Source organism: Aulonocara sp. 'chitande type north' Nkhata Bay, linkage group LG9 (genome assembly GCF_057382095.1).
Source record: "Aulonocara sp. 'chitande type north' Nkhata Bay isolate Kocher_YH1m ecotype deep benthic linkage group LG9, A_spYH_male_GT1.1, whole genome shotgun sequence".
Classification (NCBI taxonomy): domain Eukaryota; kingdom Metazoa; phylum Chordata; class Actinopteri; order Cichliformes; family Cichlidae; genus Aulonocara; species Aulonocara sp. 'chitande type north' Nkhata Bay.
In genome coordinates this window covers 7,062,089-7,128,855 of record NC_141352.1, presented here as the reverse complement: position 1 = coordinate 7,128,855, position 66,767 = coordinate 7,062,089, and the positions used below count along the sequence as shown (strand labels likewise).

At 43.4% G+C, this 66,767-nt stretch overlaps 1 protein-coding gene across 1 annotated transcript; it reads left to right on the top strand.

Annotated features, from left to right (window-relative positions):
* Nucleotides 1-25,058: 25,058 nt before the first annotated feature.
* LOC147321510 (NACHT, LRR and PYD domains-containing protein 3-like) lies at nt 25,059-64,468 on the top strand. Its single transcript, XM_086305481.1, has 11 exons — nt 25,059-25,098; nt 28,781-29,091; nt 34,800-36,600; nt 36,700-36,873; nt 37,218-37,391; nt 40,247-40,420; nt 48,736-48,903; nt 53,249-53,416; nt 60,677-60,853; nt 62,106-62,279; nt 62,781-64,468. Exons 2-11 carry the CDS (start codon nt 28,815-28,817, stop codon nt 62,791-62,793), a joined length of 3,300 nt encoding a protein of 1,099 aa, XP_086161607.1. The 5' UTR covers nt 25,059-25,098; nt 28,781-28,814; the 3' UTR covers nt 62,794-64,468.
* Nucleotides 64,469-66,767: the final 2,299 nt, after the last annotated feature.

Here is a 66,767-nt window from a genome sequence, read left to right as displayed (position 1 = left end):
CAGGAAGAAACCTCCAACAGAACCAGGCTCAGGGAGGGGCGGGGCCATCTGCTGTGATTGGTTGAGGAGGAGAACAGGATAAAGACAAGCTGTGTAAGAGAGACAGAGATTAATAACAAGTATGGTTCAGTGCAGAGAGATCTATTAACACATAGTGAGTGAAGAAGAAACACCCAGTGCACCATGGGAATCCCCCAGCAGTCTACAACCAACACTGAATCCTCCCTTAGCTGTAATAGGTGTAGTTGTGGCTGTCCTCTTTAGCATCTACATGGATGTTAAAATCACCCACAATAATGATTTTGTCTGAGCTCAGAACTAAATCAGATATAAAGTCTGAGAAATCAGACAGAAACTCTGTGTAAGGCCCAGGTGGACGATAGATGATAACAAGTAAGACTGGTTTCTGAGTTTCACAGCTGGGGTCGACAAGGCTATGTATCAGGCTTACAAAGAATTAAAAGTCTGTCTGGGTCTTTGGTTGATTGATAACCAAAGACCACTGAGTCCACAGATGTCAAGCTCAGAAGGAGAGAGTTCCAGAGTCTGGGGGCAACTGTGGCAAAAACTCTGGGTCCCAATACAGGATCTTGTGGTACACCATAGCTCTCACGTCTGTGTAAACAAAGTCTTGTAAAAAGGTGAGTGAACTGAGTTTTCTTTTGGATCCTTACCTAGCATGTGTAATGTTCAAACTCTTATTTTGAAATTACCTGAAGTACACAGGTACGCCGGCTGTATGTGCGTGTGCTAGCTTAGCAGTTGACAGTTACGTGGATGCGCTGATCCTTATGTACTGAATAAAGTAATCTGTATGACAACTCCGAGGCGATTTCTCCATAAGTATTGAAGCCAAAACAGCATGAACCTCGGGACTCGGGACCTTCACAGAAGGTCCTGAGTCTCTATTTCTGATCGTAGATCATTTTTAAGCAATGAGATGAAGTAATGCTGGGAATTTGTTTGCCTGAAGCTCATCTAATCAGTGTGTCATGAATCTGTCCTCTCACAAACTAACTGCAGATTGTTAAAGTTAACCTAACTTGTGAGTTAAAAGTGTCGCCAATAAACTGCCTTCTTGTGAGTAAATGCTTCGAGCGGCTGGTCTTGAAGAACATCACGAACAGTCTCCCAACAGACCCTTCAGTTCACATACAGAACCAACCGATCTACAGAGGATGCTATCTCCACCATAGTCCACGTTATGCTGCCACACCTGGAGAGGAAAAACACCTATGTCAGAAGTCTTTTCATCAACTTTAGCTCAGCTTTTAACACGATCATTGGTTGAAAAGCTGATGCTATTAGGTGTGGAACCGGCAACCTGCAACTGGGTTTTCAGCTTCTTGACAAAGCGGCAACAGACAGTCAAGGTGGGCAGCCAAACATTAAAGACCGTCTTAGAGAGCACAGGCTCTCCTCAGGGGTGTGTCCTGAGCCCGCTGCTGTTCAGCCTGCTTACACATGACTGTACGGCCACATTCAACACTAACCACATTGTGAAGTTTGCCAACGACACAACTGTGATTGGTCTCATCACTGACAACGACGAGTCTGCCTATAGAATGGACGTGGAGCAGCTTGGAGTGTGGTGCAGATCCCACAATCTCATCATCAACGTGGACAAAATAAAAGAGATGGTGATCGATTTCAGGAAGGCTGGCAGAGATCACCACCAAGACCTCACCATAGATGATGCTGCTGTGAAGAGGGTCAGCAGTGTTACGTTCCTGGGTGTACACCTTGCTGATGACCTGTCCTTCTCCATTAACACCACAGCAGTTATCAAAAAAGCACAAAAGCGTCTCCACTCCCTCAGGAGACTCAGAAAAACAGGACTCTCCACACTTCACCTCACAAATTTCTACAGAGGCACCATTGAAAACATCCCGACACAAAGTTTTACAGCATGGTTTGGCAGCTGCAAGTCCTACAAGAAGTGTCAACTTAATAGGATTGTTAAGACTGCCAGGAGGATTGCTGGTGCCCCTCTCTCATCACTGGAGGAGATCTACAAACAGCACTGCATACGCAGAGCTATCTCCATCATCAGAGACCCCCACCACCCCTCTCATGACCTGTTCTCACTCCTGCCGTCTTACAGGTGGTACAGGAGCATCAGCTGCAGAACCTCCAGGATGCTGGTTCTTTGTGAGACTGATAAATGGACTGTGCCCCCTCTCCACCTACACAGCCATTCACACAGCTACACTGTATAATCAACAAGCGGACTTTGTTGCCCCTATCTAGACACACACACACACACACACACACACACACACACACACACACATACAATACACTCCACACTACCTAATTTAACCATCCCCTTCCGTGACAGGACTGCTGCTATCTACCCGAATGAATGTGACATGAGTTCGTTTTAGAACTTAAATTTTATGCTATTTATTTATCCATAACTATTGTTGCAATTCATTACTGCCTCTTTTACTGCTCTTTTTAAACCTTTTCTGTTTAAACTTATTCTTTTTAAACTGTATTGCTTTTTGCACTGTAGAGGCTGGTGAGAAACAGTATTTTGTTTCAGGTGGGGTAACACTATACAAAAGCCAAAGACTTCTTGAGTCTAAAGTGTGAGAGTAAAAGCACTGTGTCGCTGTGGTGGCAGCTGTAGCAACCTGTTTAAAATAGAAACTGCTGCACGCACAACGTCTGAACACAAACTGATAAGATGCTATGCTTCTTAGAATTCGAGCATCAGGGCTGTCAGAGATGCAGATGCTGATTATGGAAACCGCATAATAACCAACACATGCGAACATGTTTCCGCTTCACTGGCTCTGCAGCCTCAGCTCTGCTCCTCAGGCCTAAAACTTTCTGTATTTATTTGCTCCTATTAGCTCTCCACAGTCTGGACTCTCTGCTCAGTTCAGCTTTTCTTTTTTTTTTTTAGATTAGATGATGTAGGTTTAATTTAACAGTTACATGTAGTAACTGTTAGTAACACATATGTGAGAATGCTGTTTGTGGACTTCAGCCCTGCCTTCAATACAGTCCAACCCCACAAAATGATTACAAAACTAAGCAGTATAGGACTCAGCAGCTCACTGTGCACCTGGATACCGGACTTCCTGAGAGACAAAACCTCAGGATGGGAGAGCACACCTCCTCCACCCTCTTTCTGAACATAGGCGTCCCACAGGGAACAAGGCGATCTGAGCGCTCCACCCTCTGCATTGATGGAGAGGAGGTAGAAAGCTTTAAGTTTCTCAGAGTCGCAACCTCGGCCGACCTTACCTGGTCCACAAACATTTCCCACCAGGTAGGAAAAGCATAAGAGAGGATGTACTTCCTCAGGAAGCTGCTTCAATTACTCCCAGAGACTGCTAATGAACTTCTACCGCTCCACCATCGAGAGCCTTCTGACCTACTGCTGCTACTCTGGTTCAACTGCTGCACTGTGGAGGAGAAGAGGAAACTGCAGCAGGTGGTGAGGGCAGCAGAGCGGTTATTGGCACCTCACTAGCCCCCCTCAGAGACATTTATACTGGCAGACTTCTGCAGAAAGCCAGCATCATCATCAAGGACCCCTCCAACCTGGACACTCACTTTCCCCCTCCCCTCTGGTAAACACTACAGGTCCATCAGGTCAAAGACAAACAGACTTAACAGAAGCTTCTACCTACAGGCTGTCAAACACGCCCCACCTCCACCCTGACTAAAGGTTAACTGTGCTGCTAACACTCATGGGCACTATACTTATCTACAAACAGTTTTCATTACAGTATTTATTTATAAACAGTACTCATTACAATATAATACAAGTAGCGTTCCTGCCTGTTACTCAGTGTGCAATACCACCAATCACACCTTATACTGCACTGATCCTACTCCTTACACTGTTCCTGTGGATATATTTATATATTTTCTTTCTGTATATAACGTGTGCATTACCTCTTAAACTTCTTTTTATCTTTATTGATCTCATTCTCCTTTCCGAAGAATGTTGAATGTAAAAATCTACAGCTACTAACAGAGACATACCAAACTGTGTTTCATTGTTCTGGTAACAGTGACAATAAAGATCTATCTTATCTTATTTGATATGATTTTTAAGTGTTTTCTAGTGTTAAGGAGTGTGTCAGGGTGCTGGGTCTGAGTTTATAGTCTTTTTGCGATTTCTTTGTGTTTGGAATGTTTTAGTTTTCTGTTAGTTTTAAGTTATTCTTTGCTTTGGCTGTACGTTTAGTTATATTTGCTCCCATGTTGTCTGATCCAGGTGTCTCGTGTCCCCTTCCTGTTTACATGTCTCCCCTGTCTGTCACATGTGTCCATGTATGTTTCTTCAGTCCGTCACGTCTCATTCCCTCTCTTTCGTGACCCCTGTGATTAAGTTTCCCTCTCTCTCACCCCCTCTCTCTGTCTCTTGTGTCAAACTCGCACATCCCAGTTTACGTTGCTCCATGTTTCCTGTTTTATGTTGAAGGTCTTGTGTTCCATGTTCAGTGTGTTTAGTTTTGCTTCCCCTGTGGCGTCATGTTCATCTGCATCAGCCCATGTGTTTCCACTTCCCCTGATCAGCTCCTGTCTGTCTGTGAGTTTTCATTCATTCTTTGTCAGGTCATCCGTCATGTTCACGCCATGTTTCAAGGGTGTCACGCTTCCAGGTATTGTGTTGTTGCCAGGTTTCCATGTTTGGGATTTTCATGCTTACTTTCCAGTTTCCCCATTTTAGGTTTATGTTTGGTGTCATTTACCTAGGGCACATTTCCGTTTTTCATGGTTTGTCTGCCAGCGCAGGCCGTGACAAAGGGAACAGAAGGTCCAACAGAAACAGCAAGCATCCTTTAATTACAGATTAAATCAGATGGAGCGAGGGAAAATGAGTAATGGATGCTGGGGATCCAGAACAGGAAATATACACACCAGCAATAACAAGTAACAATGAAAATCAACCAAACTGGTATAAAAACAGAAAAAAGTGGTTAACTTTCCTTTCTTATTTCAACAAGGCAGCTGGATGGCTGGTCAGAACAAATTATAGCATTTATAATAAATGCTATAAATGAATGAATTCATGTTATATGGCACTTTCACATTTTAGATAGCCAGGCTCATCTTGTAACAGTAATTCTGTATCAAAAACATTTTCAACTCTTGAAGTTAAACCCTGTCACAGACTGAGCAAAGACTCATTCTGATTCTCCTAGTTGGTGTCTGACCTTCTTTCCTGTTCATCTTTGCTGATTTGGTGAAGGCTTATTAGGATAACCTCATGTTTAAAGAGCTTTCTGAATGTGTGTGTGTTCCTTTTCTTTCCCTTCTGGCTTAGAGGGAACGTTTTCTGCCCAGTGTTGTAGGGTCCTGATTACTCCACGTCTGTGTGGTGGTGGGAGTCACAGAGGTACTGGTCTGTGTGTGTGAGCTTCCTGTCACAAGGCTGGCATGAGAGATGGTCCCAAATGCAGATACCACATAGAGACAATGATCAGATTCACAGGTTTTATTTAGTCACAGGCTGAGTACTGTGATCTTAACAAGAATAATGTGGGAAGCACAGGGATTAGGGAAACGCTGGAGGCAGGTTACTGGTGAGGGGAAAAAACTACACTGGGCTCAGAACATAGATTCACTGGGGCAACTGCTCTGCAGAGAGATTAGTGGACAGGAAAGGGAACTGAACCTAGGATGGTGGAATATGGGCTGAGTTACAGTTACAGGTTCGAGGTGGGTGAGAGCTGGAAGAATAAGCAGCCGACTGGTGAGCAATGGTCAGTGTTTTTTCAACCTGAGGTGGTGGGACTCCTGAACAGGCGGCGGGCAGGGGGGACAGGCCGGTGGGACAATGGATATTCAGATTCCTTTGGTGAGATGGCGAGGCGAGGACACAGTGGTGAAGAACCCAGCACGAGACTGTAAACTGCTGGTGAGTTGAACGATGAGAAAAAGCATAGGTAGCTGACGACCTGGTGAAAGAGAGATGGCCAAACCGGGCATAAATGTAGCCTTGTTGATTACTGCCAATGACAGACAGGGGAGTGGAAGTGGCCAGGGCTCTGTCATGTTGTGCTGCATGGCAGGAGATTGGAACCAAATACAGGACACAGAGGGATGAACGTAAAACGTCATCAGAAGGAAACTTGGCCAAAACAAAACCTCGAACATGGAACAAGAAAACCCAACTGGACTCAAGAAACTAAAAACTGAGAAACACGAACCAGGAAAACACACCAGGAACTATGAACTAGAATTTTGCCAGGAACACGAAGGGAGAAAACGCAGCACGGAGAGGGTACAACACGACATAAAGCAAGGAAAACACAGGGCTTAAATACACACTGGAGTAATCAGGGAATGGGAGACAGGAGGGAAACAAAGCTGGGAATAATTAGGCATAACAAGACAAGGGGACGCAAAACTAGACACACTGACATAACACATGAGACTATCAAAGTAAAACAGGAAATACGACACACACACACATACTTCACACAGGCTAAACACTACGACATAACAGACTCAGTAAAAGAGGCAACACAGAGACAAGGGTCACTAGGCATGAGACATGGGATCAGGACAGGAACAGAGACTGAACACAGGCTAAGAAAAATACAAAGGGAGGAAAAATGAAGATCACTAGGCAACAACAAAACCAGGAATAGCACTTCCTTCCACTTCCTGCATGTAAAGGTTGGCTACAATAGGTAAAATGCAAACTACACAATGGAAGGCCCCAACCAGGTGATGGAGTCAAAGTGAGGACCTGTAAGGCAACCGTCCGAATCACTGCACCGCCATCCTGCATCTTGACAAAACAATGAAACGAGGGGGGGACCCTTCAGGGCGACAATGATCCCCAACACACAGCCAAGGAAACTCGTAGTTCGTTTCCAAGAAAGAAAATAAAGCTGCTAGAGTCAGCCAGTCACCTGAATCCTTATGAAACCCTAAAGGTCAGAGGTCATAGATGGGGTCCACAGAACCTTCAGGGTTTGAAGAAGGGACCAAAATCCCACCAGAGCACTGCATGAGACTCATTTCTCCATACAGGAGGCGTCTTGAAGCTGTCATCACCAACACAGGTTTTTTTACGAAGTATTAAAAACATTAGTAAGTAAGTAAGTAAAGTTTATTTATTAAGCGCTTTTCATAGACAGGTAGTCACAAAGCGCTGCACACAGAGATTAAAATAAACAGTACGATAAATAGCAAAATGCACAATATACACAATATAGAAGTTAAATGTAAATTAAAAATGTAAAAAGCGTTGGTCAACCGAAGGCTTGTTTAAACAGTAAAGTTTTTAACTGCTTTTTAGAGGATTCAACAGAGTCAACCAAACGTAGTTGTAGAGGTAGACTGGTCCACAGCCTTGGTGCCACAGACTGAAAGGCTCCGCCCCCTTTCATCTTCAGTCGCGTTCGGGGAAAAACCAACAAACTCTGAGTCTGTGAGCGGAGACAACGAGCAGCAGAGTATTTTGTGAGAAGCTTGGATAAATAATCTGGGGCCATTTAGTGCTCTATATGTTAAAACAATAATTTTAAAATGAATTCTAAACTCTATTGGGAGCCAATGTAAAGAACATAAAATAGGAGTGATGTGAGCTCGCTTGCTAGAGCGAGTTAGTCTGGCTGCTGCGTTTTGTATAGCTTGGAGGTGAGAGAGAGATGATTTATCCAAGCTGGTAAACAGGGAATTACAATAATCTAAACGTGATGACACAAATGCATGGACAATTTTTTCCAGTTCAGCTGAGGAGACCATATGTCGCAGTTTAGATATTTTCCTTAAATGATAGAAACATGAACGAGACAGAGATTTTACGTGTGAGTCAAGGCCCAAAGATGAGTCAAATATATATAAAAAAAAAACACCCAGCACGCCCCTGCGGGCGGTTTATCCTTCAAGCTCGGGTCCTCTACCAGAGGCCTGGGAGCTTGAGGGTCCTGCGCAGTATCTTAGCTGTTCCCAGGACTGCGCTCTTCTGGACAGAGATCTCCGATGTTATTCCCGGGATCTGCTGGAGCCACTCGCCTAGCTTGGGAGTCACCGCACCTAGTGCTCCGATTACCACGGGGACCACCGTTACCTTCACCTTCCACATCCTCTCGAGCTCTTCTCTGAGCCCTTGGTATTTCTCCAGCTTCTCGTGTTCCTTCTTCCTGATATTGCTGTCATTCGGAACCGCTACATCGATCACTACGGCCGTCTTCTTCTGTTTGTCTACCACCACTATGTCCGGTTGGTTAGCCACCACCATTTTGTCCGTCTGTATCTGGAAGTCCCACAGGATCTTAGCTCGGTCATTCTCCACCACCCTTGGGGGCATCTCCCATTTTGACCTCGGGACTTCCAGGTTATACTCGGCACAGATGTTCCTGTACATCTTTACACAGCATATATATATATATATATATATATCAACAAGGTCCGCGTCAGGTGTTGAGGAACCAGGGCACCCTGACGAAAAGTGGGCTACTGGAACAAGAAGGCATCGGTGGGCAAGGGACGAAAACAGGGCGTTGTTGGAATGCTACTACGCAAGTAACCCCGGCGGAAGGGGCTACATGAAAAGGATGAGGGACCTATGGATTCTTCGATACCCAACATCCACAATGACGGCGACAACTAGTAGCTCAGTGTTCCAACATTCGAAAGAAGGGACTGCTCTCACAGCTAGAGATTGACGAGGTACAACACAAATGTAGCTCAGTGTTCCAACATTCGAAAGAAGGGACTGCTCTCACAGCTAGAGATTGACGAGGTACAACACAAATGCTACGGCAAGGAGGAGTCAGGGGGGAGATATCATCACCCCCACCCGAGATTGGGTACATAGCCCCAAGTGCGATAGGAGAAGGATCGTTGAGTGCGAGAGGAACTGACCTGAAAAATAGGATCATGGCCAAGCTTGAAACCTGGATCCCCCGTAGCCGGTTACCAAGATTACGTGAAGTACCCTCAGAAGGTCTGCTAGATGATGTTAATGCGGCAATACCTACAACCACAATTACCGACACTAACAAGCTGATCTACAATACGGCAGCAGTGATCAGTGAGATGCTTGGTTACAAGTTGAACAGCCACAAGGGGCAGTACCCTCCATGGAGAAGGAGGCTAGAGGGCAAGATCAAAGTAGCACGGAGGGAGGTTAGCCAACTAACGGAGTTGCAGAAAGGTGCGACAAATAAGGTGCCTAAGAAATACAGCAAGCTGTCCATACCTGAGGCCTTGGAAACTGCCAAGCAAAGACTCACAGCCTTGGCCAGCCGCTTGAGGAGGTACACCAGAGAGATAGAAGGCAGGAGAATAAACCAGCTGTTCTCCACAGAACCAGCAAAGGTGTACTCTCAGTGGCAAGGGAACAATAAGAGAACAGCACCACCAAGGCTGGAGACGGAGCAATACTGGAAGAGCATATGGGAGAAGGATGCAACCCATAACGGCAATGCTCAGTGGCTAGTGGATCTGAGGGCAGACCACAGCGACCTCCCTGAACAGGGTCCAGTAACCATCACAGTGGCAGATATCCAAGAAAGGGTCTCCAGTATGAAGAGTTGGACAGCACCAGGGCCCGACATGGTTCACGCCTACTGGCTGAAGAAGCTGACTGCACTCCACGAGCGTCTGGCAGCACAAATGAACCAGCTGCTAGTTAACGAGAGACACCCGGAATGGCTAACTGAAGGCCGGACGGTCCTGATCCCCAAGGACCCCAAGAAGGGACCGGTCCCCTCCAACTACCGACCAATAACCTGCCTCAGTACTACATGGAAGCTCCTGTCAGGCATCATATCGGCTAAGATGAACAGGCACATGGGTCAATACATGAGCGGGACACAGAAAGGAATTGGCAAGAATACCAGAGGTGCAAAACACCAGCTACTGGTAGACAGAACAATCAGCCGAGACTGCAAGACCAGACTGACCAACCTGTGCACTGCCTGGATTGATTACAAGAAGGCCTATGACTCAATGCCCCACAGCTGGATACTGGAATGCCTAGAATTGTACAAGATCAATGGGACCCTAAGAGCCTTCATCAGGAACTCAATGGGGATGTGGCGTACAACACTAGAGGCCAACTCCAAGCCCATAGCACAAGTTACCATCAAGTGCGGGATCTACCAAGGAGATGCTCTGTCCCCACTGCTGTTCTGCATAGGCCTGAACCCCCTCAGTGAGATCATTAACAAGACTGGCTACGGATACCGACTACGGAACGGAGCAGTTGTCAGCCACCTCCTGTACATGGATGACATCAAGCTGTATGCCAAGAGTGAACGAGACATCGATTCACTGATCCACACTACCAGGCTATACAGCAATGACATTGGAATGTCGTTCGGACTGGAGAAGTGTAGTCGGATGGTAACAAAGAGAGGGAAGGTAGTCAGAACTGAGGGGATTGAACTACCAGAAGGCAACATTGCAGACATAGAGGACAGTTACAAGTACCTGGGGATCCCGCAGGCAAATGGGAACCATGAAGAGGCCGCTAGAAAGGCTGCAACCACCAAGTACCTGCAGAGGGTCAGGCAAGTCCTGAGGAGTCAGCTGAATGGTAAGAACAAGATCCGGGCCATCAACACATACGCCCTGCCCGTGATCAGGTACCCTGCTGGGGTAATAGGCTGGCCAAAGGAGGAGATAGAAGCCACTGACATAAAGACAAGAAAGCTCCTGACCATGCATGGAGGGTTTCACCCCAAGTCCAGCACCCTGAGGCTGTACGCTAAGCGGAAGGAAGGGGGCCGGGGACTGGTGAGTGTCAGCACCACAGTCCAGGATGAGACAAGGAACATCCAAGAATACATTGGGAAGATGGCCCCAACTGACCGAGTGCTCAGTGAATACCTCAGGCAGCAGAAACCCAAGAAAGAGGAGGGAGACGAGGAACCATCATGGAAGGACAGGCCCCTGCACGGTATGTACCACCGGCAGATAGAGGAGGTGGCTGATATCCAGAAATCCTACCAGTGGCTGGACAAAGCTGGACTGAAAGACAGCACAGAGGCACTAATCATGGCAGCACAAGAACAAGCTCTGAGTACAAGATCCATAGAGGCTGGGGTCTATCACACCAGGCAAGACCCCAGGTGCAGGCTGTGTAAAGATGCCCCAGAGACAATCCAGCACATAACAGCAGGGTGCAAGATGCTAGCAGGCAAGGCATACATGGAACGCCATAACCAAGTGGCCGGCATAGTGTACAGGAACATCTGTGCCGAGTATAACCTAGAAGTCCCGAGGTCAAAATGGGAGATGCCCCCAAGGGTGGTGGAGAATGACCGAGCTAAGATCCTGTGGGACTTCCAGATACAGACGGACAAAATGGTGGTGGCTAACCAACCGGACATAGTGGTGGTAGACAAACAGAAGAAGACGGCCGTAGTGATCGATGTAGCGGTTCCGAATGACAGCAATATCAGGAAGAAGGAACACGAGAAGCTGGAGAAATACCAAGGGCTCAGAGAAGAGCTCGAGAGGATGTGGAGGGTGAAGGTAACGGTGGTCCCCGTGGTAATCGGAGCACTAGGTGCGGTGACTCCCAAGCTAGGCGAGTGGCTCCAGCAGATCCCGGGAATAACATCGGAGATCTCTGTCCAGAAGAGCGCAGTCCTGGGAACAGCTAAGATACTGCGCAGGACCCTCAAGCTCCCAGGCCTCTGGTAGAGGACCCGAGCTTGAAGGATAAACCGCCCGCAGGGGCGTGCTGGGTGTTTTATATATATATATATATATATATATATATATAGAGAGAGAGAGAGAGAGAGAGAGATCAGGAGGAGCTATGATCATGGTCTCTGTCTTGTTCATGTTTAAAACAAGGTAATTGCTAGAAAGCCAATCAGAAACCTGGGTTAAGAACTGGTCTAGGGTGGACAGCCTATCCAGCTGATGAGGAGAAAAATAAGTAAATGACCCGGGACAACAAGGGGCATCTTCATAAGGGGAGATCTTCTCGAGAGCAGTGATGTTTTGGGGCTGTCGCCGAGCAACACGGACTTTCAACTCCCGCCACAGATTTTCTATGGGGTTGAGGTCTGGAGACTGGCTAGGCCACTCCAGGGCTTTCAAATGCTTCTTACGGAGCCACTCCTTTGTTGCCCGGGCAATGTGTTTTGGATCATTGTCATGTTGGAAGACCCAGCCTCGTTTCATCTTCAAAGTTCTCACTGATGGAAGGAGGTTTTGGCTCAAAATCTCACGATACATGGCCCCACGGGGCGATCATGGCTCAAGAGTTGGGAGTTCGCCTTGTAATCGGAAGGTTGCCGGTTCGAGCCCCGGCTCGGACAGTCTCGGTCGTTGTGTCCTTGGGCAAGACACTTCACCCGTTGCCTACTGGTGGTGGTCAGAGGGCCTGGTGGCGCCAGTGTCTGGCAGCCTCACCTCTGTCAGTGCGCCCCAGGGTGGCTGTGGCTACAATGTAGCTTGCCATCACCAGTGTGTGAATGTGTGTGTGACTGGGTGGATGACTGGATATGTAAAGCGCTTTGGGGTCCTTAGGGACTAGTAAAAGCGCTATATAAATACAGGCCATTTACAGGCCATTACCATTCATTCTGTCCTTAACACGGATCAGTCGTCCTGTCCCCTTGGCAGAAAAACAGCCCCATAGCATGATGTTTCCACCCCCATGCTTCACAGTAGGTATGGTGTTCTTGGGATGCAACTCAGTATTCTTCTTCCTCCAAACACGACGAGTTGAGTTTATACCAAAAAGTTCTACTTTGGTTTCATCTGACCACATGACATTCTCCCAATCCTCTGCTGTATCATCCATGTGCTCTCTGGCAAACTTCAGACGGGCCTGGACATGCACTGGCTTCAGCAGCGGAACACGTCTGGCACTGCGGGATTTAATTCCCTGCCATTGTAGTGTGTTACTGATGGTGACCTTTGTTACTTTGGTCCCAGCTCTCTGCAGGTCATTCACCAGGTCCCCCCGTGTGGTTCTGGGATCTTTGCTCACCGTTCTCATGATCATTTTGACCCCACGGGATGAGATCTTGCGTGGAGCCCCAGATCGAGGGAGATTATCAGTGGGTCTTGTATGTCTTCCATTTTCTGATGATTGCTCCCACAGTTGATTTGTTCACACCAAGCTGCTTGCCTATTGTAGATTCACTCTTCCCAGTCTGGTGCAGGTCTACAATACTTTTCCTGGTGTCCTTCGAAAGCTCTTTGGTCTTGGCCATGGCGGAGTTTGGAGTCTGACTGTTTGAGGCTGTGGACAGGTGTCTTTTATACAGATGATGAGTTCAAACAGGTGCCATTCATACAGGTAACGAGTGGGGGACAGAAAAGCTTCTTACAGAAGACGTTACAGGTCTGTGAGAGCCAGAGATTTTCCTTGTTTGAGGTGACCAAATACTTATTTTCCACCCTAATTTACGAATAAATTCTTTACAAATCCTACCATGTGAATTCATGGATTTATTTTTCACATTCTGTCTCTCACAGTTGAAGTGTACCTCTGGTGCAAATTACTGACCTCTGTCATCATTTTAAGTGGGGGAACTTGCACAATCGGTGGCTGACTAAATACTTTTTTGCCCCACTGTATACCCAGACGATTTGACGTTCTTTTTGCAATCTTGATATTTAACTCTGGAATCACCACTGCTACACTAGTTGCTTCAGTCTTAGGATATTTTGACCCACCTGTATACAACCGTAAAAAGTCACTGTATTTGCTCTCCAATCTGTTATAAATTTTTTGACAAGTATCTGTGGTCAATTTCCTCTCCTTAGTATATGTTAATGATCTGTCTACTTTAATGCATTTCAATGTCCATATGGGTCGTAAAGGCCACAACACTGTCTGACTGAAGTCTTTGTCATACACTTTAAAAGCTCTCGCTCTATCATCCCCAATCCTTTTTTTTTTTTTTTTGCCTGTCCCATTTCGTTCTTTAGCCATCAGAATTGTTGTCTGAAGACCAACAACGATACCCAATGGATTTATTTTGCCAAATGGATCATCGTGGCATTGCCGTATTGGTCTATTTGATCGACCTTTGTTTTTATTTTTTATTTTATTTTATTTTCAGTTGTTACAGACGGGACAGACATGAGTGAGGGATATGAAAGGGAGAAAGAAAGAGGAAGGAAAAGAAAAACAGAAGGGGAGAGGGACAGTGAGAAAGGGGGAAAAAAATAAAATAAAATAAAATAAATCTTCTCGATCACCTGTTTAGCGCGAAAGAATAGAAAACAAGCAAAAAAAACAACAAAGTAACATACTAAACAACACCATCGCATTAATCTAGCTAAGTGTAAACAGCAGTAAATACTAAATATTCAATGTTGTTGTGCAGCACGCAGGACAGACATCGCACAATGTGCTTTGAAGTAGCAGCCAAGAAAGGTGTAATTTAAGTCTACGAGCAGTGAATACGCGTGTGCACACCTGTGTGGATCAGCGCGCTTGTATTCAAATGGTTTCCACATGTAATGGTCTGCAAGAGGATGTAGAGAGCCATAGCCCCGTCCCCCAGGACATGAAGCAGGCATGGAGGAGATCCAGGCCCCAGACATCCAGAGGCCCCAGAGTGCGAGAGCCCAAGGAGGACCACCGGAGGGGCATCCGTGCCACCTTCATGGGAAGGGCTGAGGATCCCCAGACGAGGCGTCACCCAGTAGACACCGAGCAGAAGCTAGAGGGGGCTGCACTGGCGTGCCCGCCGGCCCTGCCGGCAGCCAGCTGTGCCAGAGTGAACCAAGCCGCAGGCCCAGAGGCCGGAGGCCTGAGGGCCCCCCACACCCCAGAGGAGGCCTGACCGAGCAACAGGCGCCAGGCCCCGCCAAGTAGCCACCGGGAGTGAGCTGGTACATACCTGAGCACCCAGCCCCGGACACCAAGAACCACCAATGCACCGACCCCTGAGGGCATCAGTCACCGGCAGGGAGTGTGGTGAGGGGAGATAGGCCTCCACACTTTGGAGGGCCTGGGAGTTCCCAGAGAGGTGGAGTCTAAGACCCGACCTGACATATAGACGCAGACAAACAGGCACACACAGACACAAATATGCATTCCCACCCTCATGCACACATATACAAACACTCAGCACTCACCCAACGTAAGGATTGACATAAATGGACATGTACACACAATCACACTCCCCAAACATACTCTATACCCCGGGTCCAGGTACCCTCGCCCCCAGAGGGGGAAACAGCACCCAGACCCAAGAGATGTTACCCTTCCCCCCGGGGTGGAGGCAAGCAGACCGTCCCAGGCTACGCAGCAGCAGGGAGGCCAATCGGACAGCCAACATCTCCTCCCAGCCCCCCCGCCCCGATGGCTAGCAGAGAATGGGGGTGTGTGAAGACCCCATACCTCCCTCCTCCCGCTCATGTGTAGTGTTGCTGCGTGTTGTTCTAAAGTGCATTTAAAACAAGGGAGAGCATGGTGCTGCTGCCAGAGAGCATCAGGTGTTAGCACGGCCCCTCCCGAGAACCTTCAATGTCTACATGTATTTAAAATTGAGAGGTGGGCACCGGCGCCAGAGGTAGGTTTACACAGACCGTCCACTGGACGCCGTTAACGTGCCCACCCTCAAGGCCCTATATATATGTGTGTGTTATGAGAGTGTAAGTAATGTGGATGTCTAAGTTGTGAGATAAAATTGAAGCACAGGTGGCCAGAAGGGGACAGAAGGGGGGAATGTCTCCCCTGCACCCTGGTGACACACCCGCACCCCAAGGCCCTACCAGTGTGGGTGAGTGTGGTGGAGCGGGAAGAGGGAGGTAGCCGGGGATGGGGAGGAAAAGGAGGGAGGGGAAGATGCCCCTCCCTAGGGCCAGCTCCCCCGCTGACCCCAGTAGGCACCCCCGTCCTCTGGTACCTACCAAGGCAAGGGAGCTCAGGTCCATCCAGACCGGGGCCTACGGCAGCAGCACTACCAAGCCCCACAGGACCCAGGGCAGCCCACCCTACCCCACCGCAGAGGAAACTGTACCCACCCACTGTATCATCCCCAATCCACCCAAAACTATTTTTTAAAACTTTTCCTCTTTCCCAACAATTCCCTAACACTTTTGATGGATGGTTTTCGTCATGAGCTTTCAAATTTATCCAATAATTAACCATCAGCTGTTGCCTTCTAATATACAGTGGCATTTCTCCTGATTCCACTTGTAGAGCACATATTGGTGTTGTTTTAACTGCCCCTAGGCAAAGTCTCAGTGCTCGAGCTTGGAATACGTCCAGCTTCTTTAAGGAAGTTTTAGCCGCTGATCCATATACCACACACCCATAATCTAATCGTGATTGAATTAACGTGAGATAAATACTTTTAAGTGCATCAAAATTAGCACCCCATGCCAGTCCTGCTAAACACCTCAACACATTAAGAACCTTTTTACTTTTCCCCACAACATGCTCTATGTGATTTTTCCAAGTTAATCTCTTGTCAAAAACCACACCCAAAAAACGAAAACAATCCACCCTGTCTAACTCTTTCCCATACAAGTATAACCATTTATTTCCCCCAATTTTCTTATTTGTGAAAAACATTACTTTAGTTTTCTCAACAGAAAATTTAAAACCCCATTCTCCACCCCACTTTTCTACTTTACCTACAGTGGGGCAAAACAGTATTTAGTCAGCCACCGATTGTGCAAGTTCCCCCACTTAAAATGATGACAGAGGTCAGTAATTTGCACCAGAGGTACACTTCAACTGTGAGAGACAGAATGTGAAAAAAAAATCCATGAATCCACATGGTAGGATTTGTAAAGAATTTATTCGTAAATCAGGGTGGAAAATAAGTATTTGGTCAATAACAAAAATACAACTCAATACTTTGTAACATAACCTTTGTTGGCAATAACAGAGGTCCAACGTTTACTATAGGTCTTTACCAGGTTTGCACACACAGTAGCTGGTATTTTGGCCCATTCCTCCATGCAGATCTTCTCGAGAGCAGTGATGTTTTGGGGCTGTCGCCGAGCAACACGGACTTTCAACTCCCGCCACAGATTTTCTATGGGGTTGAGGTCTGGAGACTGGCTAGGCCACTCCAGGACTTTCAAATGCTTCTTACGGAGCCACTCCTTTGTTGCCCGGGCGGTGTGTTTTGGATCATTGTCATGTTGGAAGACCCAGCCTCGTTTCATCTTCAAAGTTCTCACTGATGGAAGGAGGTTTTGGCTCAAAATCTCACGATACATGGCCCCATTCATTCTGTCCTTAACACGGATCAGTCGTCCTGTCCCCTTGGCAGAAAAACAGCCCCATAGCATGATGTTTCCACCCCCATGCTTCACAGTAGGTATGGTGTTCTTGGGATGCAACTCAGTATTCTTCTTCCTCCAAACACGACGAGTTGAGTTTATACCAAAAAGTTCTACTTTGGTTTCATCTGACCACATGACATTCTCCCAATCCTCTGCTGTATCATCCATGTGCTCTCTGGCAAACTTCAGACGGGCCTGGACATGCACTGGCTTCAGCAGCGGAACACGTCTGACAGTGCGGGATTTGATTCCCTGCCGTTGTAGTGTGTTACTGATGGTGACCTTTGTTACTTTGGTCCCAGCTCTCTGCAGGTCATTCACCAGGTCCCCCCGTGTGGTTCTGGGATCTTTGCTCACCGTTCTCATGATCATTTTGACCCCACGGGATGAGATCTTGCGTGGAGCCCCAGATCGAGGGAGATTATCAGTGGTCTTGTATGTCTTCCATTTTCTGATGATTGCTCCCACAGTTGATTTTTTCACACCAAGCTGCTTGCCTATTGTAGATTCACTCTTCCCAGTCTGGTGCAGGTCTACAATACTTTTCCTGGTGTCCTTCGAAAGCTCTTTGGTCTTGGCCATGGCGGAGTTTGGAGTCTGACTGTTTGAGGCTGTGGACAGGTGTCTTTTATACAGATGAGTTCAAACAGGTGCCATTCATACAGGTAACGAGTGGGGGACAGAAAAGCTTCTTACAGAAGACGTTACAGGTCTGTGAGAGCCAAAGATTTTCCTTGTTTGAGGTGACCAAATACTTATTTTCCACCCTAATTTACGAATAAATTCTTTACAAATCCTACCATGTGAATTCATGGATTTTTTTTTCACATTCTGTCTCTCACAGTTGAAGTGTACCTCTGGTGCAAATTACTGACCTCTGTCATCATTTTAGGTGGGGGAACTTGCACAATCGGTGGCTGACTAAATACTTTTTTGCCCCACTGTATCCCCTCTTGAAGATTCTTGACAAGATGGTCAACATTCATCTCCCTCACCCATAATGCTCCATCGTCAGCAAAAAGTGATTTACCACAACTATCAGACACACCTTTAAAAATGTCATTGATCATAAGTGAGAAAACCGTTGGGCTAACCACACTTCCCTGAGGAGTTCCATTTTCATTTTCCATTTTCTGTTCCACACGGCTCAGAAACATGTGACCCTATTTTAACTTGAATTGTTCTGTCACATAAAAAGTCCAATACCCAATTAAACATACTTCCTCCTATCCCCGCTTCATGTAACTTAATCAGTAGACCCTCTCTCCAAAGCATATCATATGCCTTTTTTAGATCAAAGAAGACAGCAACTACCACCTCTTTATTAACTTGCGCTTTCCTGATATCATCTTCCAAACATAAGACAGGATCCATCATCCCTCTTCCTCTATGAAAACCACTCTGATAGAGTGCTAATATATTTCTTGACTCTAAAAATTGTACCAATCTCTCATTCACTATCCTTTCCATTGGTTTACACATATTGGAAGTCAGAGCAATGGGCCTATAATTTCCAGGATCACTGTGGTCTTTCCCTGGTTTCTTTATTGGTATAATTAGCGCTTCTTTCTATCGATGTGGGAGATGCCCTACTTTCCAGACCTTATTAAACAACATTAGCAATTTAGTCAACGCTTCATCACTTATATGTTTCAACATAACATAACATAGTCAAAGGAGCTTGTAAAGAAAAGCGTCTGGACTTCTTTAAGTTGCTTGAAGACGTTTCACCTCTCATCCGAGAAGCTTCTTCAGTTCTAAGGTCAAATGGTGGAGAGTCCCAGATATAAACCTAGTGGGAGTAACCCCCCACAGAGGGACAAAAGGACCCCCTGATGATCCTCTAATCGCCTGAGCCAAGGCGTGAAACTGGGTGTGGGTCCCAATCAGCCAGAGTTTCGGGTGAGTTCATTGTGAAACCTGGCCCCACCTTATCATGCGAATTCCTGAGATCAGATGGCCCAGGATCTGAGTGGGCGCTAAAGCGTCTGGGAAGGGATCTCAAAACTGTATTATAGATGGCAGAGAGTTGGTGTCGTAAACCCCCGCCTCAGTTCAAAGATGGTCGCTCACAGTGGACATAGATGCTTCTTTCACTCCTCTTTCAAACCATCTGTCCTCTCTGTCCAAAATGTGAACATTGGCATCCTCGAAAGAGTGTCCTTTATCCTTAAGATGCAGATGGACAGCTGAGTCTTGTCCTGTGGAGGTGGTTCTTCTTCACTCACTATGTATTAACAGACCTCTCTGCATTGAATCATATCTGTTATTAATCTCTGTCTCTCTTTCACAGCATGTCTTTTATCCTGTCTTCCTTCTCTCACCCCAACCGGTCGCAGCAGATGGCCGCCCCTCCCTGAGCCTGGTTCTGCCGGAGGTTTCTTCCTGTTAAAAAGGAGTTTTTCCTTCCCACTGTTGCCAAAGTGCTTGCTCATAAGGGGTCATATGATTGTTGGGTTTTTCTCTGTATCTATGAAGCGCCTTGAGGCGACTTATGTTGTGATTTGGCGCTATATAAATAAAATTGAATTGAATTATGTTGTGCCATGCACTTGTGAAGTGGCTGTTTGGTCTCCAATGTAGAGGTCTGGGCATTCCTCGCTGCACTGTACAGCATACACCACATTGTTAAGTCTGTGTTTTGGCGTTTTGTCTTTCGGGTGAACCAGTTTTGTGTCTGAGCGTGTTGCTGGGTCTGAAATGCACCGGGATGTCATGCTTGGAGAAAACTCTCCTGAGTTTTTCTGATACACCGGCTACATAGGGGATGACAATGTTGTTGCGTCTGTCTTTCTTATCCTCCCTCGCTGGTGTCTGATCTTCTTTTCTGTGCCTCTTTGCTGACTTTAAGAACGCCCATTTAGGATAGCTGCACGTTTTGAGTGCTTCCTTTACACACCCGATCAGATTTGCACACTGTTAGACCTCTGCCTCACCACTACATATTTCAAATACAACAAAGACTTTTACAGACAAAAACATGGCTGTGCCATGGGCTCCCCCGTGTCACCTATTGTAGCAACCTTTACATGGAGGAAGTGGAAAGGAAGGCTCTTGGCTCTCAACATCGAGAATGGCAACCTCAACATCGAAGTTTACTGGAAGCCCACACACACGGACCAGTACCTCCTCTTTGACTCCCATCACCCTCTGGAACACAAACTTGGAGTAATCAGGACCCTACACCACCGAGCAGAACATGTTCCCTCTAAGCCTGAAGGAAAAAAGAAGGAACACACACATGTAAAGGAAGCACTCAAAACGTGCGGCTATCCTAAATGGGCGTTCTGAAAGTCAGCAAAGAGGCACAGAAAAGAAGACCAGACACCAGCGAGGGAGGATAAGAAAGACAGACGCAACAACATTGTCATCCCCTATGTAGCCGGTGTATCAGAAAAACTAAGGAGAGTTTTCTCCAAGCATGACATCCCGGTACATTTCAGACCCAGCAACATGCTCAGACACAAACTGGTTCACCTGAAAGACAAAACGCCAAAACACAGACTTAACAATGTGGTGTATGCTGTACAGTGCAGCGAGGAATGCTCAGACCTCTACATTGGAGAGACCAAACAACCACTTCACAAGCGCATGGCACAACACAGAAGAGCCACCTCCACAGGACAAGACTCAGCAGTCCATCTGCATCTTAAGGATAAAGGTCACTCTTTCGAGGATGCCAATGTTCACATTTTGGACAGAGAGGACAGATGGTTTGAAAGAGGAGTGAAAGAAGCCATCTATGTCCACTGTGAGCGACCATCTTTGAACAGAGGCGGGGGTTTACGACACCAACTCTCTGCCATCTATAATCCAGTTTTGAGATCCCTTCCCAGACGCCTTAATCCCCACTCACATCCTGGGCCATCTGACCTCAGGAATTCGCATGATAAGGTGGGGCCAGCTTTCACAATGAACTCACCCGAAACTCTGGCTGATTGGGACCCACACCCAGTTTCACACCTTGGCTCAGGCGATTAGAGGATCATCAGGGGGTCCTTTTGTCCCTCTGTGGGGGTTTACTCCCACTAGGTTTATATCTGAGACTCTCCACCATTTGACCTTAGAACTGAAGAAGCTTCTCGGATGAGAGGTGAAACGTCTTCAAGCAACTTAAAGAAGTCCAGACGCTTTTCTTTACAAGCTCGTTTGACTACGATGACCTGGATGACTGAGAACCTTCACAGACATATAAATGGTAAATGGTAAATGGCCTGTATTTATATAGCGCTTTACTAGTCCCTAAGAACCCCAAAGCGCTTTACATATCCAGTCATCCACCCATTCACACACACATTCACACACTGGTGATGGCAAGCTACATTGTAGCCACAGCCACCCTGGGGCGCACTGACAGAGGCGAGGCTGCTGGACACTGGCGCCACCGGGCCCTCTGACCACCACCAGTAGGCAACGGGTGAAGTGTCTTGCCCATAGACACAACGACCGAGACTGTTCAAGCCGGGGCTCGAACCGGCAACCTTCCGATTACAAGGCGAACGTACAACATAACATATCTCATCCTTCCCTGGAGCACTATTACTGGTCCTGCCCAGAGCTCTTTTCAGTTCTCCAATAGATAAGGGACAACTCATTACATCTGCAGTACTGTCCTTCCTCCCTAAAGCTTCAAGATTTCTTTCTTTAGTCCTCTCTCTTCCTCGTTTACTTTCATCTGACAAATTTCTCCCACTATTTATATCCACAAAAGTACTTGCCAATAAATCTGCTTTTTCCCCATCAGTTACAGCTGCTCGATTATTCTTATCAAGAACTGGATAACTCTCCAAGTCTCTTCTTTCTCCCTGATCATCCCCCACACTTCCCCTTTTTGAGTATTACTACCAATTGTATTACATAAATCTCTCCAGTATGTTCTCTTTGTTCTTCTGATTGTACTCCTGACTTTTGCCTGCGCTTTTTTGTAGTCAATTAAGTGTTGAAAATTATGAGACCATTTAACCAACTTAAATGCTCTAATTTTTTTCTCTAACTACTAACTGACATTCGTCATTCCACCATGGGACTGCTCTCCTCATACCTTTCCCTGTTGTCTTTGGAATAGCCTCATCAGCAGAGCTTAGAATACTTTGACTGATTTCTTGAGTCATACTTTCAACACTCACATTATCTTGAACTTGTAAAAACTTCCCCTCACAAACCCTACTAAGCTTCCCCCATTCCGCCTTCCCAAACACCCACTTCCCTCCTAATGTTTCAGGTACCTGTATTTGACCAACCATTATTTCACTCACAACCAGATAATGATCACTACCAAATGACTTACCAGAGCTAATATCAAACCGTGTCGTCTTCCCAGTATTCAAACATACCAGATTTTCATTGTCAAGAAATTCCTCTAACACTTCCCCATTGTAGTCTGTTTTCTCACTCCCCCATAACAAATGGTGTGCATTAAAATCCCCACACCAGATAATATTTCCTTTCATGTCCATTTCCCCCAGTTTATTCAACTCTAACTTTTTTACAAGGATTATAAAAATTAACAACCATGATCACCTTCCCTCCTATCCAAACCTTAATCACTACATACTCCAAATCCCCTTCCCTCTCACCTATCTTCAATGGAATACCTTCCTTAATCAACGCAAGGCACCCACCACCATTTCCTTCTTCCCTATCATATCTAACAGCAACATATCCATACACTCTAAAATCCAAAAAAGCTTCAACCATGTTTCCTGAATACAAATTATGTCAGGTTTTTCTGTCTGCTCGTATAGAAACTGTTTAAAATCTTGACCATTTGACAAGAGACTCCTGGCATTCCACTGTAAGATTAATATGGTTATAAGAACTAACCACCACATTATCCCTCTTGACTCGCCTGACTGCTTGTTCCACCTCTTATGTCCTCCCACCTGATATTCTTCATGTCTAAACTATGACATGCTGCCTTCACAATAATCTGGATTCTCTCCGTCTTGGACTTCACATCTGAGGTTGCATTTATTACTCCCGCAATGAATGTCACCATCTTCTTCTTCTCTTCTTCTATTTTCCTTTCAACTATTTCCATAACCTTCACCATTACTTTTTTCTCCTCTACCCGGTGTTTCCCAATCTGTCTGTCTTGCTCCACCATTTTACACGCCTCTGCATATGTCACTCTCTGCAGTACTCTTGTTTTTTGAATAACTGTCTGCTGCCTCAACACTTCACATCCCCAAAAAACAACACTGTGCTCTCCTCCACAATTACAGCACTTAGGTTTTACTCCCACACCACACTTCCCATACTCATGATCCTCAGAACATTGAACATCTTCTCTTCCCTTTACACACTTTGGCAATATGTCCAAATTCTTGGCACCTGAAACACCTCATTGGTTTAGGCACAAACTCCCTCACACTGAATCTTATTAATCCAAAGAAGATCTCTTGTGGTACCTCTTTTGTGTCAAATTCCACCACCACAGTTTCTGTTTCTACTCTCTCTGGACCTCTTGTCATTCTCCTTGCTCCTTTAACTTCTCCAGTTCTTAGTTTTAAATTCTCCACCAGTTCTTTCATATTTACATTTAACGGCAGCCCACAATAACTCCTTTAGTTCCACTAGTGCTCCTTTCCCCTACTCTTGCAGTATTCGTCACTTTGACTTTGCACACCTCCACAAGTTTCCTTGCTTTTTCCACCTGTACCTCTGTGTTACAACCCACCAGTAAATTTCCATCTCTGAGTATCTTAGCATACTTGATTTCCCCAACTTGTGCCTTAAGTGCTCTTGTTAGCTCAAGTGGATCTAGTTTCTTTACACCCTCTTCCTCACACCTGACAATTACATTCATACTCGAACTCGTTCCCTCTTCATTACCTCCCCTTCAGTCCCTCCCGTTCCGTCCCCTTTCCAACCTTTTCCCACTCATTCTCTTCACCCTGACCGCCAATCTCTTCATCTTCACTACCATCCATACTATTCCACTCACTCCTTCTGCCCTCCATCAGTGCCAACCCTGGTCTATGAGAAGAAGTCTGCAGGAGACCGTTACCGGACCTGTACAGGCCTTCGGCCGACTCGCCTACTTACCTCACTCACACACCAAACCACCAACCAAACACACCTTATACAAAAATCCACACTAACTATAACAGCAACGCTGCACAATTCCACTCTCACAAACCGGAGCCTGACTCTAGCTCGTAACCCGTTGCCCTCCAAACTTGTCACTTTTCATTGTTACACATCATTTAATTTATAGACATGGTTTGATGTCTTTGCACGCATGCTTGGATGGGTTGTTACCAACGTCTGGTGAGCATTTCACATCAGTAGCACCTTATACTTTTACCTCATCAGTGGTCTTTTCCCCTAAACCTGTGGAGCCCAAACAGAACGAGACTGTACCTTTGTACCAGCAGAACAGTCATATGCAGTACCAAATGCTGCAGTCTTTCCTCGGGAAACTGAAATATATTTACTTTAAAAATTGGTGACGTATTAAAGATTTATTTTACACACTGTGTTTATTTTAATGAATTCTATTCTATTTGTTATTTTCATGGAAAAGGTGGACCTCTTCTGGCTCCCTCCCTGAGCTTTTCCTGGTTTCTGTGTTGTAGGCTCCTCTAAGCATCATCGCTGTTTCAAGCCTGCAGTTTCAGATGATTCGGATTCATTAACCTACACACAGCGCTAAGAACAAAACTGATTATGTGTATAATTCTGTGTGCACTTTAGTTTGCACAGTCTGAGAGCGTTTGGTGTTGGTGAATAAAGGCCTCTGAAAGTGTCAGGAAATATGTGCCTTCCTGTGACTGCAGAGAGGAGGGGCTACACTGCACATAAGAGGTAGCTTTGAAAAGCTTTAGGACTTCCAGATCAGACTCCACTTCACAGCTGACAGAGCAGGAACAGAAAAACAAGGTGAGTGTTGGTCCACATTCTTCGACCTGGTGATATACTTCATGTTCTAACAGTATTTGTATTGAATAGACCTGTTTGTTCAGACTGATAGTAGAGTAAAATATTCAGATAGAACAAATGCCTGACAGATATGTATGGGAGCAGTGGTGACACAGGGGTGAAAGAGTCCTGTGACCACCCACTGTGGCAGCACACGTAACACTTACTGCTGGTCTTTATGCCACAGCTCACGGTGTAAGGCACATATATGCTTGCAAACTTCCATATTTTAAAGCTTGGTGCAAGGGGAAAAAAATCATGAATATAGAAAATTAATTGACAGTAAATTAGTAATATTACTGAAGAAAAGCACCACAATAAGTCTGCAGCTCCTGCAGGACGCCCAGGGAGCCTCCTCTTCCCTTTATTTTGTTCCTTTTTGTGTGGAATGTGATTATATCCTCTTAAAGTGCATAAGTTCAGGGCAGAAGTTTAAAAGGCAATTCCTACAATTGTTGAAGTGCCACAATAGTCCAATCAGTTACTGCCAGCATTCCTCCAACGTAAATGTGATAAGAATAAAGGAGGAAATAAAAGGCATTAAAGAAGGACACATGCAGATCTAAGACAGCACAGCTTCTGTCGTGAATGACAGTAACGATGGGGAGAAAGAGACTGACACTTTTAAATGTGATCAATTAGAACAACCAAAACACGTTTTATGTGGTAACATATATTTGAAGTCTTTGCTTCCATTTCTCATCAATTTAACCTCTTTGGAAACCCAAACATGTACAGTGAGGGAGTTTCAGACCCAGGTTTTAGTCAGGGGTGGGACTGAACTCACATGTACGCCTCAATCATTCACTTTACTGCAGTCTCACATTCACTAGCTGGGACCACATCCTCTGTAACGATGGGTGATGAGGGATGAGGAAGTGTGAACTGGTGCTCCGGTTTGGGGAAGGCAAAAATGACCTCATATTGAACACCTGTAAGTTAAAGGAAATGAGATTTCCAAAGTTTCTGGCCTCCCCTCCAGCCTGTGAACGCTTGTGGGGTGGACATAGGGTTGATATCAAAATCTAAATATCTAGGTTTATAACCAGATAACAAACTAGACTGCCAAATCACCTTTTCTTTTTTGTTAAGGGAACTAAGATCCATTGATATCTGCAGTAAAATGCTGCAGATGTTCTATAAGTCTGTGGCAGCAGGTGTGCTGTTCTGTGCTGCAGTCTGCTGGCAAGGAATCATCAGAAACAAGGATGAAAGGAGACAAACTAGTGAGGAAAGTGTTGGGATTCAGAGATTCTTTTATTGCTACCATATAATCTGCCTTATGAAGAATGTATTAATAACATGTTTTACAGTATCATTTATCAGTAATATTTCCTGCAGGGTTTATATTGCATTGAATATGTCTGTCATCACATTGACCTTTCTATTTTTATAGGTTGAGTTCATTTTATACACAATGCATGAATGTGCTTGGTTAGAGTTGATGTTCCATTCTAGAAGGTTTTAAGCTTCACTGGTGAGAGTGTCCAGATGATACATGCTGAGGGGAGATGAGAACATAGCAGGTTAATTGCATGCACGCTTACGATACACATATTAATCTAGTAGCAGGTCTGAGCAAAGGCCTAAGCATCTTCTGCTTCAGTTTGAGACTGGCTGCAAAGTACTCTACTTAGTGATTAATGACGAGGGTCCATTATTAGCTCTTAGAGATGCTGAGACCTGAAGTTATTACCATAAAAGGCAAGTAATGTAGAAAGGAGAAGTTATATGTCAGTGTAAGGTTATATGTACGTGATGTACCCTTGTCTGCACGGGTTGAACTTTTGTCCGTCTGTCACCATGTATTTTTGAACTGTATTCAATTCAATTCAATTCAATTCAATTTTATTTATATAGCGCCAAATCACAACAAAAGTCGCCTCAAGGCTGTATTGACGTAGGTGTGATATTTTATCCTATAAAACCAGAACCCAATGTATTCTTGTCAGAGCAAAACAATCCGTATGCTGACGGTTGGTTGTTCTCCTGTGATAATAAAACTCATCGTTTGATTGCACTTTTCCGGAGCCTCCGTAGTTTGTTGTCTGGTCTAAAGTTGATCGATCTCGCAGCAAAAGCTGGCTCTGTAATTAAAGCCAGACTGGACAAGCTGGGAGATGTGATGGAAAGATGCAAACTAAAGATGTTAGAAGCTTGAACAACTTTGATCACCCACTTTATAACATCTTTATGGAACAACATTAGTATTGGTAGACTCCTCTCTCTGTTTTAACGTGTGTGGGGGTTACTTTATGAGATTAAAATAAGGCATATTTGTTTCTTCCAGTCTGCTCTGTGATGTAATTTTCTAATGTGGAGTATGTGATTTTTGCTTTTTTTGTTCCTCCAGTACAAATGTCAGATTAAAGAGTTCTGTGATTTAAATCATTTTTCTGTGGCCATGATTGGAGGACTGAGAAGGAACTGTTACACTGAGGGAGGGGTTTCACTTTGATGGCTGCTATGTGATTCATCCAGCATTTGTGGTCATCTCCTTCTGTCTTAGGCAGCGCTGCGCGCTGAGGGTGAATGACCCTGAGGGCCTAGAAGTAAGAAGTTCACTCTGACCTGCAGAACCATTAGCTTTTTCAAAGAATGAAAGCATTAGAGATGGGTTTAATCCAGCCTTGTTTGTGCTCTGATGTCTTAGAGAAGGCACGGATAACTTTGAAGTTTTAGGGTTCTGTTAATACATAAAAACTAAACTGATGCTAATGGTGTGAATCCTGTAGATATTCTTCTTCTGCTTCACACTCAGTGCTTCTAGTTTCTCAAACGGAGCAAGAAAAGTGCAGAGTAACCCATGTACAGGCTAAAGAGCCTGACACATTTCTGCACTTTTATTAGTGTGTATGTCGAGCAGCCAACATGCTTCTAAGGAACCTTATCAGTTGGTGGTTAGGCCAACTCTGTATAACATCCTGTATTTAAACATCCTGTTGTAACCCTTCATTTCACACTTTTCACTGAAGCATTTTTAAGTGCTTGTTGGCTTAATTTTTCTTTTACAAAAGTATATAATTACAAACATAGTCAATTTAAACAATCTTGAATTAGTTTAGGGGTTAGTCATGGCATTACACTAAATTATCCAGGTATCTGGATTTTTTTCTTTGCATGGAGTTTCTTTCCTTCTGTGCCTTGTAGTTAGTCGTTTTTTAACCGCAAACCTTTTTTTTTCTTTTTTTGCAAGACAGCAAGGCAATGATCCAACACACACCGGCAAGTCCACTTATAAATGGCTCCAAAAACAAAAAGAGAAACAAGTGCTGCATTTGCTATATAAGTCATTTATATTTAGCAATTTCTATCATTTTTAAGGATAAAAAAAAAATGTCACGCTGTTGACGTAGAAGTCCCAAAAACACAAAAACACGTATCAAATACGACACGCTTTTCTTTAAAGGGTTAATCACAGCTGGAATTAACTGATAAGACCCCGAAATTCTCACACCCACACAGGTTTCGCCTTTAAATCAGCAAAATCAGCTTTCTTAACTCATGATATCAGCGATACCTAGGAACAGCCCTGGTGTGTTTCTGTGTTTTGTTTCTTTTCAAATTGAGTTGTCTATGAATGAATTAAAACACTTGTAATTACCGTGAGCATTGATAAACCAGAAAATTGTTGTTTTTACAGTTCTGACACCTGTTGAATCTTCATATGATAAAAGATGGCGACACATAAAGAAGTCCTTCTGCAGACCTTGGAGGACTTGGGAGGTGATGACTTCAAAAAATTCAAGTGGATACTGTGTCAGAAGGGGGCCATGGAAGGTTTCCCATCAATCCCAACAAGTCGGCTGGAGAACGCAGACAGGCTGGACACAGTCGATCAAATGTTCCAGACCTACTCAACCAATACCGTTAAAGTTACTAAAATGGCTTTGGTGAAGATTGACAAAAATGATCTGCTGAAAAATTTGAAAGACATAACCTCAGAACCCACAGGTAAATCAGGGAAGGATTAATAAGTGGGATATTACAAAGTTATTAAGAAAGAAAGCAATAAAAACATTGATTAGGTCACGTGATTCATATGTCATAACCATCCATAGCATTGATAGACACGCTGGTCCAGCCAAACACCAGAAATGAAATTACTGTCATGTTTATTGATGAGTTAGTCATGACCTTGAATCTATTTGTTCTTGTTTTCTATATGAGTTAATGCACAAGTGCAAGTTTGCAAGTTTGAATCACTGCCTTTTTAAACATGATTGTATTCTTTTTAAATATATTAATTAAATATATATTGCTTGATTAGGTTAAACTAATTGGGAGGGTGGTTTAGATGTCATTTAAAACTGTATAAAACCTACTAACAACATATGATTTTAAAATAGAGGATTTCCTAGTCAACAATACCCAGACCTCCCTCTCCCCAGCCATCACCTCCAGCTTAGTGAAGAGATGAAATCTCCACAGCATGTCCTGGGTCTGCTCCAGGCCTCATTCCTGTGGAACATGCCTGAGAGGCAGAGGCCAGTTGTCATGAACCGAAGTTCCATGCGCAAGCTGGACCCAGAAGCAGAACACACACACCAGGGTAGGAGGGAATAAAGAAAGCAAATTCAGATAAAACTGAGGTTATTGTACTCGGCCCTGAAAATCTTAGAAATATGGTATCTAATCAGATTCTTACTCTGGATGGCATTACCTTGGCCTCCAGTAACGCGGTGAGGAACCTTGGAGTCATTTTTGACCAGGACATGTCCTTCAACGCACATATTAAACAAATATGTAAGACTGCTTTCTTCCATTTGCGCAACATCTCTAAAATTAGAAATATCCTGTCTCAGAGTGACGCTGAAAAACTAGTTCATGCATTTATTACTTCCAGGCTGGACTACTGTAATTCATTATTATCAGGATGTCCAAAAAACTCACTGAAAAGCCTTCAGCTAATCCAAAATGCTGCAGCAAGAGTCCTGACAGGGACTAGAAAGAGAGAGCATATTTCTCCTGTTTTGGCTTCCCTTCATTGGCTTCCTGTTAAATCCAGAATTGAATTCAAAATCCTGCTCCTCACATACAAGGTCTTAAATAATCAGGCCCCATCTTATCTTAATGACCTTGTAGTACCATATCACCCTATTAGAGCGCTCCGCTCTCGCTCTGCAGGCCTACTTGTTGTTCCTAGAGTATTTAAAAGTAGAATGGGAGGGAGAGCCTTCAGTTTTCAGGCCCCTCTTCTGTGGAACCAGCTTCCAGTTTGGATTCGGGAGACAGACACTATCTCTACTTTTAAGATTAGGCTTAAAACTTTCCTTTTTTCTAAAGCATATAGTTAGGGCTGGACCAGGTGACCCTGAATCCTCCCTTTGTTATGCTGCAATAGATGTAGGCTGCCGGGGGATTCCCATGATGCATTGAGTTTTTCCTTTCCAGTCACCTTTCTCACTCACTATGTATTAATAGACCTCTCTGCATTGAATCATATCTGTTATTAACCTCTGTCTCTCTTCCACAGCATGTCTTTATCCTGTCTTCCTTCTCTCACCCCAACCGGTCGCAGCAGATGGCCGCCCCTCCCTGAGCCTGGTTCTGCCGGAGGTTTCTTCCTGTTAAAAGGGAGTTTTTCCTTCCCACTGTCGCCAAAGTGCTTGCTCATAGGGGGTCATATGATTGTTGGGTTTTTCTCTGTATCTATGAAGCGCCTTGAGGCGACTTTTGTTGTGATTTGGCGCTATATAAATAAAATTGAATTGAATTGAATTGAAATTTATTATAACTAAAGGTGTCCCGTGAGGGTAGCCGAAAAAACAACGTATGGAACCAGAAGAAACCGAGGGACTGGGGAGGTGAACTGCGCAGGGAATGCCGAGAGCGGGGCTGTGAGAAGCTGCAAAACAAAAGAGAAACAGATTACTGGGGTGCGGAAAAAAGGCAGCATACGAGGGAAGGTGGAGTATGCGTCTTATGGAGGTAGCCGGGCTGAGTGAACCAGAGGGGGGGGGGGGGGGAGGGGGGGGGGGGCTCCAAAAGGGTCGAGACGGCGAGGCTGATAGTGCTTCCGAATCTCAGGCGGACAGGTGGACAGGCAGGAAGCTCGCAAAAACGCCAAGTTGTGATCTGAGTACACAGGGTAAAACAGAGTCAGTTCCAATGGACAATTTGTCATAAGGGTTTTTCCCGCAGGTGTACGTTACCGCTGAGAGGCGACTACGGACTGGCGTGGAGCAGCAGGTAGGGCAGGATTAAATAGTCCACCTGGTGATCGCCTGGGATGGGATGCAGGTGTGGGGTTAGCAGCCACGCCCGTGGGCATCCCAACAGCACCCCGGACGCCGGGCCGCGGCCCATGACACCAGTCACCTTTCTGAGAAAGCTTATTTCTCTCTGATGGACTGGTACAATGTCCGCATCAATCACTACTTGTTATTAATCTCTTCAATCTGTCATTGAAGAGAATGGCAACCTCAACATCGAAGTTTACCGGAAGCCCACACACATGAGCCAAATGTACCTTTAAACGTGCACCAACACTGGAATTACTGGATTCGACAGAGAAGGGCTCAAACCGTGGAAGAGAGGCTGGGGGTTTTCCCCCACCTGGTTTGACCACAATAGGTGTCACTGTCCCCTCCTCAGCACAATCCTCAGGCTGATCAGAGGTTTCAAAGACCGACGCTGCATCCCTAGTGTCCGCGTCCAAAGGGAACACACCTTTCCCAACCAACCCACTGACCACAAGAGACTTTAACTCGCTCTTCTTCATGGTCTTAGCCACAGGGATTTCATAATGCGCGGCAACAGCACATAAATCCTCCTTCCTACATGCATCAAGCTGGTCTAATGAAGGCTTAGCTATAAAATCACCCAGGCTAAACTGTGCCATATTCAAAATTTATCCCGGACGAGCCCCCACTTACTTCAAATACAACGAAGGCTTCTACAGACAAAAACATGGCTGTGCCATGGGCTCCCCTGTGTCACCTATTGTAGCCAACCTTTACATGGAGGAAGTGGAAAGGAAGGCTCTTGGCTCTTTCAAAGGAAGAGTACCCAGCCACTGGTACAGATATGTGGACGACACCTGGGTCAAAATCAAGACACAAGAAGTGGAATCCTTCACTGCGCACATTAACGCTGTGGATAAAAACATCAAGTTCACCAGGGAAGACACAAAGGATAACTGTTTGCCTTTCCTGGACTGTGCTGTGGACATTGAAGAGAATGGCAACCTCAACATCAAAGTTTACCGGAAGCCCACACACACGGACCAGTACCTCCTCTGTGGTCATGAAGTCATTTGAGCGCCTGGTTCTCTCCTACCTCAAGACCCTCATGGCCCCCCTCCTGGACCCCCTGCAGTTTGCATACAGAGCCAACAGGTCTGTAGATGACGCCATCAACATGGCCCTACACTTCATCCTGCAGCATCTGGACTCCCCAGGAACCTACGCCAGGATCCTGTTTGTGGACTTCAGCTCTGCCTTCAACACCATCCTTCCAGACCATCTCCAAGGCAAGCTTTCCCAGATGAATGTGCCCGATCCAATCTGCCGGTGGATCACTGACTTCCTGACGGACAGGAAGCAGCATGTGAGGCTGGGAAAGAATGTCTCGGACTCTCGGACCATCAGCACCGGCTCCCCTCAGGGCTGTGTTCTTTCTCCTCTGCTCTTCTCCCTGTACACCAACTGCTGCACCTCCACCCACCAGTCTGTCAAGCTAATCAAGTTTGCAGATGACACCACCCTTATTGGGCTCATCTCGGACGGGGATGAGTCTGCCTACAGGATGGAGGTTGAACGTCTGGTGTCTTGGTGCAGCCACAACAACCTGGTGCTGAATGCCCAGAAGACAGTGGAGATTATTGTGGACTTCAGGAAGCACACAGCCCCACTCCCCCCCATCATCCTGACTGACACCCCCATCACCTCTGTGGACTCATTCCGCTTCCTGGGTACCACGATCACTCAGGACCTGAAGTGGGAGCCCACCATCATCTCCGTCATCAAGAAAGCCCAGCAGAGGATGTACTTCCTGAGGCAGCTGAAGAAATTCAACCTGCCAACACGGACGATGATGCAATTCTACACCGCAATCATCGAGTCCATCCTCACCTCCTCCATCACCGTGTGGTACGCTGGAGCCACTATCAGGGACAAACAGAGACTGCAGCGTGTTGTGCGCTCTGCTGAGAAGGTGATTGGCTGTAGACTCCCATCTCTGCAGGACCTGTACACCTCCAGGACACTGCGGCGTGCAGCTTGGATCTCAGCTGACCCTTCTCACCCTGGATACAGTCTGTTTGACCTGCTCCCCTCAGGCAGGAGGCTCCGGTCCATTCGCACCAGAACCTCTCGCCATAAGAACAGTTTCTTCCCCTCTGCTGTTGGACACATGAACAATAAACGTACGACTGTTCCCACCACTAACACATGACCCTACGCTGTGTTCACTGCATCATTCCATGTTTTGGCACTGATCACCACCTGCACTCATGTATATATCTTTCTACGTAGCACTTTTAATTCTTATTCTCATGTATATATCTCATGTATATCTCATGCATATATCTTTCTACGTAGCACTTTTAATTCTTATTCTTACTTTTATTTTTTCATGTCTATTTAAGCGCAATTTATGACAGTATGTTTGCACTGAAGCACCGCAGCAATTTCCTAATGTTGTAAACCTGCTCAACATTTGGCAATAAAACCCATTCTGATTCTGATTCTGATTCTGATTGACGCCCATCACCCTCTGGAACACAAACTTGAAGTAATTAGGACCCTACACCACCGGGCAGAACATGTTTCCTCTAAGCCTGAAGGAAAAAAGAAGGAACACACGCATGTAAAGGAAGCACTCAAAACGTGCGGCTATCCTAAATGGGCGTTTATAAAGTCAGCAAAGAGGCACAGAAAAGAAGATCAGACACCAGCGAGGGAGGATAAGAAAGACAGACGCAACAACATTGTCATCCCCTATGTAGCCGGTGTATCAGAAAAACTCAGGAGAGTTTTCTCCAAGCATGCCATCCCGGTGCATTTCAGACCCAGCAACACGCTCAGACAAAAACTGGTTCACCCGAAAGACAAAACTCCAAAACACAGACTTAACAATGTGGTGTATGCTGTACAGTGCAGCGAGGAATGCCCAGACCTCTACATTGGAGAGACCAAACAGCCACTTCACAAGCGTATGGCACAACATGGAAGAGCCACCTCCACAGGACAAGACTCAGCAGTCCATCTGCATCTTAAGGATAAAGGACACTCTTTCGAGGATGCCAATGTTCACATTTTGGACAGAGAGGACAGATGGTTTGAAAGAGGAGTGAAAGAAGCCATCTATGTCCACTGTGAGCAACCATCTTTGAAGAGAGGCGGTGGTTTACGACACCAACTCTGTACAGTATCTACTCATTTGATTTGAGATATTAGGTAGACAGGCATGCTCTTTAGAGGTTTTTAAAACTAAGCTGAAGACATATTTGTTCACCCTATCTTACATGTCTTGATTCTATGCCTTCTAGTTTTTAAATTCTTACTGTTTTTAACTTGTATTGTGTTTTTTACTTGTATTGATATGTATCGCTTTTATTTATTTATCTTTTTAGTTTCAAATAGCTGTACAGCACTTTGTTTGAAAGCGCTGTATAAATAAAGTTAGTATTATTATTTAATATTTTTTTCTTCTTTCAGAGATTCAGAGATTATGTCAGCACAAGTTCAAGTCAAATCTGAAGAAGAGGTTACAGTGTGTGTTTGAGGGGATTGCTAAAGCAGGAAACAAAACAATTCTGAATCAGATCTACACAGAGCTCTACATCATAGAGGGAGGGACTGCAGAGGTCAGTAATAAACATGAAGTCACTCAGATTGAAACAGCATCCAGGAAACTAGACAGACCAGAAGCAACAATTAGACAGGAAGCCATCTTTAGAGCCTCACCTGGAAGAGATGAACCAATCAGAACAGTGCTGACAATGGGAGTGGCTGGCATTGGGAAAACAGTCTTAGCACACAAGTTCACTCTGGACTGGGCTGAAGGAAAAACAAACCAGGACATCCAGTTCATGTTTCCATTCACTTTCAGAGAGTTGAATGTGCTGAAAGAGGAAAAGTTCAGCTTGGTGGAACTTGTTCATCACTTCTTTACTGAAACCAAAGAAGCAGGAATCTGCAGCTTTGAAGACTTCAAGGTTGTGTTCATCTTTGATGGTCTGGATGAGTGTCGACTTCCTCTGGACTTCAACAAAACTAAAATCCTGACTGATGTTACTGAGTCCACCTCAGTGAATGTGCTACTGACCAACCTCATCAGGGGGAAATTGCTTCCCTCTGCTCACCTATGGATAACCACAAGACCTGCAGCAGCCAATCAGATCCCTTCTGACTGTGTTTGTATGGTGACAGAGATCAGAGGGTTTACTGACCCACAAAAGGAGGAGTACTTCAGGAAGAGATTCAGAGATAGGGAGCAGGCTGGCAGGATCATCTCCCACATTGAGACAACACAAAGCCTCCACACAATGTGCCACATCCCAGTCTTCTGCTGGATCACTGCTGCAGTTCTGGAGAATTTCCTGAAAACCAGTGAGGGTAGAGATTTACCCAAGACTTTAACTGATATGTACAGCCACTTCCTGGTGCTACAAGCCAAAGGGAAGAAGGGCAAGTCTAATGGCGGAGCTGACAGAGATTCATGGTGGAGTCCCGAAATCAAGAAGATGATTGAGTATCTGGGAAAACTTGCCTTTGATCAGCTTCAGAAAGGAAACCTGATCTTCTATGAATCAGACCTGACAGAGTGTGGCATCGATATCAGTGATGCTTCAGTGTACTCAGGAATGTTCTCACACATATTTAAAGAGGAGAGAGGACTGTACCAGGACAAGGTGTTCTTCTTCACCCATCTGAGTGTTCAGGAGTTTCTGGCTGCTCTTTATGTCCATCTGACCTTCATCAACTCTGGAGTCAACCTGCTTAAAGAAAAAACATATCAGTTGTCTAAAGTTTTCAGAAACAAACATACAGTTAAACAGTTTTACAAGAGTGCTGTGAAGAAGGCCTTACAGAGTCCAAATGGACACCTGGACTTGTTCCTCCGTTTCCTCCTGGGTCTTTCAATGCTGAACAATGAGAGTCCCTCACAAGGCCTGCTGACACAGATAGGAAGTATCTCACAGAATAATCAGGAAATAGTCCAGTACATCAAGAAGAAGATCAATGAGAACCTGTCTGCAGAGAAATGCATCAATCTGTTCCACTGTCTGAACGAACTCAGTGATTGTTCTCTAGTGGAGGAGATCCAACAGTCCCTGAGATCAGGAAGTCTCTCCACAAATAAACTGTCTCCTGCTCAGTGGTCAGCTCTGGTCTTCATCTTACTGTCATCAGAAAAAGATCTGAATGAGTTTGACCTGAAAAAATACTCTGACTCAAATTCAGAGGAGGCTCTTCTGAGGCTGCTTCCAGTTGCCAAAGCCTCCAAGAAAGTGCTGTAGGTGGAGTTATTAATAATTTATTTAAGTTTAAGTTAAGTTCCTAAAAAGTAAGAATTATTTCTAAGTCTGTGTATATTATTGCTTTTCTTTCTTAGGCTGAGGGGTTGTAACCTCTCAGAGAGAAGCTGTGAAGCTCTAGCCACAATCCTCAGCTCCCCATCCAGTAATGTAAAAGAGCTTGACCTGAGTGAAACCAGTTTGCCAGATTCAGGGATGAAGCTACTTTCCTCTGGACTGATGAGTACACACTGTACTTTAGGCAGTCTCAGGTAAGATCTTAAACACTGCAGATTTGTGTAATTTCTTTCATGTCATCTTTCTTGCTCAATGTCAAGGACACCATCATGACATCATAAATTTTAGTGTATAGTCCATATATATGTGTCCATACATGGATGTATCATGACAAACATTTGCAACAGATATTTTTTTTACTGCTCATCAGATGAATTTTTAAAATGAATAATTTATATCTAACAAATCATGTAATATTAAGCACACTCACAAAATGTGCACACAATTTAGACATCAGAAATCAGTACTTTTGATTTACCCAACACAGGGAGGGTTCATGTTAATGTCAGTGGAACTAAGTGTACTATTTTTCATTCAGTTTAAGGAGTTGCAATTTGTCAGAAATCAGCTGTAATTCTCTGGGCTCAGCTCTGAAGTCCAACTCCTCATATCTGAAAGAGCTGGAGCTGAGTTCCAATGACCTACGGGATTCAAGAGTGGAGAAACTCTGTGGTTTTCTGGAGAGTCAGAAATGCAGACTGGAGACTCTGAGGTCAGACACCTTGTTTTAGCTGAGCACTGAGATGAATATAATGTAACAATGCTTTACCTGATAGATGTCATCAGCAGTGTTGGTCAAGTTACTTGAAAAAAGTAATCAGTAACTAATTACTGATTACTTCCCCAAAAAAGTAATCCCATTACTTTACTGATTACTTATTTTCAAAAATAATTAATTACTTAGTTACTTAGAATTGGGCTGAAAGATCTATCGCTTTATCACCTCTTCAGGTTGTAAATCGTGTTTTTAAAAAGTAACTGCATAATCCATCATACAAAATGTAATCAAATGGAAAAGTCCCTTTTTAAAACTTGTTTTATCAGTTTTAATCTTTTAACTTTATGCATCAAGCAAAAATTAAATTATATGCAACAGAATTCACATTCTGAACTGGAATACATGTCTACAAATGGCTTTTATTAGAACTTCTACTGAATGTGGGGATGTGAAAATTATATTTTAGCATGATCATGTGTCCAAGTTCTCACCAAGTAAATTGCATGCCAGCAAACACCTACTCTGAGGAAACTCACTCTTTCAATTAGATGCAAGTAAAACACAGCAGAAAATAAATAAAATCAAAGACTAGCGGTCCTTTTGCTCTATTTTCACCTGTAAAGCAGGAGTGGGGTAGGCGGAGGTTTACCCTGGTGCAGGTGTGCCGCAGCGGTCAGTGGAAGAATCCACGAGTTTCTCTGTGAATTTCCCATTACGTCGTAGCTAGGGATGGGTATCGAAAACCGGTTCTTGTTGAGAACCGGTTCCCACTGTTTCAATTCCTTGGAATCGTTTGCCACTTTTAAAAACGATTCCCTTATCGATTCCAGTCGCCCCGAATGACGTCATCACGTTGAGTAGCGTCTTTTACCCAGTAGGAAACACGGCGCCTGAGCGGCACAAACGCTCAAAAGTTTGGTTACACTTTATGAGAAAGGATGACAACAGGGCAACGTGCAATACTTGCAAAGTAGAGATTTCATCAAAGGGAGGAAACACTACGAATATGAAAAAGCATTTGCTCAAAAAACACGCGATTGCTTTCAACGAATGTCGTGTTTTTGATCCGCTCCGGACTAGCGAAGCTCAACCCAGCAGCAGCGGTAGCGTTTCCACGTCCTCTCCCGTTAATACCGCAGGTAACTAATCAATTAGCATTGCATATTATGTTAGCGCGATTTACCTTATTACAAAACCTGCTATTACTGTGCGTTGCATTTAGATAACCATGATGAGAGAGACAGAGTCTGGCTGGCTCAGATGCTGGCAGTTCTCGCTGCAGTCTACCGGTAGCGTCTCCTTTCAGGCCAGAATAGACGAATGTCACCCAGCAGTGTCTAAGTTTGTGGTCAAAGGCTTGCACCCATTTGCCACAGCAGATGCCCCCGATTTCACTTTGGTAAGTGAATGTGTTTAATTGTAGGTGTAGCTGAGATATAATGTACGAATTGTGAATATTCTCAAAACTGTATTGTACATAGGTTATACTTTTTTATTGTGTGAACTTTATTTTTGTGGAACTAAGGTTCCGTGTGTTATTGTTGAAGTGGGACATTAATCAGTGTAACGCCACCTGCGGCCACATAGCGGGTGTGGGGTTTCCTAGCCAGAGCTGTACGGACTCCACACTGGGTGAGGAGAAGCCTGCTGCCGCTGTGTGACACTGATTTTGCTGCTGCACTCTGTTTTATAGGAATAAACCCTGTTTCCAGCCAGTCCGTGTCTGTTGTCACAACGCAGTCGACCATTTCACATCTGCTACATAGGCAGGGACATTACTGGATATTCTTGTGTAATTGCTACAGAATAAGTTATGTTAAACTTTGTTATTGCTACAGGAGAATATTTATTTTATTATTTTACATATACATTTTTTTCCTGGGGACCCTGTGACACCCCATTGAAGAGCCGTAGGCTGGATCTCTTAAGATCTCACTGTTGGGTTTGTAAGGCCATGTTACTCCTAAATTTCTATCTTGTTCAAAGAGAAGATATAAAACACAGTTCTAAGCTAATCGACTTTAGTGTTCTCCTTTTTAAAAAAAAAAGAATCGATAAGAGAATCGATAAGGAATCGAATCGTTAAACAGAATCGAAAATGAAATTGGAATCGTTAAAATCTTATCAATACCCATCCCTAGTTGTAGCGCACTCGGTGCTTGCTTGGACGTTTAGGGTTTTTTTTTCACTGTAAAAATAAGTTTTCTTCCAACGCACAACAGACACTAATGTTTTTGTCACTTTTTATGGAATCAAACTCAAAGTAAGGTCCGTACTTCCACGCTTTAAACGCTGCATGCTCATGCTCTCTCCCGCACTCGATATATTATCCATTGTTGATCTGCACACAGCTGTTGTCACGAACGTCGCACTCGCTTACGTCACTGTCATGAGACATTCTCGCAAAAAATCACGGTTTTAGTAACGCAGTAACGCAGCGTTCCTACGGGAAAGTAACGGTAATCTAATTACCGTTTTTTCAATAGTAATCCCTTACTTTACTTGTTACTTGAAAAAAGTAATCGGATTACAGTACTCTTGCTGAAGCATTTTGGATTAACTGAAGGCTTTTCAGGGAGTTTCTAGGACATCCTGATAATAATGAATTACAGTACTCGAGCTTAGAAGTGAAAACTCCAAAATACTCCAACACAATATGCTGTGAAATACATTGACTTAATGTGAGTAGTGAGTAGAGTTTCTCAAATACAAGTAAAGTCATCATATTTCCTTTGTTCGAAAACAGCTAGACTTCAGCATTTTTATTTTTTACAGATCGATTATGGAGCACTAAATGATTTCAAACATTAAACGTTGTTTAATAAACTAACATCTTTATTTATATACAGTTTATGGAACTGCTGCTTGTCAGAGATCAGCTGTGCTCTTCTGGGCTCAGCTCTGAAGTCTAATCCTGCACATCTGAGGGAGCTGGACCTGAGTAAAAACAATCTGCATGATCAAGGAGTGAATCAACTGTGTGGTTTTCTGGAGAGTCCACATTGTAGACTGGAGACTCTGAGGTCAGACACTGTGTATTACCTGTGCTGAGATGAATATGTTTTGTGTGTGTGTGTGTAGACGTTCAATTTACAGGAGAAAAAATTTTTTACAATCTTTTTTGGAAATCAAAAAACTTTGTTAATAGTTTAAGAAGCTGTTATACAATTTGGGTTTTGCAGTATGTTAGTTATTAAATTTATGCGATGCTTCTGTTTTCTAGTCGATATGCAGAAAACAACCCTAGAGACCAACTTTAAGAGAAATGCATAAGTCACCAGTGTGGTATTTACCAAGGAGATGCCCTGTCCCCACTGTTGTCATGCATACAGGGAGTGCAGAATTATTAGGCAAATGAGTATTTTGTCCACATCATCCTCTTCATGCATGTTGTCTTACTCCAAGCTGTAAAGGCTCGAACGCCTACTACCAATTAAGCATATTAGGTGATGTGCATCTCTTTAATGAGAAGGGGTGTGGTCTAATGACATCAACACCCTATATCAGGTGTGCATAATTATTAGGCAACGTCCTTTCCTTTGGCAAAATGGGTCAAAAGAAGGACTTGACAGGCTCAGAAAAGTCAAAAATAGTGAGATATCTTGCAGAGGGATGCAGCAGTCTCAAAATTGCAAAGCTTCTGAAGCGTGATCGTCAAACAAGCAAGCGTTTCATTCAAAATAGTCAACAGGGTCGCAAGAAGTTTGTGGAAAAACCAAGGCACAAAATAACTGCCCATGAACTGAGAAAAGTCAAGCGTGCAGCTGCCAAGATGCCACTTGCCACCAGTTTGGCCATATTTCAGAGCTGCAACATCACTGGAGTGCCCAAAAGCACAAGGTGTGCAATACTCAGAGACATGGCCAAGGTAAGAAAGGCTGAAAGACGACCACCACTGAACAAGACACACAAGCTGAAACGTCAAGACTGGGCCAAGAAATATCTCAAGACTGATTTTTCTAAGGTTTTATGGACTGATGAAATGAGAGGGAGTCTTGATGGGCCAGATGGATGGGCCCGTGGCTGGATTGGTAAAGGGCAGAGAGCTCCAGTCCGACTCAGACGCCAGCAAGGTGGAGGTGGAGTACTGGTTTGGGCTGGTATCATCAAAGATGAACTTGTGGGGCCTTTTCGGGTTGAGGATGGAGTCAAGCTCAACTCCCAGTCCTACTGCCAGTTTCTGGAAGACACCTTCTTCAAGCAGTGGTACAGGAAGAAGTCTGCATCCTTCAAGAAAAACATTATTTTCATGCAGGACAATGCTCCATCACACGTGTCCAAGTACTCCACAGCGTGGCTGGCAAGAAAGGGTATAAAAGAAGAAAAACTAATGACATGGCCACCTTGTTCACCTGATCTGAACCCCATTGAGAACCTGTGGTCCATCATCAAATGTGAGATTTACAAGGAGGGAAAACAGTACACCTCTCTGAACAGTGTCTGGGAGGCTGTGGTTGCTGCTGCACGCAATGTTGATGGTGAACAGATCAAAACACTGACAGAATCCATGGATGGCAGGCTTTTGAGTGTCCTTGCAAAGAAAGGTGGCTATATTGGTCGCTGATTTGTTTTTGTTTTGTTTTTGAATGTCAGAAATGTATATTTGTGAATGTGGAGATGTTATATTGGTTTCACTGGTAAAAATAAATACCGTATTTTCACGACCATAAGGCGCACTTAAAAGTCTTAGATTTTCTTCAAAAAGTACGGCGCGCCCTATAGCGCAGTGCGCCCTGTGTGTTGTAAGGAGGACGTAGTAGAGAACACCATGAGAACGCTAAAGGGTGAAGTGTGGGCATTGATCATATATACCGGACAATCGCACATACCTGTATAAAAGGACAGGTATGTGCATTATGTGGAACATCGTTGTTTTAACAACCCTGAAAATGGCAAAGACACACGCTTATGAAGCACAGTTTAAACTGAAGGCCATCAGCTATGCGGAGGAACATGGAAATCGAGCAGCCGCGAGAGAATTTAAGATTAACGAATCGATGGTTCGCAAATGGAGGAAGCCAGAAAACAAGCTCCGGCAGGTCAAGAAAACGCAGCTGAGTTTCCGCGGACATAAGGCGAGGTGGCCCGAGTTGGAGGAAAGACTCGAGCGGTGGATCATCGAGCAAAGAACGAGTGGGAGAAGCGTTTCGACGGTCACCATTCGGCTAAAAGCAGTTTCTGTCATGGTTGGCTGTGTGGCAGGCAGGCAAGCAGGAGTGGTGGATCCAAAATGCAGGACTCAGACACAGAAGTACAACTTAAAGCGCAGCTTTATTGCTGGGAAAACCTCTTACTAAACTAAACTCACCAAAAGACAAACAAAAACACTGGTGGACTAAAGCACTGTAGCAGAAACACTGAACTGGAGCTGGAGACAAAACACTGGCAACACGGAGGCAAAACACACAGCTTGATGAGGGTACGACGCAACACTGACTCAGAGAAACACAGGGTCTAAATACACTGGGAAGTAACGAGGAGAATGAGACACAGAAGGAGAGCACAGCTGGGGGAAATTAGAACTGACGAGACAAGCAAAGCAGGACACATTCACATAAGTCACGGACCTTCAAAGTAAAACAGGAAGGATCACACAGAGACGCAAACTTGACACCGTGGAGACAGCAACTAAGAAACACAGAGACATAAACCATAAGGCAGAAGACTCTAAGAACCGATAGACATGGAGGGGAACTCAAACATGCAGACACAGACTTACAGAACAGAGGGGACACAGAGAAACAAGAAGGGCAAGGGATCGAAACTAGAAACCATAGAATAACTCACACCAAGTAGAATAATACAAAAATCACAAAGAACTAAAACGCTGGGTCAGGAGACCCAGGACCCTGACAAAACTAGAACCCATAGAATAACTCACACCAAGTACAATAATACAAAAATCACAAAGAACTAAAACGCTGGGTCAGGAGACCCAGGACCCTGACAGTTTCACTAGCTGAAGAGATGAACATTGAACATTTCCAAGGAGCTCCGTCTTGGTGCTTTCGTTTTATGAAACGGTGCCATTTTTCCATCCGGACCAGGACTACGGTAGCGCAGCAACTTCCAGCGGATTATAAGGAAAAGCTGGCCATCTTCCGCTCCTACTGCAGCAAACACATCGGCGACAAAAACATCCAGCCCAGCCACATCACAAACATGGACGAGGTCCCGCTCACTTTTGACATCCCGGTGAGTCACACTGTGGAGAAGAAGGGGACCAGCACGGTAGCGATACGCACAACGGGGTATGAAAAGTCTTCTTTCACTGTTGTGCTTGGCTGCCATGCTAATGGACAGAAACTGCCGCCTATGGTGATTTTTAAGCGAAAGACTTTGCCTAAAGAGAAGTTTCCAGCAGGAATCATCATTAAGGCAAATGAAAAGGGCTGGATGGATGAGGAAATGATGAAAGAGTGGCTGAGGGAGGTGTATGTAAGGAGACCAGGTGGTTTTTTCCACGCATCACCATCGCTCTTAATCTGTGACTCTATGCGTGCCCATCTCACAGCCGATGTGAAAAAACTAGTGAAACAAATGAACTGTGAGCTTGCTGTCATTCCGGGAGGCCTGACAAAGGAACTCCAACCGCTGGGCATCGGTGTGAACCGCCCGTTCAAAGTAAGGCTGCGAGCGGCGTGGGAGCGATGGATGACCGATGGAGACCACAGTTTCACCAAGAGTGGAAGGCAGCGCCGGGCGAGTTACGCCACAATTTGCCAATGGATTGTAGATGCTTGGGCTAACATGTCTGCTGGCACTGTTGTTCGAGCTTTCGCAAAAGCTGGCATCATTTCCGAGGAGCCGCACGGCACGGAAAGTGACTCTGACAGTGAAGAAAGTGAACCTGGCATGTTTGATGGAGATTTAGCGCAGCTGTTCAATTCAGACACAGAGGATGAGGACTTCCATGGGTTTGATTGATGATAAAAATGTGAGTACCAAACTTTGTTTTGCTCCTGCTTTATTTTTAAATACGCACACTTGTATGCTTGTGTGTTGTTGATGATGACGATTACTGGTAATAAAAATGTGAGTACCAAACTCAGTTTTGCTCCTGCTTTATTTTTAAATATGCACACTTGTATGCTTGTGTGTTGTTGATGATGACGATTACCGGTAATAGAAATGTGAGTAAGGTACCGAACTCAGGTTTGCTCCCGCTTTATTTTTAAATACGCATACGGTACTTGTATGCGCCCTATAATCCAGTGCGCCTTATGTGTGTGTTAAATACAGTAATGGCACACATAACTGAGACTGCGCCTTTTAGTACAGTGCGTCTTATGGTCGTGAAAATACGGTAATTGAAATGGGTATATATTTGTTTTTTGTTAAGTTGCCTAATAATTATGCACAGTAATAGTCACCTGCACACACAGATATCCCCCTAAAATAGCTAAAACTAAAAACAAACTAAAAACTACTTCCAAAAACATTCAGCTTTGATATTAATGAGTTTTTTGGGTTCATTGAGAACATGGTTGTTGTTTAATAATAAAACTATTCCTCAAAAATACAACTTGCCTAATAATTCTGCACTCCCTGTAGATGTGAACCCCAGATCATTAGTCAGATCATTAACAATAGTGGATACTAACGTCAGAATGGATCAAAAATTCGCCACCTCCTCTACATGGATGGATCTGTAGCAATGATATTGGAATGTCATTTGGACTGGAGAAGTTTAGTCGGATGGTAACCAAGAGAAGAAAGGTAGTCAAAATGGAAGGGACTGCACTACTAGAAGGCAACATAGCAGACACTGAGGACATCTACTTGTACCTTGGAATCCCAAAGGCAAATAGGATCCATGAAGGGGTTGCAAGGAAAACCACGACCACCAAATACCTGCAGAGAGTAAAGCAAATGCTGAGGGGTCAGGAAGATTAACATTCAACACCTACATCCTGCTAGTCATCAGAGACCCCGCAAGGATAATAAGCTGGCCAAAGGAGAAGATAGAAGCTACTGGCATCAAGACAAGCGCCTTACCATGCATCGAGACCTAAGGAGCTTGAAAGGGAGTGACTAGGCTCCTTTAAGTTTCGCAAAGACGTTTCACCTCACGTCCCATATGCTTCTCTTGTAAAACAAAATGGTGGAGTCCCATGTATCTATTTAAACCTCAGTGGGAGCTGTCCCTTAAGTGGTTCATAGACCCTCTCATGCCCCTCATCACATAAGTCAAGGTATAAAAAACAGCATGGGTTATTAGCACTAAAGGTTTTGGGTGAAACCACTGTGAGAGGTTGTCTCCCTATCATATTACCTATTGAGGTCACGTGACACAAGATGTGAGTGGGAATTGAGGCACCTGGGAAGGGATCTGTCGAGGAGCGTGTCAGGCTACATTTCACTGTGTGTTATACTTGTATAACTATGCATGTGACAAATAAAGAACCTTGAACCTTGAACCTTGATCTCAAAACTGCATTGTATGTGGCAGACAGTTTTAAGCCACTCCCTCTGTTCAATGAGTTTTAGACACAGTGCACATAAATCCTGTTTCACTGCTCTTACAAACTCTTTGTCTTCTCTGTCCAAAATGTGAACATTAGCATCCTCAAAAGAGTGACCTTTATCCTTTAGGTTCAAATGTTAAGCTTAGTCTTTTCCTGTCGATGTTGCCCTTCTGTTGTGCTATGTGTTTATGGAGGGGCTGTTTGGTTTCTCCAGTGAAGAGGTCTGAGCACTCCTCACTGCACAGCATACACTACGTTGTTTAGTTTGTGTTTGGGAGTTTTGTCCTTTTGATAAACCAGTTTTTGTCTGAGTGTGTGGCTGGGTCTGAGGTCCACTGGGATATAGTTATTGGAGAAAATTTGTCTGATAAACCTGCTACATAAGAGGTGACAGTGCTGTTCCATTTGTTAGTGTTTCTCTTTAGTTGGTGTCTGACCAGGACAAGGGTCAGTTGTTAAGAGTCAACACCAAAAGGATAATGGTCACTTTTTACTGGATGCCAATTGTTACGGTCATGGGTTGCTAGAAGGTTCTCCCTGTTTGAGAATGCTGTGTTTTTCTTTTCTTCTTTCTCTCCCTCTCTCTCCCCTCTCCCTTTTCCTGTCTTTGAAGTTCCAGGTGCCGCGGCTGAGTAGCGTTATGGCTTGTTAGCCATAGGAGGCTCTGAGCGCCGTGTGTGTATAGCGCTTCTGTTTTCTTTCTACGTTTGGAATACTGTGATAGTGAGAGAGAGCAGTGTAGGCTGGTAGGGGTTCTCCGCCATTTTTGTTTGACCAAAGTTTTCTCCTGTTTTGTGGACAGCCAGAGACGTCAGGTATTGTATTTTTTTTTTCTTGAGGGAAGTTATACCACGTGTTTTGTTTATAGGAAGGGGGAGTGTTTTTGTTTGTTATTTTGGCCTCAGAGAGCCTGATGCTTTTAGTTTTTCAGCTCAGCTGTTTCAAGTTTATTCATTTTTTGCTTGCCCCTCCAGGATTTGTGCATACAAATGCATACACTATTATATATTGTACATATATTTATTAGTTTCAGGTTGGCCATTCTTGTATTTTGCTCGTTTGTGTTGTTGTGTTTGCACATCTCTGTTGCTTGTGGGGCTCGCACACAAGAATTTCACTCGCATGTGCTGTGCCAGTGTGCCTGCACATGTGATGTGACAATAAAAGTGATTTGATTTGATTTGATTTGATTTGATTTTGATTTGATTTGATGTGGGTAAGAATGAAACAGAATTAGAGGCATATTTTAATGCATTTGAACATATTGCCATAGCCTTGCACTGGCCTAAAGAGGTTTGGCCTCTGCTGAGGCAGTGTAAACTGGTGGGTAAGGCGCAGGGGGTGTGTGCGGCTCTCACCGTTAAGGACAGTTTAGTGTATGATAGGGTACTGAGTGCCATTCTCAAAGCATATGAATTAGTGCCTGAAGCTTACAGAAAGCATTTCCGGTCCCTCCGTAGGCCCCCCACGCAAACCTTTCTTGAGTTTGCAAGGAAAAAGGAATATTGTTTGATAGGTGGAGTCAGGAGAGTGGTGTTGTAGATTTTACGGCATGATCCTGGGTCCTTTTGACCCAGCGTTTTGTGTTTTCTATTATTGTCATTTTGGTTCTGTTCTTCCTCGGTTAGTGTTCTTTTCTTTCTGCCCGTGTATATCTGTGTCTGGTCTGTATTTCTGAGTTTGTGTCATTACGTGTATGTGTTTCCTGTTTTACTTTGAAAGTCTCTGTCTTATGTCAGTGTGTTCTGTTTACGTTTCCCCTACCTCGTCAGCTGTTATGTCCCCCAGGCGTGTTTCCCTCCTGTTTCCCATCCCTGATTACTGGTATGTGTACTTATAGTGTGTGTTCACCCGTCCTAAACTAATTGGTCTGTGTTGTTTCCCTCGGTCTCCCTGTGTCTCTCTGTGTATTTCCCCGGACCTCCCTGCATCTTCGTTTCTGGTTTGTTTTGTTAGTTTTGCCCAGTTTAGGTTTTCCAGTTTCATGTCCACCCGCACCCGGCAGGGGGGGGAAATGATCCTTGGGGAGTCAGTTTTGGGACCAATCCTGGCCGAGAACAGGAGGGTGACTGCTGGTGGGTCGGTCCCTAAGTGTGCCCTGTGAATGCCAAAGTGGCGGCGGTAGTAAACTACCCTGTTCCTACCACCTGGCGGGAACTTAGGCGGTTCCTGGGCCTCGTGGGCTACTATCGGTGTTTCTGCTGGAACTTCTCAACCGTGGTGGCCCCTCTAACCCGCCTCTGTAGCCCAAAGGAACCTTTTTAGTGGACCACTGAGTGCCAACACATCTTTGATGATGCTAAGTCCCTCCTGTGCAGTGCTGGCCGCCCCAGATTTCATTAGAGCATTCAGCCTGGAGGTGGACGCCAGTGCCATGGGGGCTCCAGAAGGGAACTGATGACATCAATAATCCAATCTCCTACTTCTAGAGATGGGCTCTACTAGTTCAGGAATACAACTTGGACATCAGACATAAAAAAGGGGTAGACAATATATTAGCGGATGCACTGTCCAGTGCACATCAGTTAACCACACAGAGCACTGGTTTTACTAGAGGTGGATTTTTAGGGCGTTACGGTCGGAGATTCTCCCTGTTGGAGAATGCTGTTTTTTCCTCCTCTCTCTCTCTCTCTCTCTCTCTCTCTTCCTGCCCTGTTTTTCAGGTTCTAGGTCCCATGGCTGAGAGTCCTTACGGCTTGTTAGCCATGGGATAAAAAAGGCGGGCATTCTGCAAGCTTCAGCCATTTGAAGTTTCACTTTACTGGACTTCTGTAAACTGAATCTGAATTTTCAGCTCCAAGAAAACTATAAAACACTGAAGAATTTCAAGCACATAACTAATTAACTTAAATCTTTCATTTATTATTCAGACTGGAGAATTGCAGGTTATCGGAGATCAGCTGTCTGGGCTTAGCACTGAAGTCCAATCCCTCCAACATGAGAGAGCTGTACCTGAGTCAGAACAACCTGCAGTATTCAGGAGTGAAACAGCTGTGTGGCTTTCTGGAGGGTCGAAACTGTAGACTGGAAACACTGGGGTAAGATGCCCTGTTTATGTTGTGCAGAAATGAAAGTATATAACATAAGTTTGAGTAAGAGAAAGGGTTTTCTACCCCAGCATAGACTTTCCCAGGGAGGCTGAGATGTGTGATCCCCCTATATTTGGAGCATTCCTTCCATGGTATGACAATATCCTCAGTTGAAGTCATCAGTGCTCCACCTGCACTATACACAGTGCAGGTGGAGCACCAGATTCTATCTGAGGCAATCTTTTTCCATGGCCTCCACGAACTCCTCCTTGACCCAAGTTTTTGTTACTGTGACTGCCCAAGCTGCGTTCTGCTTGGCCTGTTGGTACCTATTGGCTCCCTCCAAAGTCCCACAGGCTAACCAATCCAAATAGGACTGCTTCTTGAGCCTTATGGCTCCCTTCACCTCTGGTGCCCCCCATCTGATTTAGGGGTTACCACTATGACAGGCACCAACCTCCGTGTGGAGGTTGTAGCAGCTTCAGCAATGGAGCTGAACATGATTTATTGATGATCTATATACCCAGTTTCCCTTGGAATTCTGTTGAATCTCTGTCAGAGGGGGAGTTAATGATCTCGTGGATGGGGGCCTCTGCCAGGTGTTCCCAGTGCACCTTCACTATACATTTACTCCAAGCTGTCCAGCATCCTCCTCCGCTACCTTATCCAACTCATCACAAGCTGTTGATCAGTTGACAGCTCAGCGCCTCTCTTCACCAAAGTATCCAGAACATATGGCAGCAGATCTGATGATATGATAACAAAATTGATAACTAACCTGTGGCCTAGGGTATCCATGTGCACTGGACCCTGGTCCAGTGCTTAACCTCTTAAGCCCCAAGCCCACCTGATCTCCTGCCTTTTGCCCACGTATCAGGGGGCGTTGGGGCTTAAGAGGTTAACGCAGGTTTCTGATTGGCTTTCAAGCAACTACCTCGTTCTAAACACGAACAAGACTGAGACCATGATCATAGCTCCTCCTGAGCTACATTCTAAAATTAATCAGGTTCTTGCCTCTTTCAGTTCTTCTGTCAAGTCAAATATTCAGAATCTTGGAGTAATATTTGACTCTTCTCTGGGCCTTGACTTTCATGTAATATCTTTGTCTTGTTCCTGTTTCTTTCACTTAAGAAACATCTCTAAACTGTGACATATGGTCTCTTTAGATGAACTGGAAAAATCTCATCCATGCATTTGTGTCATCACGTTTACTGTAATTCCCTGTTTACCAGCTTGGATAAATCACATTTCTCTCTCCTCCAGGCAATACAAAATGCAGCAGCCAGTCTACCAACTCGTTCTAGGAAGCGTGCTAACATTACTCCCATCTTATATTCTTTACATTGGCTTCCAATAGTGTTTAGAATTTGTTTTAAAATTCTTGTTTTATCATACAGAGCATTACATGGCCAGGCCCCAGATTATTTATCCAAGCTTCATATAAAATACACTGCTGCTCATCGTCTCCGCTCATAGACTCAGAGTCTGTTGGTTGTTCCCCGTACACGACTGAAGACGAAAGGGGACAGAGCCTTTCAGTCTGTTGCACCAAGGCTGTGGAACAGTCTACCACCACAATTACATATGGTTGACTGTGGATTCTTTTAAAAATCAGTTAAAAACTTTACTGTTCAAACAAGCATTTTGTTGATCTACGTATTTTATATTCTTCACATTATTTAACTTACATTTAACCTTTTACATTGTGTATAAGATCGATTGATTGTACTGTTTATTTTAAACTTTCTGCACAGCGCTTTGTGACTGCCTGTCTGTGAGAAGGGCTTAATAAATAAACTTAACTTACTTTCTTATGGACACCATTATGTTCAAACATGGTGTTTGTCATGGACAAACTGTGGTTTGCGCAGAAGTCCAGTAACAGAACACTGCTTGGGTTCAGATCTGTCAGGCCGTTCCTCCCAGTCACACCCCTCCAGGTCTCACTGTCATTGCCTACATGAGCATTGAAGTGTCCCAGAAAGGCAACAGAGTCCCAAGGTTAAGTAGCCTTAAGCACCCCACCCAGGGACTCCAAGAAGGTTGGGCACTCTGAACTGTGGTTTGACACATAAGCGCAGACAGCATTCAGGACCCATTCCCTGACCCTAAGGTGCAGGGAAAAAAAAACTCTCATCCACTGGAAAAAACCAAAGGGGAAACTAGAATAGCCACCCCCAGCCCGATGCCTCTCACCAAGATCTACTCCAGACTGAGTCTAGCCAGGTGTCTGGTTTTGGAGCCCAAGCTGTGCATTGAGGTGAGCACAACTATATCTAGTTGGTACCTCTCAACCTCACGCAGTAGCTCAGGCTCCCTCCCCAGCAGAGAAGTGACATTCCATGTCTCAGTCACTAGTCTCACCAGGACCAATGGGAGACCCTATCAGGAGGGCAAAGCCCTTGACAACACAGACAACTTACCCACTGGGATCCCTGGGACACACAAATCCATGCACCACAATGAGGTAGCGATTTACAAAAGGGTGTATATATACAGTGGGATGCAAAAGTTTGGACAACCTTGTTAATAGTCATTATTTCCGTGTATAAATCGTTGGTTGTTACAATAAAAAATGTCAGTTAAATATATCATATAGGAGACACACAGTGATATTTGAGAAGTGAAATGAAGTTTATTGGATTTACAGAAAGTGTGTAATAATTGTTTAAACAAAATCAGGCAGGTGCATAAATTTGGGCACTGTTGTCATTTTATTGATTTCAAAACTTTTAGAACTAATTATCGGAACTCAAATTGGCTCGGTAAGCTCAGTGACCCCTGACCTACATACACAGGTGAATCCATTAATGAGAAAGAGTATTTAAGGTGGTCAATTGTAAGTTTCCCTCCTCTTTTAATATTCTCTGAAGAGTAGCAACATGAGGGTCTCAAAACAACTGTCAAATGACCTGAAGACAGAGATTGTTCACCATCATGGTTTAGGGGAAGGATACAGAAAGCTGTCTCAGAGATTTAAACTGTCTGTATCCACAGTTAGGAACATACTGAGAAAATGGAAGACCACAGACTCAGTTCAAGTTACGGCTCAAAGTGGCAGACCAAGAAAAATCTTGGATAGACAGAAGCGACGAATGGTGAGACCAGTCAGAGTCAACCCACAGACCAGCACCAAAGACCTACAACATCATGTTACAGCAGATGGAGTCACTGTGCATCGTTCAACCATTCGGCGCACTTTACACAAGGAGATGCTGTATGTGAGAGTGATGCAAAGGAAGCCTTTTCTCCACCCACAGCACAAACAGAGCCGCTTGAGGTATGCTAAAGCAAATTTGGACAAGCCAGCTTCATTCTGGAATAAGGTGCTGTGGACTGATGTAACTAAATTGAGTTATTTGGGCATAACAAGGGGCGTTATGCATGGAGGAAAAAGAACACAGCATTCCAAGAAAAACACCCGCTACCTACAGAAAAATATGGTGGTGGTTCCATCATGCTGTGGGGCTGTGTGGCCAGTGCAGGGACTGGGAATCTTGTAAAAGTTGAGGGACACATGGATTCCACTCAGCATCAGCAGTTTCTGGAGGCCAATGCATCTTTCAACAAGACAATGACCCGAAACACTGCTCTAAATCCACTAAGGCATTCATGCAGAGGAACAGGTACAACGTTCTGGAATGGCCATCTCAGTCCCCAGACCTGAATATTATTGAAAATCTGTGGTGTGAGTTAAAGAGAGCTGTCCATGCTCGGAAGCCATCAAACCTGAATGAACTAGAGATATTTTGTAAAGAGGAATGGTCCAAAATACCTTCAACCACAATCCAGACTCTCATTGGAACCCACAGGAAGCGTTTAGAGGCTGTAATTTCTGTAAAGGTGGATCTACTAAATATTGATTTCATTTCTTTTTTTGTGGTGCCCAAATTTATGCACCTGCCTGATTTTGTTTAAACAATTATTGCACGTTTTCTGTAAATCCAATAAACTTCATTTCACTTCTCAAATATCACTGTGTGTGTCTCCTATATGATATATTTAACTGACATTTTTTATTGTAACAACCAGTGATTTATACAGGAAAATAATGACCATTACAAGGTTGCCCAAACTTTTGCATGTTTAAATCCATGCATAGTTGAAATTTCAACGCCTTTATTTTTATATACACATACTTACATATATATCTCATAGGAACATCATCTTAATATTTCCATATTTAGTGAAACAGAAGTATACAGTCATTAATTTGTTTCACTCATTGTTCTGTTTATATTTTGGTATTTGTTATACTTCATTTAGAATTTTAATTTTCAGCTTCTGTGTTCAACTTCTACATTCTGGATCTTTTTCATCTCTAAACAGATAATACTTCCTATGCTTTATTCAGATTGAGGAGCTGCAGTTTGTCAGAGATCAGCTGCCTGTTTGCAGCTCTGAAGTCTAACCCTTCCCATCTTAAACATCTGGACCTGAGAGGGAACAAGCTGCAGGATTCGGGAATGAAACAGTTGTGTGGTTTTCTGGAGAGTCGGCAATGTAGACTGGAGACTCTGAGGTCAGAAACTGTGTTTTTGTTGTGCTGGCACTAAACTGACAGAAGACTGATATGATACTAAACCATAGTATTTTGACCGTTTCAGTCCAAAAGCTAAACATTTAAAACCCTAATATAAGAGAAGTCTTCGAAGTGATAATTTACTCTGATTTACCTTCTTTTTTTGTCAGGAAGAATTCAGACCAGGGCATTTTTTTTATTGGTTAATCTCTGAAGTATTTCTGATAGTATTATGGCCATTGTAGGTAAAGCCAATAAAAAGAAAAAGAGAAAACCATTATAGGGACAGGAGGTATATTATAACGTGGTACATTATTTACAAAAACAGGCAGAAAACAAGATCAGGGAAAACGAAAGATGTGTGGTCAGGAATGAAAAAGATCACAGAACAAGAACTATTAAACCGTGGGAAACCTAAATAGAGCCAATGTGTTTAACACCTTAAGTCTAGGACCCATCCAAACTCACCTCAGCTCAGGTACAGATATATGAAGGAAATACAAAAATACAATTAAGTACAATCAATGAAAAAAGTAAGATAATACACTATATACAATGGTAGCATACACAGTATGTGATGGATATAGTTGGAAATATGGAAGACAAACTATATAGCTTGGAAGGTCATGGAAGGTCCACTTTTACAGCACATCTTCAATCTTAGTTTGAGCCAGGAGAAGATACCATTACTCTGGAAAACATCCTGTTTTGTCTCAATATTGATGAACTCTGCCCCATCTGCCCTCTATTGCACACTTGTTACCTTAACATCTTACGTCATTACTTTTTTTTTTTTTTTAAAACTCGGCTTGGCCAGTCTTAGGCTCCAGAGGGCTACCTCTCTTGACCGATGGCAGTTTACTTTCTCAACTTTTAAGTTGAGGAGTTACCAAATTGTGTTTTGTTGAAAATCATGTACTATGATTATGTATTTCATCTGGATACTGCAACTGAGCAGAAAAAAAAATATGGTGTCTTTAAAAGTATTGCTTTCTTAAAAAATACGAGTAAGCCATAGTATAATTTAGCTTATTTGAAAGCAAAGAAAGTTATAGATATTTCTATAGTTTGAACACCTTAACACTAATCTGGCTGCCTTGTTCTTGACTAACTGAAGTCTGATCAGATCTGTCTTATTAGCTGCTGACCAAATGATTGAACAGTACTCTAGATGAGATAATACTAGTGCATTAATGACACCTTTCATAATTGACAAAAAAAGTAATATAAAAGGAGCATTTCCTAGCCATAGCTATGCACTGTCCCATTTTCTTAATAACACAGTCAATGTGCTGAGACCATGAAAGGTGGTGGTTTATAGTAACACCAAGTAATTTAATCTGGGTCACCTGTTCTAGTACCATTGGGGTGATTGTGGCTCAAGAGTTGGGGGTTCGCCTTGTAATCGGAAGGTTGCCGGTTCGAGCCCCGGCTTGGGCAGTCTCAGTCGTTGTGTCCTTGGGCAAGACACTTCACCTGTTGCCTACTGGTGGTGGTCAGAGGGCCCGGTGGCGCCAGTGTCCGGCAGCCTGGCCTCTGTCAGTGCGCCCCAGGGTGGCTGTGGCTACAATGTGGCTTGCCATCACCAGTGTGTGAATGTGTGTGTGTGAATGGGTGGATGACTGGATATGTAAAGCGCTTTGGGGTCCTTAGGGACTAGTAAAGCGCTATATAAATACAGGCCATTTACCATTCCAGCTATGGAAAGATTTAGTTGTGGGTTAGTTGTGACTAAGCGTACTCTACTTCCTATTAACATAGATTTTAGATGTTTAAAATCATGTTAATTTTACTTAGCCAGTAAAACACGTTCAGCAAATCTTGTTGCAATACGTTGGTCAATTCAGAGTTGCCACTGGCTGAATAAAACATGGTGGAATCATCAGCATACATTACAAGATGAGATTTATCCAAGACATACGGCAGATCATTTGTGAAAACTGAATAGAGAAGTGGACGCCAAGCCAAGCCAAGAAGAAAAAGACATGGTGAGATATTTTTGGAGGCCCAAGCCTGAGTTGAACACCATTTCTAACCTTGGAGAAATGGTAAATATGGTGGAGGGCTTCATATACCTGGGTGTTCACCTTATTAATAGACTGGACTGGAAGTGTGTCATTGACTCATTGAGGAAAGACTATTGTAGTCTCTGCTTCTGGAGGAAGCGTAATTTAAAAAAAAATTATAAAAAACATTTACAAATAATTTTTAATGTAGTGCAATCTGTTGCTAGTGAAATTTCCTTTGCAGCTATCTGTTGAGATAACAGCTTCAGAGTCATACCACCAGAAAGGTGGTATGACGTGCAATATACTGCTAACAATATTCAGCCCATCCAAATAATTGAATTCAGGTGTTCCAATCACCTCCAGTTCCCCAGGTGTACAAAATCAAACACCTAGACATGAAGACTGCTTTTGTAAACATTTGTTACAGAATGGGTTGCTTATAGCAAAGTGAAAGTGCTAAAAATTGATTCTGTTTATCTGGACATAGGATTTTCAGTGGAAGAAGCATTTCGTCACTCATCCAAGTGACTTCTTCAGTCTCAGCTGACTGCAGGTTTCCAACCTTACAGGGGGTGCAGAATTATTAGGCAAGTTGTATTTTTGAGGAATAATTTTATTATTGAACAACAACCATGTTCTCAATGAACCCAAAAAACTCATTAATATCAAAGCTGAATGTTTTTGGAAGTAGTTTTTAGTTTGTTTTTAGTTTTAGCTATTTTAGGGGGATATCTGTGTGTGCAGGTGACTATTACTGTGCATAATTATTAGGCAACTTAACAAAAAACAAATATATACCCATTTCAATTATTTATTTTTACCAGTGTAACCAATATAACATCTCCACATTCACAAATATACATTTCTGACATTCAAAAACAAAACAAAAACAAATCAGCGACCAATATAGCCACCTTTCTTTGCAAGGACACTCAAAAGCCTGCCATCCATGGATTCTGTCAGTGTTTTGATCTGTTCACCATCAACATTGCGTGCAGCAGCAACCACAGCCTCCCAGACACTGTTCAGAGAGGTGTACTGTTTTCCCTCCTTGTAAATCTCACATTTGATGATGGACCACAGGTTCTCAATGGGGTTCAGATCAGGTGAACAAGGTGGCCATGTCATTAGTTTTTCTTCTTTTATACCCTTTCTTGCCAGCCACGCTGTGGAGTACTTGGACACGTGTGATGGAGCATTGTCCTGCATGAAAATAATGTTTTTCTTGAAGGATGCAGACTTCTTCCTGTACCACTGCTTGAAGAAGGTGTCTTCCAGAAACTGGCAGTAGGACTGGGAGTTGAGCTTGACTCCATCCTCAACCCGAAAAGGCCCCACAAGCTCATCTTTGATGATACCAGCCCAAACCAGTACTCCACCTCCACCTTGCTGGCGTCTGAGTCGGACTGGAGCTCTCTGCCCTTTACCAATCCAGCCACGGGCCCATCCATCTGGCCCATCAAGACTCCCTCTCATTTCATCAGTCCATAAAACCTTAGAAAAACCAGTCTTGAGATATTTCTTGGCCCAGTCTTGACGTTTCAGCTTGTGTGTCTTGTTCAGTGGTGGTCGTCTTTCAGCCTTTCTTACCTTGGCCATGTCTCTGAGTATTGCACACCTTGTGCTTTTGGGCACTCCAGTGATGTTGCAGCTCTGAAATATGGCCAAACTGGTGGCAAGTGGCATCTTGGCAGCTGCACGCTTGACTTTTCTCAGTTCATGGGCAGTTATTTTGTGCCTTGGTTTTTCCACAAACTTCTTGCGACCCTGTTGACTATTTTGAATGAAACGCTTGATTGTTCGATGATCACGCTTCAGAAGCTTTGCAATTTTGAGACTGCTGCATCCCTCTGCAAGATAACTCACTATTCTTGACTTTTCTGAGCCTCTCAAGTCCTTCATTTTGCCAAAGGAAAGGACGTTGCCTAATAATTATGCACACCTGATATAGGGTGTTGATGTCATTAGATCACACCCCTTCTCATTACAGAGATGCACATCACCTAATATGCTTAATTGGTAGTAGGCTTTCGAGCCTATACAGCTTGGAGTAAGACAACATGCATGAAGAGGATGTGGACAAAATTGTCACGGTTTGCGGGGCAAGCCGTGTGGAGTTGAAATAGGACCCAAAATGCGGCAGCTCTGGTGCAGATGAGTGTTTATTTGACAACCGAAAATACAAACAGCAACGGTGTGGGTACCATGAAACAGGAAAACCTAAACTGGGTAGAACTAATAACACAAACCAGAAACGAGGATGCAGGGAGGTCCGGGGAAATACATACGGGAAGACGCAGGGAGACCGAGGGGAAACAACACAGACGAACCAGCAACTACCATGACAGAAGACACAACTTAAATACACTCAGAGAACACAGGGAGATTACACACAGGTGGGGAACACAGGTGACACTGATAAACATAACGAGACAGGGCAGGAGTGAACACAACATGACGCATACTGACGAGAGACTGTCAAAGTAAAACAGGAAGTACACAGAGGTTAAGACAGGAGGAGAGAGAGCACGGGGAGAACACAGACATAACAGGCTGGGGGAAACATGGACTAAACACAAAGAGAGACGAGAGCTCATAAATACACAGAGGGGCACAAAGGGGGTAAGAGTCACAAAGGGAAAACACTTAGGGAACACCACAACAGGACACCTCAGAAAACATGGCCTAAATAAGGAGTGAAAATACAAGGAACCAAGAATACTGGGCCAACATGGCCCAGGACCATGACAAAAATACTCATTTGCCTAATAAGATAAGATAAGATAAGATAACCTTTATTAGTCCCACACGTGGGAAATTTGTTTTTTTTTTTTGTTTTTTTTTTGTTTTTTTTTTAAATAATTCTGCACTCCCTGTATAAACAGTACATTTGCATAATGACAAACTAGAACCACTGAATGAACAATGAGCTGTGAGGTCAGTTTCATGATGATTAGCATTTAAATTGTCATGTCCATGGATCACTAGCCATGAGTACCATTCACAGACAGTTGAGAATTGCTGAAGTTACAGCATTGTAAGATGGTGAAATGGTCACTGAAAAGGCTATGCCCAGATGAACAGAATCAATTCTTTGGGATTTCCTTACGTAGATGATTGAGCATGCATCAAGACAAAGTGGAAGTGATTGAACATGGCAGCAAATGAAGTCAGAGTGGGGTTAGTGGTTTTTCAGGAGTTGAGATTGTTCCCCTTGTTTCAGTGAAAGGAACTCTTAATGCTTCAGCATAACAAGACATTGAATTCAATTCAATTCAATTCAATTCAATTTTATTTATATAGCACCAAATAACAACAAAAGTCGCCTCAAGGCACTTCATAAATACAGAGAAAAACCCAACAATCATATGACCCCCTATGAGCAAGCACATTGGCGACAGTGCGAAGGAAAAACTCCCTTTTAACAGGAAGAAACATCCGGCAGAACCAAGCTCGGGGAGGGGTGGCCATCTGCTGCGACCAGTTGGGGAGAGAGAAGGAAGACAGGATAAAGACATGCTGTGGAAGAGAGACAGAGGTTAATAACAGATATGATTCAATGCAGAGAGGTCTATTAATATATAGTGAATGAGAAAGGTGACTGGAAAGGAAAAACTCAATGCATCATGGGAATCCCCCAGCAGCCTACGTGTATTGCAGCATAAATAAGGGAGGATTCAGGGTCACCTGGTCCAGCCCTAACTATATGCTTTAGCAAAAAGGAAAGTTTGAAGCCTAATCTTTAAAGTAGAGATAGTGTCTGTCTCCTGAATCCAAACTGGAAGCTGGTTCCACAGAAGAGGGGCCTGAAAACTGAAGGTTCTGCCTCCCATTCTACTTTTAAATACTCTAGGAACAACAAGTAGGCCTGCAGAGCGAGAGTGAAGTGCTCTAATAGGGTGATATGGTACTACAAGGTCATTAAGATAAGATGGGGCCTGATTATTTAAGGCCTTGTATGTGAGGAGCATGAATTTGAATTCAATTCTGGATTTAACAGGAAGCCAATGAAGGGAAGCCAAAACAGGAGAAATGTGCTCTCTCTTTCTAGTCCCTGTCAGGACTCTTGTTGAAGCATTTTGGATTAGCTGAAGGCTTTTCAGGGAGTTTTTTGGACATCCTGATAATAATGAATTACAGTAGTCCAGCCTGGAAGTAATAAATGCATGAACTAGTTTTTCAGCGTCACTCTGAGACAGGATATTTCTAATTTTAGAGATGTTGCACAAATGGAAGAAAGCAGTCTTACATATTTGTTTAATATGTGCATTGAAGGACATATCCTGGTCAAAAATGACTCCAAGGTACCTCACAGTGTTACTGGAGGCCAAGGTAATGCCATCCAGAGTAAGAATCTGGTTAGATACCATATTTCTAAGATTTTCAGGGCCGAGTACAATAACCTCAGTTTTATCTGAATTAAGAAGCAATGACAATGTTATGCTCCCAAATTTTTGGGAAAAGTTTGGTGATGGCCCTTTCTGCTCCAACATGACTGCTCACCAGTGCAGAAACGAAGACACATAAAGATATGGATAAGTGAGTTTGGTGTGGAACAATTTGACTGGCCTGTACAGAGTGCTGACCGCCTGAGTTCTTGAAACAGCTTTATTACTACAGTCACAGGCAACTAAAATACAAAGAACTGAAGTAAACATACACTGAGAAATATTAGCAATGAAACTACACTGGACACTAACAGGACACACAGCTGGCGAAATAAGGGAGATCACGACAATGCACAGCTAGAGATACAGACAATATAAACAGGAGAGGAAACAGGGGAAGCAAAAATGATCATGATGCATGCAGGACAAGTGGCTATCAGAATAAAACAGAAAACAGATGATATACACAAGGAAAGGGGAAACAGACACTGATTTTGACTAAACATGGAACCAGAGAGAGACAACAAGGCCAGAAAAAGTATAATTAAACTCAGTACTACAAAACAATAAAACAGAAACTTAACACAAGACACTGTCAAAATAAGGCTGAAAGTACAGATTGCAGAGACACAACCTCGACACACAAAAAGAAAGTGAAAAACAGAGACAAAACTGACAACACAAGAAGGGACATGGGGGAAGCATAATAACAGAAACCTAAACCTAGATAACAAACTAACCTGGGGATACACAGAGGGATTACAAAGAATGAAAATGAAATGAATGGAAATGCTTTTGGATGTCCTATATTAGTCCTATATTAAATGTCTTTGTCATTCTGCAATATAATTTCCTTAATTCAGATTGATGGGCTGCTGTTTGTCAGAGATTAGCTGTACTCCTTTGGGCTCAGCTCTGAAGTCCAACCCCTCCTATCTGAGAGAACTGGACCTGAGTCACAACAACGACCTGCAGGATTCAGGAGTGAAGCAGCTCTGTGGTTTTCTGGAGAGTCGGCACTGTAGACTGGAGATTCTGAGGTCAGACAAGTCATTTTTTAAACTTATGATATAAAGACTGTGGTGACACAAAGCTCATGTTATAATAATTCTCTTAGATTATATATTAGAGGTGCAAGGTCGGATGACAGAATGCAAAAATAGCTAAAGAAATAATGGTTTCTGGCTGCTTGAAAGATGTGCAAAAACCAAACATCAGTGTATATAAAAAAAAAAATCTAAATATGAGGAATCACAGAAAAACAGCAAAGGTCAAACCTAAACAGTGCATGGAAGATACAGAGGCCATAACAAAACAACAAAAGGAAAGAAATGAAAAACAATAGAAAAAAAACAAACAAAAGACTGTATGTACACAAAGAAGGCTGAATAAACAAAATGAAATAGATAGGGAATGTGGCATGGAGAAACACCTCTTGACAGCGCCAAATCACAACTACTGTCACCTCAAGGCGCTTTATATTGTAAGCTAGACCCTACAATAATAGATACAGAGAAAAACCTAATAATCATATGACGTCCTGTGAGCAAGCACTTTGGCAACAGTGGGAAGGAAAAACTCCCTTTTAACAGGAAGAAACCTCCGGCAGAATCAGGCTCAGGGACGGGAGGGGCCATCTGCTGTGACCGGTTGGGGAGAGAGAAGGAAGACAGGTTAAAGACATGCTGTGAAAGAGAGACAGAGATTAATAACAGATATGATTCAGTGCAGAGAGGTCTATTAACACATAGTGATTGAAGAAGAGACACCCAGTGAATCATGGGAATCCCCCAGCAGCCTACACCTATTGCAGAGAGGTGACATTGATTTCACTAGAACCAGTTTTGGATTAGATTAAAAACCCCAGGGACTTCACCCCTGACCATTGCCTACTTCATTCTGCAGAGGATCCCCATAGCTCCTCTTGTGATTGGTGGGTCCAAAAGAGGGTGGATCCATGTTGCTCTTTCAGATTGAGCCCAGGGAGGTCCCATGGGCCAAAGCTGGGCCAATTTAAAAAAAATAAAAAAAAATAAAAGATATTCATTTAAGTTATTTAAGGTAAAAAACATGTATCTCATAGGAAAATAGCAATAGCCTCAAAAGACATAGAGATACACCTTTCAACACTTTTCAAAGCATTTCTTAAAGAATTTTGGCATGTGCTGTTTGGATTTTTCTTTTTCTGAATTTATATATATTCTCTAAACTTTCTTGTGTGCGGAAGAGATATGAAACACTGAGTAATTTAATTTAGAAACTTTGTCTAATGAATTTATGTTCTTTCTTCAGACTGGATAGCTGCAGTTTGTCCGAAATCAGTTGTGCAGCTCTGGCCTCAGCTCTGAAATCCAACCCCTCACATCTAAAAGAGCTAGACTTAACTGACAATAAACTGAAAGATGCAGACATGAGGCAGCTGTGTGATCTGGTGGAGAAACCAAATTGTGGACTGAAGACTCTGAGGTCAGTGGATGGTTTAAGTGTGCCCATGTTGCTTTACATTTATTACTAAATGTATGTATTTTCTTTTAATATTTTCTGTAAACCTATAGCCTATGAGGCTGATTTTCCCCATGTAATTGTGAGATATTTGTATAGCTTTGTAGATAGCTGGATCAAGTCACAGATTTGTAAGTAATGTTTAATTCCTGCCACCTTAAAGGCTTGTAGCGCATAACCTATTGATACAGATAGCTTAATCATATTTAAGATTGAAACATTAATTAACTGTAGAACTTATTTGAGCAGTCTTGTAGCATTACGTCGATGATGGTTTGGGGAAAGTGACTATTGAAGCCAGAATGATCAATCTGAATAAAAGAGTCTAAAGTGGAGGTCGAGCTGTCATACCTTCAGTCAAGCGAAGGCTAGTTTGACTTTGTCTGCTGATGTCTAAATATCCCCCCTCCACTGAAAAAAATTAAGTCGTTTCCCATGTTCACAAATGTCTATGTATATTTGCAGGTGGAAGCTCTGATAAACTTGTGTATGCTGACAGAGAGTGACCTGTGTCCTGATGATATGGAGAGGCTGAAGAAGCAGTAGCTTGTGTGTACAGATCCTGTGAATGGGAAAGATCACAGATTTTTGAAGATAGAAGACCTCAACAAGCACAAAGAATTAGATGGAAAGGTCATGTAAAATGTTAAAAAAAAAATCTGTTGCACTAATTACCATGAAATCCAACTTTTAACTGTAATGTAATAGGATGATGGTGTGATTCAACTTGTGTTATCGTAATGAAAACAAAAAATAAGGATGAAAAGATAAATGAAGGTTGACATTGGTTATAAGCTGATTAAACCTTTGATCTATAACTGTACAATAGGGAAGTGAAAGCGCTGCGGATATCTTATGTGGAGATGGTCAGTGGAGAGGCCATCAACATTATTTGTATTTACATGTTCAATGCAGATGACACAAATATACTGTGTGCAGGTGGGGAATTGCCACAGGTTTTGGAAATGATCACACAGGAATTAACGATATTAAAGAAGTGGTTTGATATAAATAAATTATCATTGAATCTCGATAAAACCAAATTTATGTTGTTTGGAAACCAAAAGAAAAACATCGAAGTAGAAATATGTGTTGACAATGTATATTTAGAAAGAGTAAATGAAATAAAATTTCTTGGGGTGATCATTGACCACAAGCTCTGTTGGAAGCCACACATTACTTATGTTCGGGGGAAATTGGCACGGGGCATTGCCGTCCTGGGAAAAGCAAAGCATATGTTGGATCAGAAAGCACTGCACATTTTATACTGTGCTTTACTACTGCCATATATGAGCTACTGTGTAGAGGTCTGGGGAAACACATACAAAAGTAACACACAAACAATAACTATAATACAGAAAAGGGCCATTAGATTAATAAATAATGTAGGGTACAGGGACCATACAAATGCACTCTTTGTCAAAATGCAAGCTATTAAATTCCAAGACTTGGTGAAGCTTAAAACAGCGCAAATAATGTATAAAGTCATAAATAAATTGCTTCCCAAAGAAATCTGTAAATTGTTCATAGAAAGAGAAGGTGGGTATAACTTAAGAGGGAAATGGAATTTAAAAATACAAAGTGCTAGAACAACTTTAAGAACTATGTCAATCTCAATTGCAGGAGTTAAATTATGGAACAGTCTAACAGAAGAAATAAAAGACAGTCAAAACATAAAACAGTTTAAAGTAAAATATAAAAACCTAATTTTAAATAAGTATAAGAATGAAGAAAACGGGGTTAACCCAGGACGGTAATGTTGCTGGTAATGGTGTTGCGGTTCTTTTTTGGCTGTTTTTTTGTTTTGTTTTGGTTTGTTGTTTTTCCATAACTTGTGTATCTGCAAATATACACATTCTGTATTTTTCATATGAAAGAAACTATACTGTGGTGGGGCTTGCTAATTTCTTGTTTTTGATTTATGTATGTTATGTTTTGTTTTACTTCATATGTTTATATGTTTCATATGTTGTTTGTTTAATTTAAGACAAAAAAAAATTAAATGAATGAGAGGTAAAACTTGAGGGGGTAGGGACAAATAAGTAAATACTTCAGCCTACTCCTTTTCAAACAAATAATGGAATGATATTTTGTAATGATTGTGAAGGCACATGTTTGAAATGTTTGAAATAAAAATGAACTGAACTGAAAAATTTTATTCTGTTCTTTCTCACAATAAACTTCTGTCTACACCAAAAAGCTGCTGGTGTCCCAGAATTTTAATTTTAACTAACACAGCTTTAGGTCCCTTTAATTGGACCCACAGGCAGATTTGGTTTGCTGCAGGACACTCAGCTATCTTCACGTTTAACAAAATGACACATCTGACAGATTAGCAGAGTATAACAGAGTGGAACGGGAAGCACACTGATCAATGGTAAATTGTTTTCACAGTCACAGTGATGGAAATATGTTGGTCACTGATGCCCCTTCTTCCTTTGGGCCATTCAGACTGCTAACAAACTCACCTCTCCTCACCAATCTGTGCCATGGTCTGAGTGACCCTCATCACTCAGGACACTGACACACTCACACCAAGTCCTTTGCACTACCTCCAAGCACTTTGCTCTCCAGTGTGTGCCTTTGTCTTGTTTTGTATGTGCTCCTGAAGTCTTACTATTTATATTTTATTCCTGCAAAGTTGGTGTGGATGTTTCGCTCTTAATTTTATTGCAATATAGGCGCTCTTTGCAGTGAGCTAATTTTATTTTGAAATTCGTTTTAATTTGAAAAACAGTTTCGGGAAGTGACAGGAAGTCAGCCATGTTTTTAGTTCCTAGCGGATCACATGTGGGGATATTTGACCCAGCGACATCTGCCTTTTGTTTGTGCCATCGACACCACCGTCTGTAAGTTTTCATTTGTATTGAATTGTAGGATTGTATTTTATGTATATTTTGTGGAAACAATTGCTGTAGATGAAAACTTTAGTAGTTGTGTGCTAACGCTAATGGATGTGTATTGGAATCTATTTTTGTCGTGCTAATGATGCTAAGTTAATTTTAGCTATGTTATTTGTATTTCAGTTTCACTCCATGAGGAAATACTTACTAATTAAAAGGAGTTGGACGCTACATCCTGACTTCGCGCGTTATTTCAAGTGGAGTTAGGCTACTGCTGAATTGTGTAGCGTACACACACAAGGAGAGCAGGACAGTAAAAAGACGGTTAGCAGTTGGCAAAACAACTCTATGACAGCAAGCTATGTCAACAAACATGGACGAAGAACACCCCGAAGGTGCAAGACCTAAGGGATTAAAACTAAACAAAAGAATCAAATATTTGATATGATACGACATAGAACAACAAGAGCCATTGCTGCCCTCCAGGTGGACTGAAAGGAACACAATTGGAATGAGGTTTTTCCAAATGAAGATTCAAATAGTGCATATGATGCATTCTTATCAACAGTAATTTCACTATATGAAAAACATTGTCCTTTAATGAAGATCACTAGAAAGCATCACAGATCAAATAAGCCATGGATCACAAACGGGATACATGGGGCAAAAAAGTATTTAGTCAGCCACCGATTGTGCAAGTTCCCCCACTTAAAATGATGACAGAGGTCAGTAATTTGCACCAGAGGTACACTTCAACTGTGAGAGACAGAATGTGAAAAAAAAAATCCATGAATCCACATGTTGGAAGACCCAGCCTCGTTTCATCTTCAAAGTTCTCACTGATGGAAGGAGGTTTTGTGGCTCAAAATCTCACGATACATGGCCCCATTCATTCTGTCCTTAACACGGATCAGTCATCCTGTCCCCTTGGCAGAAAAACAGCCCCATAGCATGATGTTTCCACCCCCATGCTTCACAGTAGGTATGGTGTTCTTGGGATGCAACTCAGTATTCTTCTTCCTCCAAACACGACGAGTTGAGTTTATACCAGAAAGTTCTACTTTGGTTTCATCTGACCACATGACATTCTCCCAATCCTCTGCTGTATCATCCATGTGCTCTCTGGCAAACTTCAGACGGGCCTGGACATGCACTGGCTTCAGCAGCGGAACACGTCTCCTCCTGCTACCCCCCCAAAAACCCATCTCCATAGAGACTGTGTCAGCTTCCAAAAAGACAAAAAACAAACTAAAAACCAGCAACAAACAACTTAAACATAAACAATCACAAAGAAAGAACAATACAGTATCCACATCTGAACCAAAGAGTAAAACAGTGAAATGTGGATTATTAAATATTAGGTCTCTCTCCTCCAAGTCTCTGTTAGTACATGACTTAATAATTGATCAACAAATTGATTTACTCTGCCTTACAGAAACCTGGTTGCAGCAGGATGATTATGTTAGTTTAAATGAATCAACACCCCCGAGCCATTCTAACTACCAGAAACCTCGAAGCACAGGCCGAGGGGGCGGTGTGGCAGCAATTTTTCACACCAGCCTATTAATTAATGAAAGACCAAGACAGACTTTTAATTCATTTGAAAGCC

Coding starts and splice junctions, on each gene's coding strand:
- LOC147321510 (XM_086305481.1), top strand. CDS start 28,815: ATGGCGACACATAAAGAAGTCCTTCTGCAGACCTTGGAGGACTTGGGA. Junction 40,421..48,735: donor TGTAGACTGGAGACTCTGAG/GTCAGACACTGT, acceptor TTTATTATTCAG/ACTGGAGAATTGCAGGTTAT. Junction 53,417..60,676: donor TGTAGACTGGAGACTCTGAG/GTCAGAAACTGT, acceptor TCCTTAATTCAG/ATTGATGGGCTGCTGTTTGT.